This window comes from Haemaphysalis longicornis, unplaced genomic scaffold (assembly GCF_048455015.1).
Source record: "Haemaphysalis longicornis isolate Haplotype H1 unplaced genomic scaffold, Haemaphysalis longicornis Haplotype H1 scaffold_1, whole genome shotgun sequence".
In the NCBI taxonomy this organism is placed as follows: domain Eukaryota; kingdom Metazoa; phylum Arthropoda; class Arachnida; order Ixodida; family Ixodidae; genus Haemaphysalis; species Haemaphysalis longicornis.
The window spans coordinates 299,535,070-299,607,158 of record NW_027526203.1 but is presented as its reverse complement, the minus strand read 5'-3'; the positions used below and the strand labels follow the sequence as shown (position 1 = coordinate 299,607,158).

Genomic DNA, 72,089 nt, shown 5'->3' with positions numbered 1-72,089 from the left:
TTCGGACGTGCAGACTTGAGGACCACTTGAACCCCAAGCCATATCCGGGCTACGTGTTGGAGACGTACGTTAACAAAGTGAAAGCTCAGAAGACCGACGGGTTCTCTCTCGCAGATGAAGCTGTGATGCGAGAAAGCTGCATAAGGTTTATTACCACGCTAGTAGATCAAATCAGACAGCGACTTCCCTACAAGATCACAGTTCTCCAGGAAACATCACTCTTATCGATCGAAAACGCTTTGTGCGTCGTGAAGGAGCCATTGATTCCTATGCTGGAAGCAATGGCAGTGCCCCCTGAGACAAAAGAAAAAATTTAAAACCAGTGGAGCAAAATCACCCTCCTGAACTGCAGGCAAATATCATCCACGCAGTCGTTCTGGTGTGAAGTTCACTCCTGTAAGGACGCCTGCGGCGAAAACCTGTTCGCCGAGCTGGCCAGATTTGCCATGTCGATGCTCGTGCTGCCGTATTCAAATGCCGAAGTAGAGAGGACGTTTAGTCAGCTTAAAATAGTAAAATCCAAGCTGCGGAACAAGATGAAGCCTGAAACTAGAAACTCCATCTTCGTCGTAAGAGCGGGGCTGAAGCGACACCAGAAACGTTGTTCTGATTACGAACTTAGCGCGGCAGTTCTTAGTGCCATCGGGACATCTGCAACGTATGTGCAACCAAGTCTCCTTTCTGGTCCCTGAACAAGTACCTGAACAAGTTCCTGTAGAGATGATATCAGACGACGAAAGCGGCGACGAAGACCTCGATGTGTTTTTTGTTGACCTGTGAGTTCTTTTTTTCATCCGTGTGAACATTTATAACTTTTAGCCTCATCTGTGATGAGGTTGACAAATGACGACCACCGCCGCACTGAAGCCTCAAGTGTTCTAGTTAGACTCCTTGGAAGACTCCTTTATATGTTATTTCAGCTCTCGCAGTTTTGGGGAGATTCTAAGAATGATAAAGGTATTTATCATACGAAATTGCGCTGTTTTTCTAATAAAATAGGCCCTAGCGGGAAATTTAGCGGATATGTTTTAGAATCTAGCGGAATCTGGCGGATTTCTTATGGCTTTTTAGTGGATATCTGACGCCCAGCGGTGGCAACACTGTTCACGTGAAACCAAACTACCATATTAATCGCTCATCCGACCAAAACTCGAACGTCACTGCATCATCCTGAACATGTAGTTAGTATCTATCTGACATTAACACTATCGAATCAGTTCAAAGGAAGCAATCCATTCAGGGAATTGCTTTCCCCTTCGTGTGGAGCTTTTCATCGTCATCTCCCCTTGCCGCACCAGGACTACGACCTCTGTCCGAACGACGTGATCACGAATGCCTTAAAAACTCCTTGTCTCCTGCTAAATTCACATCAGCTAGGAACAGCCACATACTTAACTTACCACCATTTAAACCGCGTAGTAACGTCTCTTTGCTCAAACATTTTAAAAATTGAATTTACAATCCGGTGAAATTAGCTTGTTGCCTTTAGAAGCTTTTTTGCATACTTTAAATTATTTGCGTTTAGTATAGCCTCCTCCTTGTTATTACTGAGAAACATTCGTGAGTGCTGAACCGCTTAGGAAAGTTTATGCTAATTTGTGCTGGAAGGGGTTTTTATCTTAATATACAAAACCCCTCGTGCGTTAGCTCAATTTGGGCTGTAGTTGCATAAATAAAATGAAAGATAAAATTAATGCTTGCGTTGAGACAGCCACATCAAAATGTATCACGTGCAAATTTTTTTCAAGCTTTCTAATGCCTTTTCAGTGTAAGATATTCATTCATAAGTACACATCACACGCACGTACGAGCGCATGTGCGTATTATAATAAGCTATGACATGAACACATCACTAAATACGTACGCTTAATGTACGGAAATAACCGTGTTTCTTTTTTAAAAAGCCAAAGAAAAAAATGTCAATTCATAGAAAGAAATGGCGGTGAGGAAATGAGAAATCAAGAAAAAAAAACGCCGGAAAGTGTAATTACTCATCATTTGCCGATGCAATTGACCGCTTAAAAGCGTTCATCAAGCAGTTTCCCTTACCCCTAATTTATAGAATGCGTCAGAAAATGGTTATCGAAGCTACTAACAATAGCAATTAGGCATAGATAAAACGCCAATTAACAGAGACTAAGCTTCAAAGTGTGTCAAGGGTAATTCCACACCTGAACAACAAAGAATGCGCGCTATGATACAATATGAACATATATCTCCACAAGGGAAAGGTTGACAATTTATCTTGCTCTGAACTGGCTGTTATCGGCACATCCATTCTGGAAACATTAAAAATGGGTTGATGCTTTCAGCTGGTTGCTTTTACGTTCCCGGTAGATGTGTTTCAGGCCGTTGTGATTATCTGCAAGTTCGAGTAGAAGGGGACCAACGAAAGTTATGTCAGTGCGGAACGTACAGACCTCCAATGGCGGGGCGGGTAATTTATAAGGATTCTATACACAGGAAAAAGAAAGAAACGACTCTGAGCATTTTGGGCACGCAGTAGCCACGGACAATGCATCGTGTGTTTCGGCTGCCACACGCCATGCTCTGATTGCCATCAGATTCATGAGTACACAGTACTTGTTCACAAATGACGTCGTACATGACATCCGAATCGCAAAAGAAAAGTTTGAGGCAGCAACAAATCCAGTTAGGCACAACGTAATTCGAAAGCCTTCTAGATTTGGGATTAAAACAGTATAATGAATCATGGGTAATGTAGACGTCCGATGGGCACCAGAGTCTGTTGTAGACGCTACACGAGGCCCCGAACGGGTGGCTCGAGATGTGCTTCTCAACAGGGTGGTTCGCAGTGCGTAGGAGTACATGACAGCTCAGGCAGTTTGCTGCAGCTGTTGCCGAATGTTGTTGCAGAATGGCGTTCCCCCGCACGGGCACCTTGAGTACTCATTGTGACGGTACTGGCCACACCGCGGAGCCCGAGCCCCCAAACATAAGCTGTAACCAACCGTGGCGATGTGTTTATAGGTGGAGGGTAGGAAACCACGAACGGTGGCGGTCGGAGCTATGGTCAAGCTGCGGTCGATGGCTCCCTGTCTGTTTACCAGACAGGGAGCTCCGGGACCTTTCTCTCGGCATCAGGGTAAACCAAGCGACGAAACAACCACCGTCCCCTGTTTTTTTTTTTTTTTTCAATATCGCGTTGTTTTTTTGTCTTTACTCCCCCCCCCCCCCCCCTCAAATGATCAGCCCCCAAAAGGGCAATACTCAAAGGGGGGCTAGTTGGCAAGGGATGTCTTACGAAAAAACAGCGCGCAAACGGACGGGACGAAAGAAAGGAAGGTGCAAAACACAGCGCTTGTGTTGCGTGCACTTAGCATCACTAACGAAGGATCAGATGACATGGGAGATACATTATCTGCACCTCCAACAACACAACAGCGGCACAGCGTAGAACTGCACTGGCTTCCTGCCCGCTGCGGCGTTGCCGGAAATGTTGCAGCTGATGCTGCAGCCTCATCGGCCCACAGCCCCTCTGTTCCACCGCTGCCCATCCCTTTTAGAAGAAAAAATGCGGCAACCCCCCCATCCTCGATTTCCTGGAGGACACAGCGGTGCGTTTGGACCGACAAAAAACTTCAGTACACGCCTCTGCATCTAATTGACCCTAAATGCAGCTTCAAGATGCCTCCTGAGCTCAGCAAGTGTGAGGAAGCGGTGTTGCACCACCTACGTCTAAACGTGGCACACACGGAATTTCCTCGGCAAAAGTCAGCAGGACTCTTCACCACTCTGTCCAGCATGTCATGTAACAAAAGTTATCAAACATATCATATGCATCTGTCCGAACTTCACAGTGCCAAGGCGGACTCTCCTCACATCTTTATGTATGCCACACCACGCAGACTTAGAACTGAAGGCACTTTTGGGCCCTTGGCCGGACCCACGCCAGGCCTTGCGAGCTACCAAAGCTCTCTTGGCGTTCTTGCGTAGCACTGGCTTGGACCAAGTGTTGCGATTAACTTCACTGCCAAACTCTGTGTATGTGCTTGAAAATTCGTACGCCCCACCTCATTTTTTCAGAATTTATTTATTTATTTATTTATTTATTTATTTATTTATTTATTTATTTATTTATTTATTTAACTTCACAAACCACCATGCTTTTGTTTCTTCATATGGCGTAGCAAGCTAAGCGAAATAACTCGGCTAACCTTGCTTCTAACATTAAACGCATTCTCTCTCTCTCTCTCTCTCTCTCTCTCTCTCTCTCTCTCTCTCTCTCTCTCTCTCTCAAATCTGTCGTCCTTTTGCGACTCATTTTCATAAACCTTGAATGCCTTCGAAGCCTACAACATGAGTTTTATGGCAGAGTGTAAAACATATGTGGTTCCAGCTCAAACCTGTCTGTACGTGAGTACGTCTCACAATCCGCCAGCAGAACCATAGAATAAGGTGAAGAAAAAAAAAAAGAAGAGAAGGAGCTGCCCCGAGGAAGCTGTTATGCCCAAGTAGCTAGATAGAGCGAGGGAGGAATGTTATATTTTATGTAGTCGATTGTATTGTATGAACATTGTATGTTAGTTTTTTTAGGGTGTAGAGGGGTTTGAGGATGGCAGTCTGGAAGACCCCTTCGTCCAACTAGGAGTGGGAATATTTTCATCGGTGGGAGCACACGCACACCCCTACACACTACAGCTCGGCTATGAGACGCTAAGCGATGGCCGCGGATTAATTGACACCTCCCGGAATACTCCACGTTCGCCAGAATCACCCGCACACGGGCGCATTAGTTTTGCATGTCCACCTAAAAAACTACTGCTCTGAAGAACGGGTGGTAGCCGCGTGCTTGGGTGGCCAATTTAGACGGGCCCACGTCAGTAATAACAACAACACGCATAATCGTTTGTTGCGACTGCAGCGCAACGAGAAACGTTTATTTATTACGAGTGATGAATAAACACCCAGAGCGAACTCGCGCCGGCGCAGGAGTCGCCTCTTGCCCCCAAGAAACCTTGAACGCACCGCCTGGTGCGTCATTATTTACATTTCTCCTAGTCGTCGCCTCCGCCTTGAGGCCTGGGAACGTTTGTACGGAAAGCACCGTGCAGGTTCCCTGGTGGGTCGTAGTTGGACACGACAAAGATTTTGTTGTCACGACCCCTGGCTATTCCTGAGCCCAGGTATCTGCTTTTTTTCCATACCACCTGTGTGAAGTGCCCAGTGCCCGGTTGGTAGCGATTTGACCACTTGTACATTTTAATTTCGTCGTACCAGGAGTCTACAACGGTTTTCCCTGCACAAGAAATAAGAAAGGAAAGGTAAGAAAAGCGAAGATGTGCTATGCCTTGAAACGCGACGGCGTTACTAGCCTCACTCAGCGATTTTCCGCTGGTACTAGCCATCCCCTATCAGCCGCGCTCATCAAGCGTGCTCACCGGCGTTGACACTGGAGCCAAGATGATGCAAGTAAACTAAAGAAAAATAAAGTAGCAAAAAATAACGTTGGGGGCTCAAAAAAATACGCTTTAATTAAAAATTAGCACAGTAAACAGTGTCTCATTATGTGCATTTTTGTATTACTTTTCGATTTTCAGGCGGCCCGGTTGTCCCCGCAAGCCCTTTTTGCAATGGATGATGCCAAATTCCGTAATTTAACTAAAAAAACAAAATAGCAAAAAATTGACGCTAGGCTCTCAAAAAACAGTGTAAGGCCTACATTACTAGCAAAAACGAAATAAAATGTGTCCTAATCAAAAATTCAACGCTCTAGATGGCATCAAATTAAACGAATTTGCAAATTAATTTTCGAATTTCCCACGGCCTAATGTCCCGGCAAGTTTCCTTTGGCAAACGATGAATGCCGACACGCGTCCAAGCGTCAGCGATAAATCAAAGCGTTCAGGAGCGCCACTGCGCTACAGACTAAACACTTCGAAACACTGACACTGCCGCCTTCTCGCTTAAACTGACCAGCACCCTCAGCCGCACGCCCTCCTCACGCCCACATCTTAAGCTACAAAAGGTACAGATGGTTTCTGTCCTTCCTGTGCCTCGGCATTTAAAACCGTTGCGGCTAGTCTCGCTCCCTCATTTCACCTTCAGTGGGTGGAGAGCCTAAATGCTAAACGGAGCAGCTGCGTTAGTTAACACTCTCTCGACGACGAAGTAACGATATTGCGTAGAATATCTCAAGACGGAAACCAAGATGTCGTCTGCCAGTTTTTTTTATCCACCATGCCCTGCTATGTAGGAGGGCACATTTTCCGAAAATTTTTTGCTTGCACTCGGCGCCCGATCGGCTGACTAGAAGCGACACTGGACCACACCGTAGCGGCCGGTCCGGGCCTCCAGCCAGCCCGAAACGGGCATATATGTGGGGACCCCAGCACGTCCTTTTGATCTTCACCGGTGGACTCGCCCACCTTCTCCCGTGGACACATAGTCCTCGCTGTAACCATGCATCGAGCCACCTGCAGGAAACCGCCGTACCCTTCCATCCTTACTTTCGTTATTTCTTCCTATAGCTTCCTCTCTTATTGTTTTTATGGCTTGCGGCAAGTTGGCGCCATAATAAAGTGCACAGCGTAAATATCAAAGACTGGTAATACGATAAGAACAATAATTTCAACGAAAGGTTGCAAGTACAGCCGCGATGAAGCATAATGCTGTTATCGTGTCAAAAATGGTCGCAAAAAGAGGGCTTAAAGAATACGATAATTGGCGTGGGCAGTCTTAAATTACCATGCACGCGGTGGTCGCCGCTGCTCCAGGCAACGAAGAGGTTCTCTCCGTATTTTTTGTTGCGACTCCTGTGCCTCATTGTGCCTATTTGTGCTAACCTGTAGGCATATGCTTGAGCGTAGCGACACATCTGCAAAAAGTAGAAAGAAGGCAAGAATTATTACTTCTATGCAGCAAGTTCTGTGAAACAGTAGTTGTTGTGCGGCTTTGCGTGTCTTAATGGGCCTAAATTCCTTGTCAATATTGCCGAACCTCCCTCAGGACCGTATTTCCGTAGCGCTAGCCTCGTACCGCGCCACCCTAGAAGGTCGTGTTAAACGCAGAACGAAGCCAGCTTTGCAAACTCCATTCGCTCCATAACCTGCCAAGTCTGGTTTTCTTTACTGCAGAACAGTAACTAACTGTTTATTTTGACGTAGAAATCTTACCACATACCATCTTATTGCTAGTGCGCATGTTAACGACGTCGGTACGCTTTCCATGCAACACAGCGAACTGACTGTATCGATCTTGCCGAAACCGACGTAAATGAAGTGTAAAAGGTTATTCGACCCTCCAGAAATCAGCCTGTCCGTCCATCCATCCAGGTTGTAACGAATGGCATGATGTGCCCCATGAGAATTAATAAAAGCCATAGGGGCTATTATTTAATACCCCATATGGCCAATGTATACTGACGGGACGCATCATCTCCTGCGTTACAAACTGGACGGATGGACGAAGACACTAGGGTCGAACAACCTTTTTCACTTCATTTACGCCGATTTACGCCGGTCCACTTCATTTACACCGGTAGGATATATTTCGGTGGGAAAATTAAAGTAATTGCCTGTAGCATTTATTATTGTAAAAAAATGTAGAAGGCTCCGGGTGGGAATTCTTGCTACGGGCTCATTTCCGCACCTGCACCTCTACCTGTGTTTGCCGTGCCGGCCATAGGACTAAAACTTAAAACTTGAGGTGTTTTTGAGGAGGCCTAGTGCTAAATGAAGGCTATTAATGAAGAAAGCCATAGTGGCTATTATTTAATACTCCATATGGCCCGTATAAATAGCCTTCATTTAGCACTAAGCCTTCTCAAAAACACCACAAGTTCTTAGCCTATAGGGCCTGCACGGCAAACATAGGTATAGGTGCAGGTGCGGAAACGAGCCCATGGTAAGAATTTCCACCCGGGGTCTTCTACAATTTTTTGCAATAATAAATGTTACAGGCAATTACTTTAATTTTCCCACCGAAATATTTCCTAGCCGCATGCAACACATCGCAAATGCAGTTCAGGTCACGAAAGATGCGCGAAGTTCCCATAAATCCGTGTGTGTTTGTGTGTGTGTGTGTGTATGTGTGTGTGTGTGTGTGTGTGCGCGTGCGTGTGTGTGTGCGCGCGCGTGTGTGTGTGTGTGCGTGTGTGTGTGCGTGCGTGTGTGCGCGTGTGCGTGCGTGTGTGCGTGCGCGTGTGCGCCTGTGCGCATGTATGCGCGTGTGCGCGCGCGTGTGCGTGTGTGTGTGTGTGTGCGTGTGTGTGTGTGTGTGTGTGTGTGCGTGCGCGTGTGAGTGTGCGTAGGTGTGGAAAACTTGTAGCAAATTTGAAATGCACGTGTTCAAAAGGAAGTGTAAAAATATTTTAGCCTTTCCACTGCTGCGAAGATGGAAGACCAGCAAAACGGTATTCGCGAAGACAGGATTTCCATATTTGCAAATTCACTGTGAACTACATAGTCACGAAAAGCTGATGAAACTCGGCATAATGTTAGAATAGCCTTAGCGGCTAACTCTCATAAAATCTTCTCCGGGATAGTTGCAATGAAAAGAATTACAGCCCTGTTCTGTAGCCATGCTACAGCAGACAGAGATTCTGTAACGTTGATAACTGCACTGTGAATTAACTGTGACAAGTAAATGACACTCAGCCTAATGATAGAGTAGTCGTAGGGGCCAATTTTAGCATAATTTTGTCTAAGATACCTACATTGGATCGAGAGCTACAGAGCATTTTACGCTAGCTCTGGAGACGGAAATTCTCATCCTACGCGGCTCTGTCGACGACGGACACAGGTGTGATCGGAACCTCAGCCATAAACAGCTTCGCGGCAAAAAGCTAATTACAACGGTGCAATGTGTCATATCATGGATCCGAAAACACCCGAAGGTAGGGACTAAACCTCAGCGATGAAGCATAACAGCGTTATTGTGTGGCTTCTTTTTTTTTTCTTTCGTCCTTACCTTTGCGTGCGATAGATCCACGATGAATGACCACCAACTGATCCAGCTCTGTCCAACTTTGCGACATGACCCTATAGTTTAGGAATAGCGCAAGTGCCAGAAATGCCCAATTCACTTTGTTTCATCGTTATTTCCTTCTCGCCCTAGCCTTTCGGTTAAATCGAGTCAGTGAAACAGAGCGCCACTCACCGAGGCTCTTGAATGGAACTCACCACTTGCCTCCACCGGTTAGTGTAAGTGGAGTTTGAATGGCGAGTTCGAGTGAGTGCGAATGAGTGGCGAATGAGAGTGGTAAGCTTGAATGCCCAAGGATAATGTGAGTGCGAGGGGTGAATACGAATGTGAAGGCTGTAAGTGTGAGTGAATGTGGATAGCGAATGCGATATGTGAGTGTGAACGCGATTGAGTGTGAATGAGCGCGTGGAGATGGTGCGACTGGTGAGTGTCAGTAGGAGTGGTGAGGCCAAATGGCGGATGCTAGTGTGAGTGAGCGATTCACGAAAAATCATTTTAATGTGTAAGCCTTTTTTGGCGAGTTTCCCACCGCAAAAAGCGTGTCGCTTTTGACGTGACGCCTTATATCTGCGCAATGAATGCCCAACTGGCCAAATTAGTGATACAACGGGGAATAAAAACACCGACCAAAAAATGTATTTCCTAAAATAAAAGACGTTTCATTTCAGTCCATTTCAGACGTCCATTTCAGTCACGGCCGCGAATTTAACTATGGAATCCCTCGAGAGCCGGGCGCTGGCAACGTTCACTCCGCCCCCGAAAATATTCGTGCGCTACGTTGACGACTGCTTTTGTGTAATACGAAGAAGTACCTTGACTCGTTTTACCTCGCACTTAAGTAGCATGCAAGCGGCAATACAGCTCACGGTGGAAGAGGAGGTCAGTTGCCAACTGTCGTTCCTAGATGTCCTTGTGAAGCGAATGGGGCCAAAACTCTCTTTCAGCGTCTACAGGAAGCCGACGCACACGGACCGCTACCTGCACTTCACTTCTGTGCATCTAGCCTCTCAGAAGAGGTTCGTGGTAACCAACCTGTTGCAACGGACCAAGAGAACTTGCACTGAGCAGAACGACCTCGCCATTGACTCTGCCAGTGTTCGCCGGGACATCGGTGCCTGCGGCTACCCCCCTTCATTTATTTCGTTGGTGGAACGCCAGCTGTCTCGCCCGGTACTTCCTTCGGCCCCTTCAATACCGAAACGTGCACCTGTTCCGTACGTTCCCGAAATCAGCGAGACCCCTTACCGTGTCATGCGCACGTACGGCGTCCAGATAGCGCACGTGTGTACTCGCAAGCTGAAGGATGCCCTGGTCAATGTGAAAGACAAATTATCAAAGGCAAAATTCGCAGGAGTGGTATACTCCGTCCCTAGTGGTGATTGCGAGTACAGCTACATAGGAGAAACCGGCAACTTCGAAAAACGGATAAAACAACATGACTACGACGTCAGAAAACTCCACGTGGCTTCAAACGCTCTGGATGAGCATGCTGACACTTCGGGCCACGAGATAAACTAGGGCGCGGCACGCATTCTTGCAAAAGAGAAGCACCTGACGTCACGACTTCATCTGGAATCATTGATCATACAGACAACGGAGCGAACATTGAATGAACGCAGGGCAATCTGCCTCCAGTTTACTCCCACTGCCTGCGTCACATTCTTAGACGCACATAAAACGTGGTCTGATGTACTGACGAATTTATTGTTAACAAGGCTCCCGCGTGGGAGCCGAAACGTATTTTATTTTACAAAATATATTTTTTTCTCGGTGTTTTTATTCCCCGTTGTATCATGACCTACCCCGACCAGACAGGCTTCCGTCCAACCATAGATTTAGGTCAAATTAATACATGGTTTCGTTATAATAGTGCAAATGTAGATGACTGGTGCCTTCATGATTGATAAGGAAAACAGAAAACAACGGCAGAATGGGCAATCTATGCATAGCAATGAAGCTGACTTTCAACAGACCCCATAAGGATACATTGAGTCTAATGAGGTATTTTAAAAAAAAACGCCCTGGAGCCTTCATATCCTGATGCAAAACTAGCCATTTTGCCCTGAAAAAATATTTTCCCAACAATGCGTTCGTGCATAGTGTAGTAAAGCCGACTGTTAAAAATCGAAAATGAATTCACAAAGGGCATCCTCGATTTACCAGTCCTGCATGGTCCGGAGGCAGTCCGAGGGGTGTCCTCGGATCAGAAGCCCTATAGAACTACATGGGAAAACCGAGCGCCGGGTCGCGTCTCGGGCAGACCGCGGACGATCCAAGACTGATAATCGAGGAGGCCCAAAATCTCAAAGGTCCAACATATTCGGCGCTCTCACGCGATGAAGTCAAAATCAAAACTAAAGCTACTAAAGCTAAAGAAAACGCGTCAGTTAGACATTATTTACATCCGAAAGTAACTTGAAAAACATTGACAACTGGCGCCCTCTTCTAGCTAGTCGCTGCCAGATGACAAGACACCGGGCAGCTTCCAAGCTTGTTGGTTCCCTCAGAGCATCTTTCCCGCTCAAAATTTTCTCACCTGCTCATTGTGTTGCAGAGGTGGCACACCATGTTTTCGCCTCCAGTAGTTGTGACGTCTCAAAACTTGTCTTTGAAGCTTGCGCATGGCATTGGTGAATCTGCCCTGGAAGTCATTTGGCTCGGCACCGCTGATAACCTGCGTGTCACGAAAAAGGGTGCGTTAATTAGTGAAGCCAGGCGCACAAAGAAGAGCACGCCATGCACATAAAGAAGCCGCACTTACTAAGCGCACCGCTTCATAAGGAACATGACGTGTTGCGCGGCAGTGTACGTATGTGTTGGTGAGGGGGGTCAATACGAGCTTTCGAAGAGGACGCTTGCACAAAGGTGTATGGATTCATCAGATGCGATGACCATCGCGAAATTGTCAAGTATTGTCAAGTAAGCTCCCCTTGTCAAGTATTTCTCAGCTAGCGTGTTTTCTATCTGCTTAGTGGTGCCCAGAGACTTTTTTACTCTCTGGACACCTGGAAGAATCGTGGCGATGAATGTCACCTCCCTTCGGGTCTGCCATCCTAGTCGCTACAAAAGAGTCCAGCACATGACGTGTAAGCTCCCGCCGATAGGCTCCGGGTTAATGCGCAAACGCCAGTCCCGCAGAGCTCTCCTCACGTGAAGGTGATGTTCGCTCCCATTTCGCACCATGCCATGATCAAGCTTTTCTGTTCAGTTTTGCTCCTGGTTTCTTGTGAAGAACGAACATGTATTGCGCAAAAAGAAATTCAAATTCTAACTTTAACCCCTACTGCCTCGCTCACAGCCCCACACGTTCCAGTAGGCGGGAACGGGGGAATTTCTCGCCGCAGGACGCATTGAGAGGGACAAAATGAGCCATATATAACTACGCCATATATAACTGCAAAGTTTAATTGCCGTCCGCATGATTACGCATACTAGACAGCGAAGACCGGCGCGAAGCTCCTCCCTTTTGTGACATGCCTGCTGTGTACGGTGTCTAGTTTAACAATTGGGTGGAGGCATCGGCAAAAGTGATAACTGGCGCCCTTTCAGTCTTGGCTGGCGTTATCGCAATATGCAGTACTCGGAACCGCTATAGAAACAAAGAACGAAAGGGAGGAGCTTTGCACCGGTCTTCGCTCTCTTGCATGCGTGATCATGCGAACGGCAATTAAACCTCGCAGCTCGATATCTCGGTTTACGGATGCGCTAGAACAATTCTACCAAATGAAACTGCGAAGAAACACTATTGTGTCCAACTTTTCAATTCAAACATGCCTGCTTACTGCAGCCACTAAAAAGTTAATTATTCAATTTTAGTTAATTAAGCCATTTAGAAGAACTGCGAGTTGGGCTTGTTGGTATAGGTTCATAATGGGAAATAGCGCAAAAACAAAACTTGAACAAGAAAGACAACGGGACGAAGCGCTACTAGCAACTGAAACGTTTAATCGTCAGAACACGCAAATATATACACACGATCTAAGCCACCGCCAACACAAAAGTACAGTACAATCTACAATCTTGTACAGTCACGGGAAACAACCACCAAAAACACTGCATACAACCAAACCGCACGTGCTCATACTCCGAAAGAAGCACGGTACATTTTATCAGCCCTTATCCAAGAAAGCAAACTCGGCATCTGATAGCAAAACAGAAGGTTGGCTGACACATGTTTTTTCCTCTTTTTTTGATGGACTATGATAAGTTTTTTTGTGAATAGTGGGTCACGTGTAGCAGTTTCCGATAAAGAGGGTTTTTTTGTTGTGATGCCAGAGGAAGTGTTCCTTGAGAAGGCCGGAAACGCTGTAACAAAGAACTTTCGTGAGCATAACAGAGAACGTTCGCCTTCGTGAGCATAACAGCTCATTGAAAGGGGTGCCGTGTTCTCATTTGGCCATGCATTGCAAGAAGTGCACGGGCCGTCCGGAGTTGCCACTCACGCTCACTGATGGAAACCAAGACCACGAGGAATGCGCGTGCCATCCGGAGCTACCGCACACCATCGTTCTTGAAAAACACCGTAAGCGGGCAACAAGAGAGATAATGGAAGCTTTTTACATCAAAAAAAGAGGAAAAAACATGTGTCAGCCAACCTTCTGTTTTGCTATCAGATGCCGAGTTTGCTTTCTTGGATAAGGGCTGATAAAATGTACCGTGCTTCTTTCGGAGTATGAACACGTGCGGTTTGGTTGTATGCAGTGTTTTTGGTGGTTGTTCCCCGTGACTGTACAAGATTGTAGATTGTACTGTACTTTTGTGTTGGCGGTGGCTTAGATTGTGTGTATATATTTGTGTGTTTTGACGATTAAACGTTGCAGTTGCTAGTAGCGCTTCGTCCCGTTGTCTTTCTTGTCCAAGTTTTGTTTTTGCGCTGTTTCCCATTATTAATGAAGCCGCCGACATCAATAATTACCACCTAATTATGTGTCTCCCTGGGCGCATAACCTCACTGTAGAGGTGGTCTTCACGTTAAACCTAAGCACCTAATTTTAAAAAACCTGTCAACTTAATTTTGATCACCCTGCATACCTCCGCTGCATATCTCATTGAAGTGCAACAGCCTAAAACTATCCAAGTCCCGTTAACGTCAGTTCTAGCAAAGTCCTTAAGGGGGACTCACCCGTAACATTCCTATGAAACTTACTACTTAATGACCCACGGGCTTAAAAACCATCGTGCACCAGTAGGGAATTTTTTTGCAGATTCTTGAAAATGCTCCAAACGGCCCAGTTTACTTATTTTGGAAATATGTTACTTTTGTACTGAAAAAAAAATTATAACTCTCGCTTGCTAGAGAGCTAGCGCCATCTAGAATAAGTTAAACTAAAATGTGTTTCTTGTTTAATTTTTATTTCAATAAAGAAATGATATATTTTTAAAAGAAGAAAACTAGGCCGTTAGGAACACTTGTATGTATCTGTAAAACTTTTTGTATCTTTACGCAACCCTTTTTTCAGCTCGTGGGTCGTGAATCGCGTAAGTCGCATAGGAATGTGATCTGACTCTGCGCTTGAACTTGGCAGGTCGATGCGCCAACGGAAAAAAATGCAAAGGGCGCTGGGATAATAGCTGCGGAGTACCTTAGGACCGCACAACGTCCGTCCGCGTCCGTGGACATAGCATTTACAATCGCAAAAAAATCACACAGGTACCGGCAGGATTCGAGCCTGCGGCAGGTAGACCAGATAGAGTTAGTGTCAGCCGTCTTACCCATTGGGCTACGACCGTGAGTTAGAAACCAGGAGTCAAACGGCTTACTCCCTCGCCTGTAACGGTGCGGAGTACCTTATAGGACCTCCCAATGTCCACCCGCGTCCATCCGTGCGCACACCACCATCAAGCGAGAATCAAGCGAAATTCGATTTGAGCCGTGAATTGCAGTTTCACTTGGGGAATAATCAAGGTGCAACTCACGGTTCAAATCGAATGACGGTCGGGGCGCAAATCGGATGTCATTTCGCGTCCCCGTACTCCGCACCCTCGCCATCATCCACGGAGTGGAGATGCTGCCATTTTTTTACATCGCTTTTTAACTTCGAGAACTGTGAAGACAGGAATTCGGGCCTCACCCCATCACGAAGATCGTAACCACCCTGGCCACCGCCGCCACCGCCAGCTTCTCCACTGCCATGGCCACCGCCTCCGCCTCCTTTACCGGCGGCCTCTTCGAGGCCGCCATCTCCACCGGGTGCCCCTTCAGGGCCACCTTCTCCGCCCCCACCCCCCGGCCTCGGGCGCTCTCGTTTCGTTACGGTCCAATCGTTGTTAGGAGCTGCGGTGAATACCATTTTATCAGAAATAATCAAACAAAACGGGGCGCACTTTTCCCCGAGTGCGTAACAGTGACGATGCACAGATACGACGAAAGTGTATAATTGCGGGGAAGATGAGATTGTGCAAAAGAGTGCACGGATCGGAAATCGGGGAGCTCTAAAAGGGCACGTAAGCGAAATCTGGAAAAAACCGTTAACAAACAACGCGTTTAGAAAAGGGCTTGATATAGAGAGTATTTTTTCACTGAACCCGACACCCACCATTGGTCCAAATGAAGTCTGCATAACATTCGTATACTGTTGGAAGACTGTCAATAAAAAAATAAGAATTGGTCACCCTTCTGCCCCCCTATAATGCAATCTAACCCAACGTCCACCTTATACAAATCCCCATCTAGCATGAATGACACACTTTTCACTTTTTCCCGTCGCCAGAAAAAGATTGCGAGGCATTTCTCGTTAGATAAAAAAATAATTTGAAGGCCCAGAGCATTCCTTCGGACACATTTTTTTGTACAGCTCTACCAAGGCTACCAAGGCACCTTTTGGTGCTTGAATCGGCGATTCAAGCTTAGCCATTAGATTGGTTGATATAATGTGTTCTAATCGTCTGTATTCATTGGTAGGTAGTGAAATTTGGCAATAACTACGTAGATGGCTTTGGGCAGCCACCATATGTAAAAATTTGAATCTCTTGAGTTTTTTTTTTTTCGGCCGTGCATAACGTTACTAGTTTAAAGGGTTCTTCGAATTGAAAAAGTAATATAAGACTTTATAGAGAACTGGTATTCTTGAGTAGTTTGTTGCTTATTCAGCCAAATCGAGCAGACGATGATGGTAGTTTTAGGCACCTAATTAGGTAAGAGATACCGCCAGGGGTACCAAAAATATCAGGTATTCTCATGGGTAAGAACAGAGGTAAGTGAGCAATAGCTGTATAGTAGTTAGCAAACCAAAACACCGGCGAAACCAGGCAAGAAGTGCTGTTGCACATCTTCTCGCTGTCCTCACAGTTACTCGTTGTCATCTTATAGCTGGAGCTGCGTGTTCATTCACTGAGGGAAGAGAATTTGGAAGATTTTTCTAGGATGTAAAAGTATCGTGTGGGAAAAATTACGCTTAGAGACCGCTGCTTATTTAATATATTCGTCGACGCCTGAGCGATACCGATTTCATACCTTCCGGTTGTTAATAAGTTTTGGTGTCTTCTGATGGCGTTTTTTGTTGGGAAGCAAATGTTTTACACGTTTGCTAAACCACTGTTGTTTGTGCCAGTCTTTGAAAGAATTGTTGGAATGTGTGCGTTTTTTTGTCTGCTTGACATTGTGACTTTAATATAATTTATAACTGGCACTGACAGATTGATCAATGGCAAAATAAGCCTAAAAACGCAAAGCCCTGCCAGAACTGTGGCTATGGCCGCCACACAGCGGCACTGTGCGATTTGCTCGTCCCAGACGATACGCCTTCCAGCCTCTGCTTGCTTTTGTCGCGATCTTCTTTAAGTGGCTATGTATTGCGTTCATTGCTAAAACTGAAAGGAGCTGGCCAAAAGCCGGGGCACCGCTCGAATGGCGTAATAAGAGCTCGAAAACAAAGCCAAAGCCAGGAAAGAGAGAAACATCTTTTGAGCAAGTTTTTACGTTATCTGATAGGAGTAGAGCAGTAAATTCCCGTTGAAGTACTTTGTCACCCTCTATTCTAAGTAGTGGATACGGTTCTTGAGTACGTTCTGAAAGCATTTCAGATGTAGAAAAAAGTTGAAAGTATTGCAGGTGCCCTTTAAGCCAGGACAGCCCGCTTTGATGTCTTGACAGATAAACTGTCCTAATTCCCATTGGCGCCAGATGACTTTACGATTAGCGGCCCATGTCTTAATTGCCAGCGCTGCTTCCTTACAAAAAATATGCGCCCTTCCAAGCCCCTTGACTGGGTGCGTCCAGTCTTGGAACACAAAAATTGACCGCGTATCTGCTCCTTTCGTCGCAAATGTCAACAAAAGACGATAGTCTTTGTCGACATTTGCCAAGTAAATTCCTCCCTTCGCTTTCCCGCTCACCTTTCATGTTGTCCCTCTTGCGTCGCGCTTATCCCAAGGTAAACACATAAAGGTTTGCTTGATTCAATTTAAACTTGCCGCGTTCCACTGCTCCAGGCCGGGTGCCTCGATGCCAGCGCTGCCGTACGGCGGAGACGCGCGTGAATCGAGGAGACCTACTCCAAGGTTTATAGAACCGCGTTGCCCTTCTCCTCGTGCGTTCCAAGCAGAACGTGGAACGTATCTTGTGGAACGTTTCGTAACTATTGCCGCTTGAATTCTTAAAATGCCGCCAGAAGCTATAGCGGCGCGGGCGACAGCAGGCGATAGTGTGTATTCTTTTTTTCTGCAGTAGATGTAGTATTTCATTTCGCAAAAATCAAGCACCTATGAACTTTTATAAAGGAACACTGTAAATATCCCTTGTGTATTAATTTTCTATCTTATATTTGCGTAATTTATTGTTCTTTTTCAGCAATGTTGACAAGTATGAACACATAAACCGGACTTATACGTTTAGATTTCGCTGTGAGTATATAGATATTGCGCAGACTTCGTTTCACTTCGGCGGAGTGGCTGAATCGAGTCACAGACAGACAGACAGACATACATACAGACCGAAATTTCTGGGTTTAAGTAGCCCAAGAAAGACTATCGCCTTTAAAAGGTAACTTGGTCGCATTGTTTGGTCTTAGCGTCGTCATGGACGCCAGTGTTGAGAGGCCGCTGCTGAAGGGATTGTTTTTCAAGGTGCCGAAGGCGGCATATTTTTCGCTAAGTTTTTTAGCTTACTGCACAGCTGTGTACTACCACATTCATGAAACAGCTTAAATGCGCTTTTTATTTGGGGATTAGTTTATGAAGAGTTCCAACAGGCTGAACACGTTAAAATAGAAAAACTAGAGGCTGCTTCGTGGTCTGCTGAGCTGCATGGGTCAAATGCGTATGGACGTTTTTCTCGGAATTCAACGAATTTTCTGTAAGTGTATTGACATGGATTCTATTAAAAGCGCAAGGCTCAAACCGGTTTTCATTGTTATGTTGTTATCTGTTATTGCACTGAAGAATTTATCCGACAGCGTTATTCCCGCGAACAATAGAGTTTCTTGGACTCGCATGTAACCGCCGCCCGTATGACATCATTTTTGTTTACCTTGAAGTGCGTACGTCAGCTCACTCTTTTTATAGCCAAATGTTGAATGCGAGAGTCTTGTTTACTGGAAACGCGGCTTTTTGTTTCCGTAGAATACTACTGTTCCAGGATTGTTTAAAGCCGTCTAAAATATACGCCAAATCGGATGGGAGTGTGAATAAGTGAAATGCTGTAGCAAAATGCTGTAGCGAGCATCAAATGCTACGTTTCATTTATTCAGCCTGCACTTTTGCCGAGAGAGAAGGAGAATTGATTATTTCTCCTACGGAACAAAAACACTGGCAGCTAACAATTCCTGAACACCGCGGGTGGAATATACTTCGTTGATGAGATAACGGTGAATCTGCGGCGGGCCCCGATTGATTACAGAACTGTGATTATTACTCTGCTTTCATTCTGTTGATCGCTGTTAGTTTACAATACATACGCATTCGCGCACGATGCAGTAGCGAATATTTAGGCAACGGCCATATCCTTGTGCGCACTGCAGGTAACCGTGCTCTTTTGAACAACCACATGATGATTGTGGTTCCAGAATGCTTCGCATTCGTCTTTAGCGTGCATGCGTACTCACTGCCGTACCTTCACTTCTCCCGGGCGAAAATGGACACTGAATAGACATTCTTTTCATGAGCGTTCTCGTGTACCTGTTACGCTACGGGACTCATAGACTACTAAGTGATCAAGACCACTTCAAGTGAATTGTGACCTCACGAGCCTTTCCCTGGACCAAATAACCCTGAACTATGAAGTTTCCTTCATAATTCCATCCCTTCCTCGTATCCTTATTTTTTCTCCACCAGGGCATTTACACACCCTCGGAAAATAAATTACATCCTATGTCTCTCTCTGTCTCTCTCCCCTTCGGGTCCCCCCCTCAGTGCACTCAGTGCGCTGGACTGCCCTCTAACATTCCGTGATAGTTCACCACTATTACCTCGGTCGCTTTATACACCGCAAAATCTGTCAGCGTCGCGAGATTCTGTGGCTTCAGGTTCACACCTTTCCCACTCCTCCAATCATCCACCTCCCAGCTGCGTATCCCCTTTCGGATTGTAATGTTCGCCGGCCAGAATTGACCTAGAACACATAATGTGGTGTTGTGTTCATCCCCTCAACCCGAATCCCTCAAGTATTAGTAGGCAGCTTCATTTCGCAACCCAGCGCCTGATCTCCTGGACAAGATTTTGAATTGGGCCGAGAGGGTAGCGCAGGCCTACGGGCATAGGACCTGCTTCCTTCACTCGCTCCCATCTCCCCTTTTGGGATAAATAAAACAAAAGATGAAACACAGCTCATTGACCAAGAAAAAAAATGACGTTTGGAGAGCGCTACGGCTCCCCTGTTCACAATGAAAGCTGTGTGATAAGTTTGTTACAGGCTCGGCCAACGTGGGCTCGACAGCACGTCTCAAGAGGTGTTGCTCAGCTGTCTTGAGGAGGTTGAATAACCTATGCCATCCAGCTGCCTTCTTATGGCGTGGAATTCATTCAACGTTTACAGCCTATGATGCCGCAATGGCACACAAAACCGTTCATGCCCTTCTTGCGACAGCGAATGAAACGGGCCAACAGTTTGCAGTCCCACGGCCGGGGCTAGAGCGGAGGCGCGCTAACGTGAGCGCGCCGCCGCTCTAGCCCGGCCGTCCCCTATCTACAGGGTGGGAGCGCAGAAAACGGCTTGTACTGTAACTAGATAACGTATATTTCTGTTTTTTTTTTCGTTACTGATGTGACACCGCTTGTCCGCTGGATTTTACGGCGACCATCCGTTTTTTTTTTCGTTTTTTTTTTTCCAGACGCACGATTTTGCCCCACGGTCGAGTTACAAGACCGAAGTTTGTAGTGCCAGTCTTTTCGTCAACATCTGTGACACCTTTAGAATATATAAATCATTCGGGGCACTTAAATCTGCTTGGGCGCTTTAAATGCAGAAGTATTATAGTTCCCCCTGGCGATAATTATACCACATACATATTTCGATGTCCGCATCTCTTTCTTCGCTTTTCTTTTTCCGTCTTCATTAGTTGCCAGAAGCTAGACCATACAGAACCCCGTTCGGAGTAGATACGCATCGGTATTATTGTAGCTTCATAGAATCCGCTCGCGACGTAGCAGTAAGGTATCACCAAGGAAGGTCATAATGCTTCCGCATTCAAAGCACGTGGCCAGCCTCAAGTGCCCCGAGAATTTTTTACTCCTGTTGACACCCTTTTGTACCCTCAATTATTCGCACCCTCAACTGTTCTGAAAGTCGCGTTCCCCGTGTCGACGGAGGGCGTTTACGTCACAGAAGTGTTTACGTCACTTCCCAGTCACGGCGTGTCCCTGGGCTGAATTCCTGCCCCTGGCACTGCTGTTTTGTTGTTGTTGTTGTTTTAACAGAGGAGCTGTTGTGCAAGCCGTACGTTAGGTGTTGTAGGAAAAAATACCAAAAAATGCTGAGCGCGTGCAGAGCGCGACGACCGCCGAGCGTCCCCGGCACGCGCAGTGGCTTTATCAAAAGAAAAAAAAAAAACTCCAGCGCTGTCGTCAAGCGCTACCCAGCATGTAATGCTTGGTATGAGGAACACGACGATGTCGATGCATACGACGATGACTACTACTTACACAGGGCAAAGCAACGACGGTACATGTAAATAAACAATTTTAAACTTCTGCAAATGCGTGGTGATGTGTCCTTCGGTGCTCACGTATTCCCTATGGTTCAAGCTTTGCGCGACTTAGTGCAAGCTTCGCCAGTTGAGCTGGCGGGAGTGTACAACGCTGAGGATGACTTTGCATCCACCACTCGCAGCGAAGACGACGACCTCTTCGATGCATATGACGATGATTACTAGCACCGCAACTATGCAAATAAACAATGACACTGAAACCTGACTATGTGTCCGGCAATGCTCACCCACAACAGCTTCGCCATTCAAGTCTTGCGTGTCAGTGCAAGCTTACCTGAATTTGTTTTGTTGTTAGTTAGGATGACGCACGGGCTTTTATTGCCATCCGCTGCTCACAACGCCGCGTTTTTCGCCCAGTGAGACCATGATGTTTTCTTATTAATATAAAAATGCACGGAATATTATAAACCTCTTTACACGTCATTTATCGACAACGAAAAACCAGGCCATCTGCACAAACGTGAAAACCGGGGAGGGAGCATGCAGTGTATGAGTGTATTCTTGGCACCTTGGCGTTTTTTCCCAAGGAGTGGAAACTGTTGAGAGGGGGGGGGGTATAGGTTTATAGCTTTGCTATAAAAGTCTCGTGTCTTTGAAGCACGAAACGTTCTAGCGCGAGGCGTTGGAAAACGAGTGTCCTGGTGTGTTCTTTTAGTATACGCGTTACGTTCTAGCGCGAGGCGCTGGAAAACGAGTGCCCCGGTGTTTTAGCACCGTGACTACATGAAACGATGACGATGACGACGACGACGACGACGACGACGACAGGAGACGACGACAGCCCGAGCCCACAAGGGTTCAACCAACCAACCAACTTTAAGGGATTTCGCCCCCAATAAGCGCACCCAGTCCGTAGATTAATTTGCCACGAAATATGTGAGCGAAATATCACTGCTCTACGTGCATCAGATAGCTTTAAAAAACTCGCTTGAACAATTTTTTTTCCTTTTCCGCGTTCCTCAACTTCGGTGGATTCTTTCTGGACTCAAGTGACACGTCACACAAACGATACTGCCACTATTAGCCGGAGAATTCCTTCCAATTGCAGCGATAAGATCATTCGATACCGGCTTTGTATAAAATCGCCACGAACGCAAAGTAATGACTAAAAATACATCTGCTTCCGCGAGTAAAATCACGGAGTTACGTTCTGAATGGGCTGGCGTAGCTATAGCTTTCGCGGCACGTGCTAACGCCATGTTCCTTTGGACGCACTGGACACTCAAGAATAAAATGAGAACATCGCGCGATACACCATGCGCTCTGTCCCTCAAACGAGCTTATTGCATAAAGTCTCTTCATTTCCCTTTTGGAGACGCTTTGCGGCAAAGAGATCAGGACGGTGACTTTCTCGTTCCTGTTTTTGCACCGGCCGTGACTGAACATTACCCATATTTTTGTCCTAAATTTTCTTTCAAACGTTTTTTCTGTTACAAATTCTGTTATGGCGGCCGTCTTTTGCCTCTCACTTACATGCACAAAACAACGCATTAGGTATTTAATCATTATTATATTATATTTTATTATGTTATAATATTATATACTAGAGATATACAGTCGAACACGGATATATCGAACACGGGTATATCGAATTATTGTCTATATCGAACACATAAATTATCCCCTTGAAAATTCAATGAAAGCGTATAGGAATTCGTACGTTTATATCGAACAGTATTTTCCCCGACATTGGGTATATCGAACGCCGCGTGAGCTGGTAGGTGCTCTTCGGCGGTCACTGCACCCCCGATTTCTGCGGTCGCTTAGCGGGCGACATCGCGCTTTCGCCGAAACCCGACAGGGACAGTAGCCCGAAAGGCTCGGAAAATGTGACAGTGTGAGGTAGGTATGCCCCGACTTCGCTCCGACTGCGCAGGTGCTCCGCATTGCGGAACAGCTCTTTTTTTTCTGCTGGGTACGTTCAACGGCTTGCCAAAATATTTTTTTTTACTTTCTCTGGGTCTGTCTTTCCCCGATGTCACCTCGGGGAAAGGAAGAGCAGGAACGGAGCCGCTGGCGGCCTCATCCTCCTTTTGTATTTTGCTGTTGTTGCTACTGTTTCGCAAGTTGTCCCGCACCTTTCGTAGATCTCTGTTTCTCTCGGAGGTGACCATCGCGAGCGCTTTGTCGGAGTCGGTTCAGAGAGCCTTCAAATCGTCACCATGAAAGTTCTTGTGTTGCGTGCGCGTTGTTCTTCTTTTGCGTGCGTGTTGTGCACAGTGTGCGAAGGCCCAGTGGACTGCTGGAATTTTCTAGTTGTGCAGGCGTCGTGTACGCGTCTCACGACACGTGTGACTGGGTGATGGTGAAGCGACGCGGAAGCAATGACCGCTGCAACCGCAGCCATCGTCAAGAAACGCAAGAACCTTGACTGTGCGACAAAGCTGAAAGCCATTCAGCGGGTCGAGGCGGGAGGGAAAAAGTCCGACGGTGGCAGACGACTTCGGCATTCCGCGGAGGACTTTGAGTACCTTGTTAAAAAACAAGGCAAACATCAAGGCAAAAGCGGCGGAGCAACGAACGTCCGGAGTTTGCGTTGTGCGCGCTCCTGCCCACGAGAAAGTTGAAAAGGCTCTCTATGCGTGGTTTTTAGAGATTTGAGCCGGGAAAATTCCAGTGGATGGCCCCATGCTAATGGCTAAGGCCAGATGGTTTGCCGCGGAACTCGTAGAAGAAAACTTCGACGACAGCACTGGGTGGCTGCAAAGGTTTAAAAACCGCCATAACATTGTTGGCAAAACCATTTCTGGCGAAAGCGAAGCTGTCAGCAGCCAAGATATCCAGCAGTTGATTTCGAAGGAATGGCCAAAAATCTCCGCAAAGTTTTCCCCTGCGGAAATTTTCAACGCTGACGAGACGGGCTGTTTTGGCAAATGCTGCCTAAGCAAGACACTCGACGTCCGGGGCAGCACATGTCACGGAGGCAAGATGAGCAAAGTGCGCGGGAGCGTTCTGCTCGCCGCTCACATGGATGGCTCTCAAAAGCTCCAGCCCTTCGTGATCGGCAAAGCAAGGTCACCCCGCTGCTTCAAAAACTGTAAGCAGCTCCCCGTCCGCCAGGCCTCCAATAAGGCGGCGTGGATGACGCGCCAGTAAGCGTGGGACGCCGAACTGGGCAAGTCGGGGCGTCGCGCTTGCCTTTTTGTGGATACCTGCTCGGCCCACCACACCACCTGCGTGCTCGAAAACATCGAGCTCAAGTTTCTGCCTCCGAACACAACAGCCAGGCTGCAGCCGCTCGAAGAGGGCATTATTAAGTCGTTCAAGGTCGGGTTCAGGAGGCGACTCGTCGATAGGCTTTTGATGAACCTCCACCTGGGCACTGAGCTTAAGGTTGACCTGCTGGGGACCATACACATGATGACGGACGTCTGGAATGACGTGAAGAAGGAGACCGTGGCCAACTGCTTCCGGAAGGCAGGCTTCGTGACAGCCGAACTTTCGGAAGCTTGCGAAGACGGCGATGACGACGACGAGTGCATGAACGACACGTTTCGCGAGTTGTCGTCCCTTTTCCCGGATGCTGTTCCAGCCGGAGTGCCTCCCGACGGCTTCGTGAACGGTGACAGCAATGTTCAGGCTATTGCGAGCCTCGGTGACGAGGATATCGTAGCTGCGGTCGAGGAACCCAGGCTGATAGCTCGAGTGGCGAAGATCGTCCGTACGAGGAGGTGGCTACACGATCGTACGCCGCCGCTGAAGTGGCTGTTGCGTTCAGCTTGATTCGTCGTTTTTGTGGCGATATGGAAGGAACTGGGCTGTCGCACCTAGAAAGCCTCGAGAAGGTCGAGACCAGCGTCTTTAATTTCATCTCCACGACGAAGAAGCAGGCCAAGATCAGCGATTTTTTTTTTTCACGCAAATAAAGCGTCCTGTTGCGTCGTGATTGCGGAATTCGTTGTCATTCTTGAATGCGCCGATCGGTAAGTGATCGCCGCCACAGGTGAGGTCTCAGAGCCCATATTTTGTATATCGAACTTTTCGTATATCGAACTTTTTCGCGATCCCCTTGGAGTTCGATATATCCGTGTTCGACTGTATTTCATTTTCACGGCGAATTAGGAATATATTCACACCTGAAAGGTGCAATGACACGAGTGTTTGTTGGGCTAGGACTAACCGTGTAATAAGTGAACTTTATACCTACACTTTCCGGTGCCACCGTATCTTCGTTTCTTCAAATCGTTTCCTGTCCACACGCAACTCCATATGCATTTTTCCTCGTATGTTTGCAGCACAACAATGACGCCGCTAGATTTTCCCCCGGCTGAAAGTTCACTTTGCCGGAAGAAGCAACCATTTTTGTCGCTTTTCTCTTCATATGTACTCGCATATAGTCACTTCCCTCCGTATGTTTTGTCCCGAAAACTCCATTTATTGTGATAGTTTTATTACCAGCAGCAATTCAATTATAACTCTTTTGCTATTTTGTTCGCTACAGAAAAATCAAACCTGTTTTGCACCAAATGGTGATCATTTCTTTTATTTCCTAAACAGACCACCAGTTTTAATTCCTGCCCTTCTGGCTTCTTTCGGCAGTTTTGTCGCACCTTTTTTGTTCTTTCTTTAGACCTCGACACCCTGGCACCTGGCGACATGCCACAAAGAGGACCGTGACACTTAAAGATGAAATAAGATTTTAAATTGGAGAGAAATTAAGTGTGCCCCACGACGAGCTATCTGTTAGCTTAGGACCCGTGTCTCAACCGTTCAAAGAAAGCAGTATAAAATTCCATTAAGCTGATATCAAAACCTGTCATCAAAAATCAAGCATGCTGGAGTTGACAAAAACGTGTTTAGCCCGTTTGAGGCGTCGCAGTTCCACAAGACAGCACTTCTGCGAGCTGTGCAAATATAAATACTTTAGAAGTGAGCATTTTTCGCAAATGTTCTATGAATGCATGTTTGCCGCTCAAAGTTGCAAAGAACAGCATTTTGGATCCTTAATGATTTACTAAAGGACAGTCAACGGAGCTTGCCCTCGCAGTGAAAATATCCGGAAATATGAAGGTAAGCTTTACCTCCAGGTTCTGTACAGGAGCAGCACTCTCTGCCGCCGAACTGTCGCTGTTGTTTCCCGTTGTCGTACATGCGAAGAGAAACGCCAAGCAAGGTTAGAGGCACGCCTTTTTAAAGTTTTTCAGCGTCGCGTGGGGGTCTGTTACGGTCATTCGGGAGCCCGACTCTTGCTCGACTCTCGTGCACGCTCACCGGTCGCGAAAAAAAAGAAAAAAAAACGTGCACTACCACTTCATCACGCCTCCTTGGGATCCCAAGGCGCACGACATAGGGGTCGCCACGAGTTCGCGAACACAAGCCGCTTTGTATGCGCGCGGACAACTAACTAAGCACGCATGCAAAAATAGAGTGAAGGCACGCTGAACGACCGATACATAGTCATGCCGATATAGCTAAGCTTTACGAGACTTCGTCACGTTTTCTGAGGCCTGCTTCTCAATGCATTTAATTGGTTTATATTTATTTTGCTTTATACACGCGTTTGAGAGGAAGCCGTAAAAGTGACTACGATCGTTCCTTGATACGCCTATGCGGCTAAACTGATGTTATTTATATCCATGCCGGAATGTCATTACAAATGCTCAAATAACCGAAACCTAGAATTAAAAATCTGGCTTTCATTGTTCAATTTCTCTGAGAATAAAGCATTGTTTGCTGTCGGACAAGCCCTGAGGTTACTATGAAACAAGAAATATTTTGAATAAAACGCTATGCCCCCAAAGGATACACGGGGTATATTTTACCGCGACAACACCTGTGGGATCAATATTTCATATTAAGCGAGCAAATAAGGCCAATGAGATAGCCGAAAAACTTTGACTCAAAAAATAAGATCACCAATGTGACATTACGCAATGTGCTGTGACAATGTAAGTATGACATTTTGTATTGCGTGATGGTAGTGATGACCTCATTTTTCAAGTCAAGCGGTGTATCTGACATTGGTATACCCGCCGTGGTGGCTCATTGGCTAAGGCATTGCACTGGTGAGCATGAGGTCGCGGGTTCGATTCCCGGCCACGGCGGCCGCTTCTCTGGTGGAGGCGAAAAGCAAAATGCCCGTGTGTACGAGATTTCGGCGCACGTTAAAGATCCGCAGGTGGTAAAAATTAATCCGGAGCCCTCCACTACGGCGCGCCTCATCGCCTGCGTTGCGTTGGCGCGTTAAACCCTACAATCAATCAATCTGACATTGGTATTCGCCGGTTTTGTTCCGTCGGAAGCAACAAATACAAATAGTCACCCAGGCGCATCGTAGGGAAACCGACAATTGGCCACTGCTAATTGCAGGGACCCTGCAACACTGCCGATAAACTGTCTCACTCTTTCCTTCGTGCCTGGAGGCACTGCTAAAGCTACTGTTATCGCCAGCAGAGAGCGGCACTGCGTGATTTGCTCGTCGCAGCAGATACGCCTTCCAGAATTCTTCTTTACTTTTCTTGCGGTTTTATATCGAATGCGTTCATTCGAATGCTGTCGAATGCATTCACTGCTGCGGCTGAAAGCAAGCCGGTCAATAATGACGTCATTCAACCGTCAAACAATTCCCAGACCGACAAAGAAAGAAAAATCTTTTGACCAAGTTTTTAAGTCATCTGATGGGTGTATAAAAGTAATGTTTGGCTGGAATACGTTCTGATCCCTCAATCGAAGTACTGGATGCGAATTGTTGACTTGGTCTGAAAGTTGGCCTTGCCCGAAAGTTGGCTTCGTCGCAAAGAGTTTTTGTGTACGGATTCCGAACTCGATTGAACCATTGTGGGTCCCAATCAGCCCAAAATGAGCCGGACCAGTCCCGGAATAAAATAAAAATTTAGCACCCTTCCACTCTGTGAAGAAGGATGACCAGCGAAGCTATTGTGCGTAATGTTAGAGTCGTCTTAGCGGCTAATTGTCGTATATTTGTTTACGGATAGTTCAGGCAAAACAACAGTTACAGTCGTTTTCTGTAACCATACTACCTCCGTATATGGCCATGTATTGGCTGAGCAGACAGTAATTCTGCGACGTTTACAACTTCATGTAAACTAATTATGACCTGTTATGAAACTCGGTGTAATGGTAAAGCCGTCTTGGCGGCTAATTGTCATATAATTCCTTTCGGGATAGTTCCTTTCGAGATAAATACGAGTTACAGCCGCTTTCTGTAATGGTAGATGGTCATGCTTCGCTGTGCAACACACAATGTGGAAACCCAGCTTACAAAGATCACGCTTACACCGACCCCGTTTAGGTCAGCCTCACCTCTAAACACAAATGCATTGCCGGGGAGAAAATTTTTCAGGGGGAAATTTAAGCATTTTTATATAAATATATGAAGGCTGTAGGACCTTGTTTTATTTTTATTTTCATTTTATTTTGTAAACTCGAAACCGGCTTTTGTGCGGCAGAGAAACCTGCTCCACAGACAGCGTGACACGATACCAGAAGAGACTGCCGTCAAGACCAGCCCTAGATCTGCTCCGCTGTTAATATAAGTGTGCCTCATGATCCAGCAAGCTAGAACGTTGCGGTTCTGGCTGCCTGCAGTCATGAGGTGCGGGTATTCCAAATATGATGCGCACTTCTGTAGCCCACTCATTTGGCCGTATTAGAGGAGCTACTTAAGAACGAAGTAGGTATTTCTCGAGGTAGAAATCTTAAAGGGGGCGGGTGGATGGTTCCTAAATTTCGAGTTAGCAGGCAAACTGCTGTGACTATGGCTTCCAGGTTCGGAAACTTTCACTCACTTTTTTTTTCGTAACTGACAGGCTCGTCTTGAACAGCAAAATTCACTATTACGCACTCCACACAACCCGAAAACCAAGTTGATAAGGATTAACCGGTCGCCCTCATTTGTGAAGGCGTATTAGAATATATATATATATAAATATATATATATATATATATATATATATATATATATATATATATATATATATATATATATATATATATATATATATATATATATATATATATATATATATATATATATATATATATATATATATATATATATACCCTTATTTTGTCTTAATTCACCGAGCCCCTCATTTCCCATTTCTGATTCGCTACATGCATAGCGAGGGCCTCTGTTTTGGCAGTCTTGGTGCCAAAGGTAGCTTAAGAGGATTAAACGCTGGTCGACCACTCTCGACATGTCGTAGACACTCGAGTCACGGCCCGGGGGTTAAAAAGAAGGTCCCCTTCACCCCGAGTAGTCCGAGTGGCGCTGGCTACCACCCCCAAGTACAGGAAACAAAAAATACCTTAACATAAATACCCGAGAAAGTGGTGGGGAAACCGCCCCACCGGTAGCGTAGTGGTTATCGCACCAGACCGGTATTCTGGAGGTCGTGGGTTCGGATCCCACCCGGCGGGCATTTTTTCACCACTTTCTTTCTGACTCAAAAAATTCTTCATCTGTTTCTATGACCTACCGCATTATCCCCTTTGCTGTCCGAGGTTTTCTTGACTGCCAACCCTTATTCTATGTATATATATATATATATATATATATATATATATATATATATATATATATATATATATATATATATGCAGTCATTAAACGCTACCGCATTCCATGTCTTCAAAATGAGGCTGTTATTTCCCTGTGTTTACTGAGTCCCAGCCCTTCTAGTCAGCGCTCTAACACCGGGGACTGTCGTGCGCCGCGAAGTGTTGGGCCCTCAGGCAGTGTCGCCAACTTACCCATCTCTTAGAATACACGACTGTTGCGAAAGCCACTATGAAGAGAGGGGCGAAAAATTTCATGTTGCCTCCTTGTTACTCCTTGTAAAACGCTCGAATGACGAACCGTGGGTCTCGAACGCTTTATAAATGCTCTGTGATTGCGAGCGTAACGTACAGGCAATGGGGTATGTTATTTGGAGCGGTGGCAGCACCGTCAGTGCAGTCCAACCCCCTCATCCTTTCCTCGACACACACGTGATTTATTCTCGCCCAACAACAGTTTGGTACATGCGAGGAATGCGTATGACACAGGCCTGTAAGGGGTCGGTGGAGGTCGGAGGGAAAATGCAAGAAAACAACTCAGGTGATTACATTCTGTCAACAAAGGACACCTCAAGAACATCTCACCGGATGAAGCGCCCTTGGCTGCTGCATTGTTCTGGGGCGTAGCTTTGGCGTCAGCAAGTTGGTGCACTCCACATTGGGGTGCTTGTTTACGACGAAATGGCTATTACGGGTGCATTGTATCTTGCTATACAACAACTTGCAGTCCCGTTGAAAGGGCTGTCTATCTTCCTGCCAGGTCTTCTCAAAAAATTTTCGTGGGCTTCTACGCTACCTGCCCAGATAGGTGCTTTCTTCGGAGAAACATCACGTAGACAAAATATTTCTGCGTAAACCAGGCAGCCTTAACATTGTAACTTTTTCATAAATGTATTAGGGTAGGTACAAGGACGCTCTTGAATGAACGAAAAGTAGTAAAAAGCGGTTGAGTATTGTTTCAAAACGAAGTAAAACAAAACATGTAGTAACATAAAGTGTGTGGAATCTTGCTTCCGGCAACGTTTCACCAAACGACTCTATACATGCGTCGTTTCAAAGAACACTAATTCTTAAAAGACTCCACAACTAAGTGTTCTTTTTTGTTAATTCAGTGCACTATTTGCATGAGACAACCAATATTTACCTGACATTTCATAGCTGTAACTTTTGCGCACACAAAAAACGACGACTAAACGACGACTAAACTAAAGAAAACGGACAAACACTCCAGGTGTTTTATGCGGCGAAGACACATAAACCCGAGGTTCCGTTCAGAGCTATCGTTTCGGAACACGACTCCTGGCAGTTTATGCTCTCGTCCTTCCTTCAAAAGATGCTCGCGACGTTGAACGTGAATGACCCATTTTTGGTGTCAAACTCGGAAGAAGTTGTACAATATGTGTCGGGTCTTAAGGAAGGGAAGTACACGGGCTTTAGTGTCGACATACAAGACCTGTACTATTCTTTGCCGCAGGATGGAATACTGCAGAGTGTGAGAGCATGTATTGAAGAAGACAGTGATGAAGTCTCATTTCATAACAAGTGTGGGATGTCTGTGGACGCTTTTCTAGAAGTGCTTAGCCTGTATCTTGACAGCACGTACGTGTTGTTCAAAAACAAGGTGTACATCCAAAAACAACGAGTGTGCATAGGATCGAAAGTAGCCCCGGTGTTGAGTGCAGTGTTTTTGAGCAAGGTGGACAGACTTGTGAAAGCAGAGTTAGAGGGAAGGGTGCTCAGAATCTTCAGATATGTTGACGATTATTTGGTACTAGGCAATTCCACAGAAATAGAAACGTTCAGTGCCCAGGTAGTTGACATATTCACCTTAAGAGGGGGGGGGGCTAAACTTCACATATGAGGTGCCAAAAGAAAAATCGTTACAATTATTGGATGTGCAGTTCACCTTTGAAGAACACCACTTGTGTTGGCAGTATTCACCACGCACGGAGAAACCACTCTTAGAGTACACGTCTGGCCACTCAAGGATAGTTAAGAATGGGATAGTAATGGGGTGTTTGAAATCCGTTCTCGACAAAACCTGCAAACACAGCATGGAAGAAGCGTTTGGTGCGCAGAAGCAACGTCTTGAAAAGGCAGGGTACCCAGCGGCGATGTTGCTAACAGTTAGCGAAAGGCTACTAAAACGAGTAAAAATGGAAGGTAAGGAGAAGGAAAAAAAGAGCCAAAAACAAGGACAAGAGTATGTCAGTAATTCCTTATGTGCACGGTTTGTCTCACAGGTTCAAAAAAGCCGCTGCCAGGTACAACGTGAATGTGGTTTTTTCTGCCAAAAACAAAGTGGGAAGCGTGTGCCCGGCAGTTAACAGACTGTACGAAGAAAGGGCTAGCAGCAAGACTACTAAATGTACTATGCATCACACGTACAAATTTTTGGAATGCAGAAAAAACGTTGTGTACAAGATTCCGTTCACATGTGGGAACCAGTACGTTGGGCAAACGAGCAGATGCGTAAATGTAAGGCTCAGGGAACACATGTCCAGCCTTAAAGGTCGGCCATACACGCATCTGGCTGCGCACAGTGCGCAGTGCACAACAAAGAAGTGCGAGCCGTTGTTTGACCTAGTGTCGACGGAGTTCCACCACCAAGACAGGACTACGAGTGAGATAGTGGAAGCCTGGCAGATGTCGAAATTAAAGGGAAAGTGCATAAGTAAACCGTCAGTAGCCCTGTCGGATAAGGAAATTAAGTTGTTAGATGACATGAGATAATGCAAATGTTACAGTGTGTTTTTTCTTGTGTTTGTGTGTATGACGAGATGCGTACACATTTGAGCATGCGCGGGTGATGTCAAAGAGGGTATACCATATATGTGTTGAGTGATGAATAAACTTTCAGTTGTTAGTCTGCGCTGGTCTTCGTGTCTCCGGTTAATCGTCGTTTTTTGTGTGCGCAAAAGTTACAGCTATGAATTGTCACCAACTAGCCCGCCTTTCAGTGTTATTGGTATTTACCCGACGTCCAAACTGAGACGCTGCAGGATTTCTCTCGCTGCCGCGAGTGCAGGGTCGTTCAAATGTGACTGCGACGTCCGTATGTAGCATGCCCGGTCATTGGCCACAGTGTGCATGGGACGTGCTCGCGTGTTGATCGAACTACCAGGTGCATAGGTGAAGTGAAATGTTGATTTCTAAATTATTGAACTTATCATCAGTATAGTGCAAGATTGCCAGCAGCCTTTCTGTTTTCGGCTGCAGTCAATCGATCGATCAATCAATCAATCAACCGATTGATAACTTGACAAATTCATCAGTCGATAAGTCTATGTTTACAAAAAAAGGCCGAGTAAATTCTCTGTACACGACTCGTATTCACAGAAAGGCCTTATAGAATAGAAGACTTAAAAAGTTCTAGGAATTTTAAGCATTCCTTATGATGTAGGGAATTGTAGAACGGATATGCCGGTATTATGTGTGCCGCCATGTTTCACAGCTCCTGTTGATGTAGACGGCTCAGAGTCCGTCGCCGTATACACGCATGTACCGATGAAATTTGTATGACATGTGTAGTTTGGAAGGCAGCCTGTTCATTCTATGCACGGTAACGGCGTTGTTCTTACAGTGGCACGTGTCCAGTGGTGTGTATGTGTCATCTCATTATCATCATCACCGTCTTTTGCCTTCTGCGACGTTTTCTTTTTTTATCGGTTACTACGACTGAGAGCCTGGCCCGTTGTAAGTACTACGCTGTTAGCGGGAATGGGTGCTGCTGCTCGTCTAATGGCTACATGTGCAATTACCATGCTCTGGTTTCTCCTGTAGTACTGAATACATTTATCTAACACAAGCTTCGAAGTCGAAGGTCGCAACCCATTCACTGTGTTCACCTTTAGTCAGCTAGAAGCATCGAGCGGTGGGGATCCAGGGGATTCAACTTCCGGTCACCCTAGCGGACGGTCGCGGTTTGCCGGTCTCCCGCCGAAGATCGGTTCTGGAGGCCCTGCGGCCCGCGATAACAGGATTTTTGTCCAGGATGCCGGGGATTACCAAGTACTTTTGCCCTAGTTTCCTTCAGGTCTGTCCGTGTTAAACATGGTGTCTCTGCATGCAGACATGGTACCCGCCCATACCGTGTCGGAGACTTTTGTGGCACTTTGGCTCTTCCGGTGCTGCTCCCCGATGTTGTGACAAAAATATTTCAGCCCTTGGAGAGTGCCTGTTCGTCATGTAAAAAATCCGAGACTGTTAAACATGAATTCTTGAACTGTCGGGATGGGGTGTTTTTGAGGGACGTTTTTCAGAGGCCGTTGAAAAAGGATCTTCTTTTTTATCCTCATGGCATGCGGTTTTTAGCTGTGGAAAATGATAATGAAGTGCCTTACGGTGTTTCCATGCTATTGGTCCTCCGTGAAATGCGGAGTTCTTGAATGGCAGCACGTCAATCAGATGTTGATGGTAAGCCTGCAACCAGTACTTTTTTGTGTATGTGTGAAAGTGTCCACCTCATTGCAGAGATGTAGAATAATCAACCATGAGGGGCTGCATGAATTCGATAAAGTGTTCTCTATGCTTCGTTTTTACACATGATACGCTAGCTTAGGCGAAGCCAGCAATTCTTATATCTAACACGGGTGTGGTGATGTTTAAAACCGGGAACAATTGTTAAAAAAAGTGGTCAGGTGGTTTCATGCTTGTCTCGCATGCCGGAGGGCCCTGGTTCGAATCCCTCAGCGCAAAATTTAACCAATCTTCTCTTTAACTCAATTAGTGACATTGTTTATAGGAGCTGTCCTCAGAAACGCAGCGTCATTTCGAGCATTCATTGACTTGCTTTTTATCCTTTGAGCAGTCGGCGATTTTTAGTGCCGTCCGTCGGCCATCTTCTGTGTCACGGACGTCCGATTTTCGAACATATAGTTAGCCAACGTTTTCCCATTTAAAAAGCGCCCACAGCTCAACCTTATCTCAACCGACCTCAACAACCACTCACTGTACTAAAAAGTGCAGAAAGGCCAATTACAAGGTCTCGCATATGATTCTATGTACGAAAGTCTACGACAGACCGCATTTTGGCGTCAAGTAGCCCGTCATACCTCGTTATTGGTCGTTTGCTCCCTTGGCTCAGTGCCTTGCGGCGAGTCAGGCGCGCTAAAGTTCCTGTGCGCGCCTGACCCCGATAATTAATAATAGGTGCGAAAGGAGGAGAAAGAAATAAGTTTTTTACATCATTGTTTCCGCACAGTCTAGTACGCCAGCAGGAGAGGCAGTCATTTCAGCGCTCCTGTATCCCTCGCTGTGCACACTTCGAGCCTGCCTTCTCTGATAGTCCAAGTTAGAGCTGGTCTGCACTGATTCCTGCTCTTCTGTAGTTGGTTTGGGTGCTGGAATGGCTATTCTCACCCCAGGCTGTTTAATGAAATCTATTTTCTTTCTCCTCTCACTTTAAGCACAAGTCCGTGGTGTACAACGTGGAGCATATATACTAGATCCGTTTTAGCTGGCTGAGGTGCGGAAAAGTATTGGATTTTATTATCCGCCAGTCAACCTATTCGGCGCTAGGCAGATTTTTATTCAGTCGTGCGAAATTGCATCTACTCGCAATGTACAATCTAAGAGAAAATATAGACAATAAAAAAAAACGTAAGAATGGAAATAGCTCGGACTAAAAGATCAGTGCCCTTCCACTCTGTGAAGAAGGATGACCAGCAAAGCTGGGCGCAGCGCAACGAGTGTACGAAACAAAACACGTTTGTTTTGTAATTTGCGATTGAGCGTACTTCCTAGCTAATTAGCTGAATGAAACATGGAAGCACTAGAGTTTTACTCCAGGGGCGAACATGGGGGAGTCCGTTTTCGTTGCAGAAGGCATCTTAGTGTGTAACATACCAAACAAACTGCCCGATCACGGAGAACAGCAGTCAGGTCGCATCGGGCCGTGAGACGCCCACGTTGAAATCTCTCCGCAGCATAACGGGTATGTCAACGGTGAGCGTGGGAAGTCAGCCTGCGCGCGCACGCTCTCCGCCACAAATGCACACATAAAATTGCAGGAAGGAGACAGACGGCTGCGTTGGAGAGGAGTATGAAGTGACGCCGTAATCGTACTTTCTACGTAGGTGGCCCTGCTTCACTGCGCAACACATAATGTGGAAAAGCCAGCTTACAAAAACCAAGCTTGCCTTTATCGTCTTAAGTTCGGCTTCACCTTTAAACCCGAATGCATTGCTGAGGAGACATATTTTCGTGGATCGTATAATGCACATCAAAAGATGGAGGCCGTATGACGCTTTGTTTTATTTTTTTATGAATTTTCCACACGCTGGACACAAGTTCCCGAGTGCGAGAAGTGGGAGAACTGGTGCAAAAACTGGGGGAATTAGACATATACATCTTCTCTGTAGAAATCAGACACTGCAGTAATTTCGCTGTCATTACAGATAAACGAAACCCAACAAGTGAGGGCATATGTTAAGAGAATTCCGTCGATCATCTTTTCGACAGAGTACCTGAATGACCACTAGGAGCAAATGCCCAAAGACTATAATATGAAGAATAATTACGCACTAATAAGATTTATTGCCTCAGTACGGTGACCTGACCTGTGGCATCACGCGATTGTAAGGCAAAGCTTTTATCCTTGCACCCTGTAATATCGCGACGTGACGGAAATTACGGAAACCAAATAGCCCGGTTTACCACTCAGTGGCTGAAATTGCCAGTACAATCGCAATGATAGTCATTCAGGCGATTTGTGGAGAAGCCTAACTACGGGTATCTTCTTTGAATGTTACTAATACTCGTAGCCAAATCATTGCTCCTCATGGTACTATCTAAGAAAGGTGTAATTGCAAAAGGCAATTGGGCCCCCATCATCCGGAACTCCTGTTAGATGTCAATGTTGTAAATATTAAGAAATCGATCAACCGGGAGAAGCTATTTTGGGCGAATATAGAAACGGCGGTTTTAGAGAAGCCGTTACGAGTAACGTGAATCGAAACGACGGGTGAAGTTCCAACGCAGAATCATGTGTATAAGCAGCGGTGCTGAAAGTGTTCTCTTTCTGTGCCCTTCAGGAACCTACGACGCACCGTTACGCGAGCCCTTTCAGCGCGATTAAGGTATTAAATGGGTGCTTCAACAGTACGACGCCTCCATGTGTCTTCTGCCTAACGATGCAGACATGGTTGTGAGAAAGATTCCCGCATGAGTACTCACCCCAACATTATAGCAACTCTCGAGCACTGCCCACAAGCCACTGACCCAATGCTCACACTCTTTCAGTTTTTATAAGCGCTGCGCTACCGCACGTTAACGGCAAAGCACGTCAGCACACACCGCAAATAAGTTAAAGCAGCCAGGTAAAAACATTTCTTGTAACGGGACCTGATGTCGCGGTAATTTACGAGGCGGAAGCAGACGCGAGCATGCGCAAACCCTTCGTATAGGCAGCTACCTCCGAAAAAATCGCCACGCAGAAGTAAGTATATGGCCGGCTCTCTCTCAGAACACTCGGAACTCGTCAGTTGCTTCGCGTGTAGACTGACGAAGCATTGGTTGGTGAAGCGATAAGGACGCAAATGGCAACTTATAGTGCAATGTTCACCCCCATCATCAGCTCCTTTCTCTCATGTGGAACAACCCCATTACTTGAATAAAATCCCGTTTCTTGGTCAGTCCCCCAGGGGGCTATGTGTCACGAATCAGAAAAGAAAAAAATAGCAGTGGCTTAGCTCGGCTATGCCAGGATGTACGTAGCGTGAGCTAAGGTTCAGCTGGTTATTCTTAGCTTTCCTGGTTGTCTAGGATTAGCTTGATTATCACGGTTAACCCGCCGCGGTGGCTCAGTGGCTAAGGCGTTGCGCTGCTGAGCACGAGGTCGCGGGTTCGATTCCCGGCCGCGGCGGCCGCTTTTCTGATTGAGGCGAAAAGCAAAAACGCCCGTGTGTACGAGATTTCGGCACACGTTAAAGATCCCCAGGTGGTCGAAATTAATCCGGAGCCCTCCACTACGGCGCGCCTCATAGCCTGCGTTGCGTTGGCGCGTTAAACCCTAAAATCAATCAATCATTATCATGCTTACTGCTGCTTCAATGACACACACACGGTATACGCATTATGTGACACGTATATTTATCAAGCGGCTCCGGTGCAACGTCTCCAATCGCCACAGTACGTAGCTGTTTCCACAGGCACACGCCGGTGTTGCTGCGACGCACGAGCCATCGGTTGCACACCCGGCCACCCCTCGCAGGATCATCAAGTGGACCGGGCCGCCACGTGCGGTATGGAGGTCAGCGAAGACGCTGGGCGGGTGGGGTGTGTGAGAGACGCCGGGCAGCGAGCAACGTTCTGTGCGCCGTGTGACGTTACTTGTTCTCGCGCATGCGCAGCACGGCTCTCCAGGAGCCACGCGAAACTGCTCAACCTCGGCCAGTGTACGCTACAAAAAAAAAAAAAACAGCAACAGCAGCTCGCAGAAATAACGGTGATGTCTCGTCAGCTTTCCGTCTCCCCCACGCATCTCTCTCTCTCTCTCTCTCTCTCTCTCTCTCTCTCTCTCTCTCTCTCTCTCTCCCTTTTAATTTGCGATAGTATGCCTGTTGGCACAAAAATAACCTATTTACAGGTAGAGATTGGCACCCGTCGCTAGAAGGAAGGCAAGAAGGGAGTGGTGATGGGTTTTCTAGAGCCATTGGTGGAGGTCGGGGGGTCTCCCATGCTGGAGGCCTGTGCCACTCATTTATTTCGGAGACGGCTCATGTACCATGATAAACTTATTATGGTCAGGTTTCTTTTTTCTCTCTTTTTTGTTCCAACTTCTTTTTTGTTGTTGTTGTTATCATTTATCGCTTACCTTAGCTTGCCTTCTCCTGTTCTTGGTGCTATGCAAATGAATTTCCTCAATAAATAATCCGAGTTCTCCTTAGACAATCCCCTCCGTGGGTATGCGCCATTTTCGTATGGGCCGACAACAACAATGCCTGCGCATCGAAACACGCAAGGCGCTGTTCGAAAGCTGGCCGGCACGCCAATGAGTAGTTTCCTGCTTCCTGCAGTTTCGCTTTTCGGTACTCGCTGCTGAACGGAAGTACAAAGCCGTCGGATGCTCAGGTTCGGAAGGTATTCATGTTAAGGCTAATTTTACCAGAGCTTCTTACAAGCACTAGATCGATCAAAATGCAAAATTTTAAACTTCTAAGAGTTACGTAGCTGACGATCATAAACTTTCTTTTACAGGGAATTGCAACTATTACGCCATATGCATAGGAACGATAAAGGAAGGTAATGAGGTATTTGTTAAGTTGCGAAATTAACTTGGTAATTGTTGATGATGCCGCAGAGCTACAGTGGTCGTAATAACGAACTAAAAATCATAGGAGACAAAGCCAGGAGCCCTGAGGGATAGTTACACTAAACTTTGGTTCCAGTTGACATTATCGATCAGTGTTTGTTACGATTTCGAAGGCGAATAAGTTGAGACCTATAATGACGTAGAGGTGTGAAGCCGGACTAGTTAGTTCATAATTGCCGAAAACCAGCGCAAAGAAACGGAGCTGAAGTACGAAGAAGCTAGCATACACGGGCGCTGCTTGTTATGACTGTAATGATGGTTTCTTCATACCTCACTATGAAATAATAATAAAAATGAATAATAAATCAGTCATAAGGAGTAATATGTTTTCAGTACTCTAGAATCTCCTCAAGTCCAAGTGCAGATGCAATGGTGTTAACAAGGTACAGTAAAAGTGTTAGCTTGGGCGACTGGATACGACGCGATCAAATAACAGCACACACTTCAGACAGAACAAACATATAATATGTTTAGCAAAAACAAAAATAAACCACCCCGCTTGTCTAATAGAAAGTTTGTGTGATTATGTACGTGGACTACCCGTACACAGCTCCTTAGCTTTCGTTTCATAACTTAAAACCATTCTGCGCATGGCCTTTAGTCCGAAGAGTCTACCTGCAGTACGTGGCACGCCTGATAACAAAAAAAATTGAAACGCCCCTTCGTCGAACGACAAAGATCGTTGAAACGCGAAGCTTTCTTCCGCCGCAAACCGAGTAGAATCAAAGTCCAGTCTCGCGAGGGATTCGTTTCTTGAAGTCTGAGTTTGGACTTCGACCGTTGAGGCTTGGAATTTGATCGTCGGCGGTTTGGACTTTGATCGTTGCGGTTCAACCACTTTTCACTTCACTCACTATCATCAGATCATTCTCGTCCGGGCCATGGGCGTCCGAAAGGGGGGGCAAGGGGAGGCAAATGCCCCCCCCCCCCCTTGGAAAATGGGATATTTTTATGCACTACAAAAAAGCTGCACAGCTTGGTTGGCCCATAATTAAAATAACTTTGCCCTGAAGGACGGAAGAGAGAGAGAACGACACCGACGTTCTCTCCTTTGTCCCGTCCTTTAGCGCAAAGTTTTTTTTAATTATGTACGTGAACCAACTAGCCCAACAATCCACGCTACTCAAATGATTAGCACACTCGGGTCCTACGTATCCGTATGGAAGGTCCTTCAGCACTGCGCTCAACATTGCACTTTAGACATTGACTGCCGTCATGTGACAGCAGTGAAACAGACTGCCTGTGCTGGCTATTGAAGATAGCGAACAATTCTGAAAGGTTTGAAGTTTTTTTTTTTTTCTAAACTCTAGATTTATTCAGTCTTACCGCAAGAACTTCAGTTTTCGGACAAATTTGCAGCTATATCTGCAAAAAATCTTCACCGCCACACCTAGTAGGGAGAGTGTAACATCCTCCCGTGCCGTCCCATCACCTTGTACACCCTTTCCTTCGGAATTGCGAAATGTCGGCACCACCCAAGCCCCGAAACAAAACCTCTAAACTAGCCCCTCAAAACGCTTGTACGCCTGTACTGCAAGGAAAGCCAGGGATGCCAGTAGTATCTTTATTGCGTGAGCCATTTCAACAGACTTCATCACACATGTCATCTCGCAATTCGCCCAGAAAAACCCGAGGCTTCTGCAGCTGCTATTCAAGGAAAATTGACGGAGTGCAGTTGTATTTATGTGAACGTATTGTGCTGTGTGCTGGTGATCAGTTGGCGTGAGTCGAGAACCCTCACCAAGCGAGACTGGCCACTCTTCTTTAGAAATTGACAGTAACTTTTCGCATTTTCTTTATTAACTTTATTTCTTTGTTCGGTAATAAAATCCAATGCACATTCTCCAAGTCTGGTTCTAATTCGCTGTTTGTAATTTCTGTAACCACAAATAGCGCATTTTTGGTGCTGTCACAATCATACCTCCCCCCCCCCCCTCCCCCGCTAATGGATGCCCCCTCTTGGATGGATGCCCCCAACGATTTTTCAGTTCCCCCACTATCATCATATCAACGCCTCTTCGATAACGACAAAGATGGTTCAACCATCTTTCACTTCACATACAATCATCATCATCATTGTCGTCAGAGAAAGTTGGCTTTCCTGCAGTGCGTTTGGAGTGGGCGGTCACCATCAGTGAGGCAAAGAAAGCTTGGCTGTAAATGAGTTTCAGGGAGCACACAAAACAACCCGATTTAAAACGGTGCTCACCATTGAGTCACCAATGCTCCAATCATCGGGCGTATGGTTTTGTTACTACACCACAAAGTTTTAGGTTCCTAATCGGTCAATTTCTTTAGCGCTAATTTGAGAAGGCACATTGAGTAGGTGTATATAATAACAACAAACACTTCAAGCTGCTTTAAATTATATTATCATCGACGTAAAATAGAACTCGGATATTTTTTCAACACACACACTGATGGGAACGTCGTTGACGACGGCAGACAAGAGAAGGAGCTTAACACGAACCTCTTAGGTCCACCTCTGGTTTCCCGCTGAGGAGCCAGTGCCCGACTGTAAGCACTTGTGTTACAAATCCTCAGCTGCACAAAAGGGCCACTAGAGCGGTGCGCCTCCGCCAAACTGGACTTCACGAGAAGCGGGCGCCACTGGCCACGTGAAAATTGACTGCTGTGTAAAAGAAGCGTTTCAAAAAACTTTACAAGTAGATGAATAGATAAATATACACGGGAACTTGAGCTGAGCAATTTAAGCGACACGAACTTCCGCTCTAAATCTAAGCTCGTCTAAATAAAGTTTATTCACTCACTCCCTCACTCCAAGGAAGTTCTCTCCCTACAACTTGTAAGATTTGTTTCGATTTGGATTTCAGCACGAGGTTTTGCATTGTCGCTTGAGTGCCATCAGAAGATTTACGCCCGAGAATGCCAGGGCTAGTGAAACTTAGTTACTGTCGGTGCCTACTTATATGCGACAACCGGCGGCAAAATTAAGGGGATCAACGGCACAATCGGCTCCATGACCTCTCAAGCCGAAAGTCGCCATTCTGAGGAATCGCACTAGTATTTCCTACTCGAACGAGGTGGGAGTCACAAAAACAAGGAAGATGGGAAATGCGACATTTTTATGTACATGTTTGATGCCGTAATTTAAACGTTGCAATAAAAATGACGAGAAAGCATTCCTTCATTTTGTCGTATATAGTAAATAGTAAGTGTACCTGTTATTACATTTCTGATTTTTTCAATGCAAGAAACTTTCTTGCACTCGCAAATTCTTAATAAGAAATGCTTACTCAGTCTTGTATGGGTTATGGAAAACGAAAACACAAGTTGTGTTCTCGCTTTCAGTAACCCATACAAGACTGAGTAAGAGCAACAAGCCGTGGTCGCGGGCGATCTGTCCCTTGAGGGCATGCTATGTAGCGAAGGAGCGATGTTGGCCCCGACCAAGTATAATTAACTGCGCTACACGTGGCCAAGGCTGAGCACCGAACAACACTGTGAGCGGTTGTGGAGCACAGCTACCCCCCCCCCCCCCCCCTACCCCCTTCACGCTTACCGTACCCTACAGGGCGTGCTCCAAGGTGCGCTCCCCTCACGAGAGGTCATCCGCCTCTGCGTAAGCCCTGTTCGGACAAGGCGGAAAAAAGCAAAAGTTGTTTATTGATTTGTTTCAAACGACAGGCGACATTTCGCTCGAGGGTGAATTTCGCATGGGCAGAGCCGTGAGGGACAGGCGCGAGCCCTTCAAGCCGTTCGAAGCAGCGGCGGCACGCAGGTTGCGAACTTTCCGACCACGTTTCCGGGCGGCCAGTAGTTGGCCACGACCAGGATTTTGTTCGTGGGACCCCTGGCTTGCGCGCAGCCCATGTGCGTCGTCTCCTTCCACACGAGCTGAGTGAAGTGTCCCACGGCGTCCAGGTCCGGTTCCGAGCCGTCCCAGCGGTAGTCCGAGATCTCACTGTACCACGATTCCACGGCCTCGCGTCCTGCGCGGTCACCCCGTGAACGCAATAGCGCTAACGTGACGGAATTAAGAACATCGTCGCGATCTTACAAAAGCAGAAAAGTACAAGTGCAGTGAAGGCCACCGTACTTGGCTCCTGGTTAATTTAAACCGCCTAGGGTTCTTTAGCGTGATCCGAAATTCGATATACTGAATGGGCATGCACTCTTATTTCCTGCCTGTCTGCATGAGGCTGCGAAACCGCGTATAATGTATCTTCACGCACACGCCTCCCTGCGGATGCCCTTATTCAACGTGATAACATATATGGGCCGGGCTTGAGCCCCACCGTGGGTAGCACGATAGGCCATCCTTTTCTGCCGGTACTAGAGAGTACGGACAAGAAAAGAAGCCACAGCCTCGTCCTCTTATACCCCACCGAGAGATCTGCTACAAAGAGGGCCTTTTTGTTTGGGAGCAGCCTTTGATTCTGTTTTCCTTGCCAGGGCAATGCTGCTGACCACCCTCGCGCAGCCATATGCCCTCCAATATGCCCATGCACTATGCCCACGCTAGACACGCGCAAGCTCGGCTCGGGCATACTTTAGGACGCGATGCAAGACTCTCGCACAATAAGCACAGTGTATCTGAAGTCGAGCATCGTTTAAATGTGCGGGGAATATACTACGGCGTTATTACATCTATCCCGAAAAAAGCGAAGGTATAACGCCGTGATACCTATCCCAACACTAGTATGATTCCTAATGAGCTACAACCTGGCCTAAGTTATTGACTAGCCGTGAATAACACTGGTAACTAACACGAGCATGCAAATGCACTCATTCGCTGGGAAGTTTCATAAGCATAGCGAAATTCAAAAGCGAGTGAAACCAATAAAAATGAGGCAAATATCCCTGTAGCCCAAACCGTCCCCTTTCCATTCGGGGTTAGGGAGGTTCTTTTGGGAATGTGAACTTTGCAAAGCCAATCCTGACCGGCGTGAAGCATGAAGCTATTGCCGGTGCAGTAAGCAGAAACTCGCAAAAGTTCAAGATAATGAATTATTATAAATTCTTCAGTCTCTTGTGGAACTCATGATTTTTGACAGTACTCTAAGGGTTCGTTACATGGCTCTTCCGATGAAGGAAAAAAAAATGGTACATTTGTGTTCGTAATATTTCAGCCGTTCTTAGTCGACCGTCTGTACGAACGAGCCAATTTTCTTTATGTGCCGGACTAGGTATATATAGTGCGCTTATATTATTTCAGAAGTCTGTGGTGTAGCGCCTTCATTGGCCACTACATATCACCTCCGTTTTATCACCATTTTTGATACATTAAGCCATAAGCACCAACAGTATCTGGCCTATATACGTCGATTCCATGGAAAAGTTCGCAAATTGTACGGCAAGTGCTTAGTAACAAATGGCAACATGCGTTGAAGCAATGCGCGAGCTCAAGCTAGACTTAGAGCTCAAGCTAGACTTAGTTTCTTTAGGGTTTTAACAATATTAGGAACAAACGAAACGAAGCCTAGGGAATTAAATGCCTATATGATGTTGGGGAACAGCCCTCCCCAAGAATCGCCCACATTGACTCAAAGGGGGGGAGGGGGGGGGGGGCAACTTGAGCAGACATTGTTGAGCCGTCCGGCACCCAGTTTACTGAGAAAGCATTAAATAGCCCATTTGCCGAAACAGCCCGCGTTGGCGTCAGCGTCAGTAATAGCAGAACAATTAAATACTAAAACCGCGTGTCTTTGGAGCGTTCCACAGCGCGAGGTGTAGCGAAATGTAGCCATCCATGCCAGTACACCGCAGATGAAGTGCGGGAGTGGAAGAACGCAGACAAGCGGTGAACAGACAGGCAGCGAAATCCATGATCGTCGTCAACTATCGCAATGCATGACGGCAAGCGAGCAGTGGCACAACGCGTAGGAGACAGATCGAAGCCTTTCGAAAGCGTTAATGCGGAAGAGGATTGCGAAGCAAATTGTCTCAACCGGAAAGATTGCTAAGCCCTTTCGAGAACGCGGGGCTGAAGCAAAGCATCTCATGCGCTCAATCGGACATAAATGCTGACGCATTCAAAATCCTTAATAAGACTTACATGTCCTCCGACATTTTATATAAGATTGCAGTATGAGATTGCAATGTAACTATAATTATTGCAATAATCTGGTTGCTGTTTTAATGCATAAACAGCTTTAGAGAAAAGCACTATTAGTCGCTTGAATGGGAGACAAGGGACAGCCATGTTAGTGGCAGCGGGGCTAGTGTTCGTACTAGTGTTCCCTTTTGAATCTATTTATAATTTGGTTTTACTGCCACCACTGTCACTGGGGCACAGTGGCAAGGGTTGAAGGACGCACGTGAAGCGAAAAATGGGCCTCTGTAGATGATGACGTAAATTGTAGAATGATACAATAGAGAGCAATTTGTCAAAGCCCTCACCCGGGATGTATACAACAGTGTCAACACTCTCCATTCGTTATCTGTTTGAATGGAACCATAAGTTCTTTGACAAACGTGCAGTCAAGTACAGCTAAGCGTAAGTCCTGTGTATTTTTGTATCCTTTCGACTTGTCAGCCTTTTCACAAGGTTAAATCTTTGTTCGCAGAACAGAAAGTTGGGTCGGCTAGCACCGATTCATGTCGTAACTTTAAACAACACTGACGGGAGCCACCAGTGGGTGTTTCTCGTCGCCATTAGCTGACCTGGACGTAGGTTGGTGACTGAGCAATAAATGTTTTCTCCCTCTCTCTCGCCGCCGTGTCCTCGTTTAAGTCGCGCTACCTGGAAAATGAAACGGGCCTCGCGAGGGGATTGCAGTTTCTGTGTACTTTCACTAACCCCATTAGCTGCTCTCTCCTCCAATAGTCCTCGACGTTACCTGGTATGCGAACAAAGACTTGTTCAGCCAATCCGTCAGCAGCATTGTTTCAAAATAAATGCTACAGAAAGAAGGGGAATGGGAGGAGGGGAGATAGACCCAGACCTGATTTTGTTTCTATGGCTCATGCAAGACAACTGAATTTGTAAATTGCTGCCAAATCTTCAGTGAGCGATAATACAGTACAAAGCTATTTTACTACATAACACGACAGAACCTTATGAGACCCAATGTTGACAGCGCCGCATTTTACGCGCATCGTTTTGTTCCTGTTTATGTCCAGGGCATTTCGCTTCACCTGTAATTTGGTGCTTAGGGTTGCTGGACCACTTGACGTAGACGTTTTCGCCATGCTCCGTGTCAGGACTGTGCTCGAAACGATCCTCCTTCGCAAGCTTTGTCGCCCATTTTTTTGCCATTTCGCAGAGCTGCGCGAACGACAAGGCAACATCAGATGCCCGTTCCCTATGCGCAATTCCATCACTTTGCATGGGTTTAAACAAACAATAGATTAACGGAACTTTCGAAAATAGTCCAGTATAACGATACAATGATATAAAACAACAATGAAACTCCGATTTCGCAATTTAGGCGACCAAAACGTCAGTCATGTGTGAATATCACGGTTCACGCACTTGCAAAAAAAAAAAAAAACAGTACAGCATTTTGTTCGCTCGGTACCTAACCAAAACAGTGACCGTGGGACATTCCATGTGAGATAGGGATTTTGTGAAGGCTTTTCTCAGGCAACGGGTTTGCTTAGCCTACTTAGTTTGCTAGTTTCGGTTGCGTGAATGTTCGGATGCCTCAGGGGATTAGGGTGTCTGTTTATCCAGGAGCCATGAGCTACGGCTTATTGTTATGCATACTCCAAAGAACGATGAAATTAATCACTTCCCCATCAGCCAGCAAATTGTTAATATTAGTTTCGAAGCAAACGTTTCAATGACATAAAATAAGTGTGTACATACGTTGCAAGCTTGAATGAGGGCGAGAATTTTTAGCTGCTGAAAAATACTAGCACAACTTCCTAGCTGACGTTGCAAGCGTCATTTGTACAACTTTATTTCTGGTGGCAAAAAACTAGTTACCTAAACCGATTACCCAACTAAACTAATTACCAATTACCAAAAAAAGCTGCACGAAGCTGTTACTCTTTAACAATTTTTTCATGAGCAGTTCACTTTTCTCAGACTTTTAACTGGCATGTTTTAAGTTTTAGGCTGATTTTATTTTTCTCCAAGATTCATCAATAACAAACCCAAAACCTCGGTCTACTGCAGCTAATGAAAGCATATCGTGTTGCATAACTTGTTTAAAAGGCGAAAAAATTGCTTGCGGGGTACCTCAATATATGTAACGCGTGCTTTGCTGTGCCGCAGTGGCATGTTTCTTGTGTTGGTCACGAAATGTCATTGCCCTGTTTCCTCAGTTACTAAGTACTTGCCTGTGTGTAAGAGTGCATTATTGCGGGCGTGTATGTGTGCATGTTGTGCGAATGGGTGTGAGTGTGTGCGTGCGTGTACATCCGAAAATTGTCCGTAATTGCCCCACAGTCCTGAGCAACGCCCAAAGGTGGGACGTCTGGACCCTGGTTGAGTCTGGGAGTTTTGAGGCACGTACATGAAAAATGTATAAAATGGTAGCCTAATACAGCTCTGCTGCAAAAATGCAAGCGTTGGGCACGAGCTTCGGCTCTACACCGTCATTTCTTTTTTGTTTGTTTTTAGGCGTTCATGCCCGACATACAGTTGCGCATGCGTGAAAATCACTAGCCACCTTTGGACTGGAGTGTGAGCAGCAAAATGTTTTCATTGCCGTCAACTAGGCAATTCGTGGTAGCCGCTCTGGTGGTGGCTTGAATACCGATACACCTCACTAAACGCCGACATTGTCTTCCGAAAGTATTCGTGCGCCGGTCGTGCATCTACGACAGAGTAACGGGACGCTAAGCACGCCCTCTATGTAGATGGTATTCACTGAGAAGTTTACCTGTCAATTTCTTCGCTTGGCAACTTTGGAAACAGCCATATCTGTGCCGCTTCGGCACAGACATGGCACAGCTTGTGCCACTGCGCCCGCATCACGCAGGAAAAAAAAAGCAGCGGCGTTAGTCGCCCACCCCGTTTCAACCCGATTTTCGGCGGTGGTGTCAACATATGTTATTGATCGCACTCACATTGAAGTCTAGGCATTAAGTTGCGTCCGGCGGGGGACAGTTTGGAACATCAAACACACGTCCTCTGCTTAGCACGGAGAAGTACGGCCATCTCGCGGAGCCCGGCGTAACCAGTGACGGCGTACACCCATGGTCTTCCACATGCATGCCACGCCAGTGAATACAACCTATACTGTGCAGGGCTAGGAGCACTGGCGTCATACGGGAGGCCACCTTCGCTTTCTTTGGGCAAAAAAAACCGGCTGTCATGAGCATTCCGAGGGAAAACTTTCTTGAGAGTAGGCTGAAGTATGTTCCATGAGAGCACGCCCTCCCAGTAGTCTAGGAAGGCTTGATCGACTGTTTCAGGCTTCTTACCCAGATAGCAGCGCTCCTCCCAAGGAAGGAATAGGTCGTTTTCCTGCATCCACGTTTTCGCCATCAATGTGCCTGAGTTCAAACTTGTCTACAGTTGCGAGCGTTAAGGCTTCCCTTGGTACTTCAAAACGTCCTTCACCAAGTACACCTCGCGAGCGGGATGAACTGTAACTACGATTGTTGTGTGGGCGATACGCTAGACACGCACAATGTAGATGTTATATGGTCCTTCATCGATCCAGGATTCTCTAGAATGATATATCGAGAAGTTTTTGCCAGCCTCTTTGCGTACGGGGCAGGATGTTGAAAAAAAACCGAAGTGTAAAGTGTAAAAGACAAAGGTGAACGGTATCTAGGACAATCACCGAAACACGATCATCACCATCATGAGGATGGCGCACTCAAAGACAATGATGAGAACGATTCACCGTATTAATGATGAAAAAACAGCTCCACGTTGTTGTTTTTTCTGGCTAAGGCGTTGCGCTGCTGAGCACGAGGTCGCGGGTTCGATTCCCGACCGCGGCGGTCGCTTTTCTGATGGAGGCGAAAAGCAAAAACGCCCGTGTGTACGAGATTTCGGCGCACGTTAAAGATCCCCAGGTGGTCAAAATTAATCCGGAGCCCTCCACTACGGCGCGCCTCATCGCCTGCGTTGCGTCGGCGCGTTAAACCCTACACCCAATCAATCAACTCAAACGTTCTTTTTTCGACACACACGCACGCACGCACACACACACACACACACACACACACATAATATTATATATATATATATATATATATATATATATATATATATATATATATATATATATATATATATATATATATATATATATATATATATATATATATATATATATATATATATATCAGTGTGTCGAACTGAAAAAAATACCGCTTCGGTGTTACGGTTCTGGTTCAGGCGAAATCATTTCGTTCCGGTTCAGTTCCGGTTCGACAAAATCACGTACCGAACCGGTTCGATGAGTTGAATTATCACTGAAATTAGAAAAAGCATTTCGTAGTTTAAAATGGCAGTCAAATCAAAATACAAACAAAAATTCAAAATGCTGCTGTTCCCCAAGGGCAGTGGCGCGATTGCCAAGCAAACTTTTAACAATTACGAGATATTAAAAAAACAGATGAAGTGGCGACGATTTACCACCTACTTTTTCGCCCAGACTTTATGTTGTCCTAGCGACTATTCATAAAGCCACCGCCAAGAGATATGACGGTGGGATATATTTTCTGCCCTTTCTTTTTTTGTTGAAATCGCAATCGTCGCTATGGAATCGCCCACCACGCTAACCTTGCAGCCTTAAATTTAGGCCTGTGTACTGGCGCGTTCAATATATACCAGCGCTTAGTGCCGATGGCGCACTTTTTTTTATATTTGTAACAAAACAGAAAAATTATACAACAGGCACATAAATACTACCAATTAATTAGATTTTTTGGTCACCCTGAATAATTTGTAGCTCTCATCTTATCGAATGTGTTAGCCACACTTTTGTTAAAAGTAAGCTTTAGTTAACGCTCAGTTCACTGCATTATTGCTCTGACCACTGCAATTCCTTTTGCGATAGCTATACCGGATGCGTGCATTACAATCAGTATGTCATCGTACCGCCTGACCCCCGGCCAGCGTTCCGTGTGCTACATTGAGGAATCTTATAAGAGATTATGCTGTTACAAAATGAAAGGGAAATTTGACGCGCGGAGCATGAGATGGGACTTTTTTGGGTAGACGCTCTTTAATTCGTCCACAGCAGTACTCCCCTCCGGAACGGGTAGCAGTAGAACAAATGTAGCGAGTTGGGCAGTGAGCTGTGCACCTTTGAAAAAAGTAGATCTGAAAGAGACAAAACTGCAGAACAAGCAGAAAAGATGATCGCTGGGCAAATGGGGTAGTGTGAGGTACCGGCCTGCCTTTCTGCACGTGTTATCTGCTTTGTTACTGTTTCTGTTTCCAAGACAAGGTCGAGGGCTGCAGTTTCTTGCCAAGGGATTAAGTGCGCACCTTAACAGTTTTCCCTGATATATCGCTTGTTATTTGTATCTGTAAAAAAACTGTACTTGTCCACTGTACTATCCTCAAAAACTGACCACGTAACTCAATTCCTTCGCATTGGTGACACGTTTGGTTGTGGAAGGCAGGGCAAAGAAAAGTATAGGGCAATATCCACGTTTTGGTGCTTTTTTTTTACTTATTCGGTTTTACTTACTTTTTATGTAATATTTTAAAGCAACGTGATTCTCCTTTTCTTTTTTGTTGTTTTCCGTGTAAACACATTTTTTATAAAAACTGGCGCAGTTGATGCCCCGTGCTATATCTCTGCTCCGAGGCGCAGCTGCAGGCCGCAGACTGGCAGACCGGCAGACTTATTTTAACCAGCTGGTGATATTAAACGTGGATCAAAATCTCGATACACGGATGTTCTCAATTCCCCGTTGCGCGATGGTTGTATGTAGCAGCGCATAAACGAACAGTTCGCAAGCTGGCCGATCAACCTTCTCGTCTTCTTTCTCGAACCGAGCACCGTCCAATGTCTCTCGTCGTCTTCATCGTTTGCCTGTATTTGGAGCGTCACGTAAAATGACCCCCCGGCGGCGAAAGCACCATCCCGGTGTTGGCTAGGAGTGGCTATCGGCAGGCGTCCGATAGGCCTTGAGGCGAGATACGTGAACAACGTCCGATGAAGGAGACGCTTGGGATGTGGAGGGCAGTAAAGGAGAAACTTCGTACGTGACATCCGTCACCTGTCGCAGCCCTGTTAAGGTCCGGTGTAACGGGGCATCAACTTTGCGAAAAGGCCAACACGGCGAAAAGGCGTCCACAGGAGCACCAGAGAGCCAGGCGAAAAAGACAGTGCGGTGCTTATCGTCATAACAGGACTTTTGAGCCACCTGGGAATCACACAACCGCGCGCGAGCGACGTTACGTGCCAGCACCACCACCAAATGTTACGTGGTGGCAAGACAAAGGACGTGAACCATCAGTTGGGCGAACGATCTATTTTCACTATTTACAAGATGTCGGCCATTAGACAGAACCGGCGCTGGCTGCGCGCCTGCCCAGCTTCTTCTTCCTCGGACGTTGCACCACGTTCCGTTGTTCGCATCCTTGTAGTCGTCTTGTAACTATATATATATATATATATATATATATATATATATATATATATATATATATATATATATATATATATATATATATACAGAAAGAAATGCCGGCAGTCTACAACGCCAAAGAAGGCATAGGGGAATGGTTAGACGATTTTTTACCGTTAGTGACGTTAAATTATTTTTATTTTATTATTAATTACGTGAGAAAGAAAGAAAGAAAAACACGCGCCCTGAGTGGGGACCGAACCCACGCCTTTCGATTAGATCTCGAATGCCTTACCAATTCGGCTATCTGGGCGACTGTGTTCTCCTTCGCTTTCTGGGGTATTTATATTTACCACAACTGTATCTGACGCTTGAGGGTGGTAGCCAGCGCCACTCAGACTACACGGGGAGAAGGGGACCTTCTTTTTAACCCCCGGGGCGTGACGCGAACGTCTACAGCCTGTCATAAGCGTGTAACTGGCGGGAAACCCTCTTATGCTACCTTGGCATCAAGGCTGCCAGAACCGAGGCCCTCGCTAAGCTTTCGCAAGATAATAGGGTTTGGAAATGAGGGGCTCGTTAGGAAATACAGAAAGAAATGCCGGCAGTCTACAACGCCAAAGAAGGCATAGGGGAATGGTTAGACGATTTTTTACCGTTAGTGACGTTAAATTATTTTTATTTTATTATTAATTACGTGAGAAAGAAAGAAAGAAAAACACGCGCCCAGAGTGGGGACCGAACCCACGCCTTTCGATTAGATCTCGAATGCCTTACCAATTCGGCTATCTGGGCGACTGTGTTCTCCTTCGCTTTCTGGGGTATTTATATTTACCACAACTGTATCTGATTAATACTGATTAATAATAAAATTAATAATAAAATCTGATTAATAATAAAATAAAAATAATTTAACGTCACTAACGGTAAAAATCGTCTAACCATTCCCCTATGCCTTCTTTGGCGTTGTAGACTGCCGGCATTTCTTTCTGTATTTCCTAACGAGCCCCTCATTTCCAAACCCTATTATCTTGCGAAAGCTTAGCGAGGGCCTCGGTTCTGGCAGCCTTGATGCCAAGGTAGCATAAGAGGGTTTCCCGCCAGTTACACGCTTATGACAGGCTGTAGACGTTCGCGTCACGCCCCGGGGGTTAAAAAGAAGGTCCCCTTCTCCCCGTGTAGTCTGAGTGGCGCTGGCTACCACCCTCAAGCGTCAGATACAGTTGTGGTAAATATAAATACCCCAGAAAGCGAAGGAGAACACAGTCGCCCAGATAGCCGAATTGGTAAGGCATTCGAGATCTAATCGAAAGGCGTGGGTTCGGTCCCCACTCTGGGCGCGTGTTTTTCTTTCTTTCTTTCTCACGTAATTAATAATAAAATAAAAATAATTTAACGTCACTAACGGTAAAAAATCGTCTAACCATTCCCCTATGCCTTCTTTGGCGTTGTAGACTGCCGGCATTTCTTTCTGTATTTCCTAACGAGCCCCTCATTTCCAAACCCTATATATATATATATATACAGAAAGATAGGTCAGCAGACTACAACGCCAAAGGGGGCATAGGGGTGTGGTTACGCTCTTTTCTTTTTCACTACGGTTAATGAAGTAAACATTTTTTTAAATATACAGAAGAAAGAAAGAAAGAAAAACACGCGTCCAGAGTGGGGACCGAACCCACGCCTTTCGATTACATGTCGAATGCCTTACCAATTCGGTTATCTGGGCGACTGTGTTCTCCTTCACTTTCTGGGCTATTTATATTTACTAGAATTGTATCTGACGCTTGAGGCTGGTAGCCAGCGCCACTCTGACTACACGGGGAGAAGGGGACCTTCTTTTCAACCCCCGGGGCGTGACTCGAACGTCTACAGCCTGTCATGAGCGGGTAACTGGCGGGAAGCCCTCTTATGCTACCTAGGCATCAAGGCTGCCAGAACCGAGACCCTCGCTAGGCTTTCGCAGAATAACATAGTAAAGAAATGAGGGGCTCGTTGAGGAAATACAGAAAGATAGGTCAGCAGTCTACAACGCCAAAGGGGGCATAGGGGTGTGGTTACGCTCTTTTCTTTTTCACTACGGTTAATGAAGTAAACATTTTTTTAAATATACAGAAGAAAGAAAGAAAGGAAAACACGCGCCCAGAGTGGGGACCGAACCCACGCCTTTCGATTACATGTCGAATGCCTTACCAATTCGGCTGGGAAAGGCGTGGGTTCGGTCCCCACTCTGGGCGCGTGTTTTTCTTTCTTTCTTTCTTCTGTATATTTAAAAAATTGTTTACTTCATTAACCGTAGTGAAAAAGAAAAGAGCGTAACCACACCTCTATGCCCCCTTTGGCGTTGTAGACTGCTGACCTGTCTTTCTGTATTTCCTCAACGAGCCCCTCATTTCCCCCTCATTTCCTTACTATATATATATATATATATATATATATATATATATATATATATATATATATATATATATATATATATATATATATATATATATATATATATATATATATATATATATATATATATATATATATAGCTAATCAGAAATTGAAATGAGGGTCTCGGTGAATTAAGACAGAATAAGTGTTGGCAGTCAAGAAAACCTCGGAAAGCAAAGGGGAGAATGTGGTAGGTCCTAGGAATAGATGAAGAATTTTTTGAGTCAGAAAGAAAGTGGTAAAATATATATATATATATATATATATATATATATATATATATATATATATATATATATATATATATATATATATATATATATATTCACATGGTCTTTATGGATGAAATGGGTCTATTTACAGCGATGTGGTCCGGGAAGAGCCAAGCGAACAGATCGGGAAGCGCCCGGCACAGTCACCACCTCAACCTCCTCTTCTACCACACCACAGTGGGCTTGATCAATCCCTTTCCATTAGAAACCCGGGAGACAATATCCTTCGTAGAAACTGTGCTGTAACACTTCCCAGGGGCGAGACGAAGCCCGCCGAGCGAGTTGAAGTGGTCGGGGTTGGCAATTAAGGCTTCAGGCGGGTGACGTGAACAACTTGAGTCTTGCGGGATCGGCGATCTTGTGACATCGCTTGAGCGATTTCATAATTCAGGTCGCTTAATTTTCGCACAACTACAAACGGCCCGGTATAGGTTGATAAAAACTTCTGGCACAAACCATGTTTGCGTAGCGGCGTCCAGAGCCAGACAAGGTCACCGGTAAAGTACGAAGCTGGTGCGTGTCGTCGGTCATATCGCGCCTTAGTCTTCGCCTGGGACGTCAGTCCGTAGTCGGGCAACGCGGCGCGCCTCTTCAGCACGACAGAGAGTCTGCGCTATAGAAACATCTTCATGGTGAGAAAAGGGTAGGATAGTGTCGAGGAAGCTACTTGGCAGTGACGTTGGTGGACGCACCGGATGCAAATGCCCTGAAGGAGGAACTGTGGGATGCTTGTAGCGCTGGCACACCTGGCATCCGGCGACGTACTGCTTCGTCGTCTTCCGAAGGCGAGGCCAGCAGAAACGTTGACGGAGTCGGTAAAGCGTGCGGGCAAAGCCAAGATGTCCTGAGGTGACGTCGTCGTGCATAGCATGCAGGACGACAGGCCGGAGGCTCTCAGGCACGACAAGCAGAAAACGAGCACCATCGCACGAATAATTCCGTCTCCAGAGCAAGCCATCTCGGACGACGAACGGTGAAGTCGACGCTTGAGACGTCTGTGCGGAGACAAAAAATGGCTCCAAGCTGCTATCTTTTTGTTGCTCTTCCTGAAACTCGAGTGCATTGGGGAGCGTGGTCAAGGTGGAAGCTAAGGAATCGGCATGGTGTTCTTCCTCAAATAGCTGCGCTTGTTGAGGCAGGCGTGACAAACAGTCAGCGTCGGTGTGGCGGCGCCCGCTCTTGTAGACAACAGCGAAATCGAATTCCTGAAGCCGTAAAGACCAGCGAGCGAGTCGACCAGAGGGGTCGCGTAGTCCGACAATCCAGCACAGGGAGTGATGGTCTGTTACAATAGTAAAATGACGTCCATAAATGTAGGGTCTGAACTTTTGAATGGCGAAAATCATCGCAAGGCATTCTAGTTCTGTCACAGAGTAATTTCGCTCTGCTTTAGAGAGGGTACGACTTGCGTAGGCGACAGCGCTATGCGCACCTCCATGCGGTTGGACCAGCACAGCCCCAACACCGATGGCGCTGGCGTCTGAGTGGATCTCAATGGGGGCCGAAGGGTCGAAGTGGCGCAACACAGGACCGGATGTCAACAAATGCTTACACTCCGTGAAAGACGAGTCACATTCGGGAGTCAACACAAAGGGCGTGTCTTTACGAAGAAGAGCTGTGAGGGGACTGGCGATCTTGGCGAAGTCTTTGATAAACCGACGAAAGTAGGAGCACACAGTCCAAGGAAGCTCCGCAGGTCCTTAAGTGATCGGGGTTTTTGAATATCACGAACCGCAGCAATCTTTCGGGAGTCAGGCCTGATTCCATTGTAGTCAACAAGGAAGACATGCACAAGCACCCGGCGCTCTCCGAAATGGCACTTCTTCGAGTTCAGGACCAGGCCAGCCTGTGCGATGCGCTGGAGAACATCATCAAGCCGCTGGTTATGCTCGTCGAACGTCCTGCCGAAAATTATGACGTCATCTAGATAACACATGCAGGCTTCCCACTTCAGGCCCCGCAGGACAGAGTCCATGAATCTTTCGAATGTTGCAGGCGCGTTACAGAGGCCGAACGGCATAGCATTAAATTCGAACAAGCCATCTGGTGTGACGAATGCTGTCTTCTCCTTGTCGTCCGGGTGCATAGGAATCTGCCAGTAGCCCGATCGAAGATCAACCGACGAAAAGTAGGAGGCAGAATGCAGACAATCGATGGCGTCGTCAATCCGTGGAAGTGGGTAGACGTCCTTCTTCGTCACATTATTAAGTCTACGGTAGTCAACGCAAAATCGCCACGTGTTGTCCTTCTTTCTGACCAGTATTACAGGGGCGGCCCATGGGCTGGTAGATTCCTGAATCACACCGTTCCGGAGCATTTCCTCAGTCTATTCATTTATAGCGCTGCGCTCAGCAGGAGACACGCGGTAAGGTTTCTGCCGGATGGGTGGTGCATCGCCGGTGTAAATTCGATGTTGCGTCCGAGACTCTGGCGGGGCAGAAGGGTATTTACCCTGCGCAAAATCAAACACCGAAGCGTGCCGAGCCAGCAATTTTTGCAATGCGTGTCGTTGCTCAGACGGCAACGATTTGTTAACCATATATATATATATATATATATATATATATATATATATATATATATATATATATATATATATATATATATATATATAGATGTCACGTAGCCAAGGACGAAGCAGTTGTTTGGAAAAGAAACAAGTTTATTGGAGCGAACTTGTGCTCCCCTAACAACTGAAAAGAATACAGAGGCGGCGAAGCAGTGGTCAACAAAGTGACGTTACGTGCGTCGGAGAGCGTCGCAGAATCGAATGCCCCGGCGTCCGCACTGCAGGCTTTTTATCTTTTGGCGCGCGTGGTTCTCGAAACGTCGATTCGCATCGAGAACATAGTAGATCCAAGAAGATTATTCTGGGCTGTTCACGTTAGATCGGAATGCTCTCCCTATCACAACAGATAACACATGCGGCACAGAAAGAAAGAATGGAACACGCGCTTCCCTTGGCGCAGAGATAACACAGACCGGCGCAGCCGGCGGTAAAAGCAAAACACAAATAAACAAACCCAATGTATGGTTCGCGGCATTATATATATATATATATATATATATATATATATATATATATAGTTTAGAAATGAGGGGCTCGTTAGGAAATACAGAAAGAAATGCCGGCAGTCTATATATATATATATATATATATATATATATAGGGAGCAGTAGAACATTGAAGATGGTAGAGAACACAAGAAAAGAAAACTTTGAACAAGGTAAAAGCACGAATGTTGCCAACGTTTCAGCAAAGAGACTTGCTTTAGTCAGGGCCCTGACGAAAGCAAGTCTCTTTGCTGAAACGTTGGCAACAATCGTGCTTTTACCTTGTTCAAAGTTTTCTTTTCTTATATATATATATATATATATATATATATATATATATATATATATATTGCAGTGAAGACGATTAGCTATCTATGCTACCCAAAAGCATCAGAGTCGTCATTACCCACAATGGGTCATGTTGGCCAGTGTGAGCAGGGTCATCATCAGCATAGACAGTCGGGAATCCACATCGTCATCGTCTACATCTACGGGGTTCGCTCAGACTGATTCGGTCTGCCTGACTGGTCTCCGGCCTGCGACCATGCGTCCCAGATTTTGTGCCGTCTACTGACCTCGCCACCCATACTTCGGCACTTCGACCCTACAGCGCCTACCGAACTTCGTACTGACGCCAGCGGAGTTGGCCTTGGGGCTGTCATTTGCTAACGTTAACCAGATTTTGACAAATATGTCGTCGCCTATGCAAGCCGCACCTTAACGAAACCAGGATCCAATGATACAGTTACCGAGAAGGAGTGCTTGGCCACCATCTGGGCGCTTGCTAAATTCCGACCATATCAGTACGGCCGCCAATTTTATGTGGTCACTGACCACCACGCCCTCTGTTGGCTGTCTTCTTTGAAGGATCCGGCAGGTTGTCTTGGGTGCTGGACGCTTCGCCTTCAAGAATATGACACACGGGTCAAATACAGGTCTTGTCAGAAGCATTCTGACGCCGACGCACTCTCCCGTTCACCTGTACCTGCTGACTTATCGGACTCCTCTGGTGACCTGTCTTCCCTTTCTGTGACTGACATGGCAGCTGAGCAACGGAAAGACCCATGGATTGTTTCCCTCATTCCCTCACTAACCAATCCTTCCCAAGCCGCAACAACACGCGCACTCCATAGGCAAGCATCTCCCTTTGCGGTGCGCGATCAGATGCTTTATCGACGCAACTACTTGGATGGCCGCAAATGGTTGCTCGTCATTCCTCGACATTAGCGGTCCGATATTTGTGCCTTGTTCCACTCTGATCCCACGTTTGGTCATGTCGGCCTAGTCAAAACCTATGAACGTTTGCGTCTTCCTTACTTTTGGTGCGGGATGTACAACTTCGTGCGAAAATACGTTCGATCCTGCCAAGATTGCCAACGCCGAAACCAGCCGGTACCCCGTCTGTGTTGTCCGCTACAGCCTTGCCCAGTGAATCCATTTGACCGTATTGGCATTGATCTGTACGGACCGTTACCATGCACAGCCGCCGGCAACAACTGGGCTATAGTTGCCATCGGCCACTTGACGCGGTAATCTGAGACCGCCGCTCAACCAGCTGCCACGGCACGGGACGTCGCCTCGTTTCTACTGCACAGTTTTATAATTCGTCACGGTGCGCCTAAGGAGCTGCTCAGTGACAGGGGACGCGTGCTTCTGTATGACATCGACTCGGAGCTTCTTAAGGAATGCAGCGTCATTCATCGAACGAGGACGGCCTATGCATCCGCAAATGAATGGCCTCACAGAGCGCTTTAACCGTACCCTCGGAAATATGTTGTCCAAGTACGTTGCGTCTGACCATGGGAACTGGGACCTTGTACTCCGTTACGTGGCGTACGCCTACAACATCGCCATCCAAGCCACGACGGGTTTTTCTCCATTTTTCCTCCTTAATGGGCGTGAGCCATCGTGCATGCTCGACACCATCCTTCCCTACCGCCCGGATGTATCTGAGTGTACGCCGGTTTCTGAGGCTGCCAAACACGCCGAAGAATGTCGCCAGTTTGCCCGTTCTTCCACCACTATAGAGCAGGAGCGACAAAAGTCTATCGCTGCTGGCGAGCACGCACCCAACTTTGTTCCCGGTTCTCTCGCGTGGCTCTGGGTACCCACCAGGACTCCTGGCCTGTGCTCCAAATTCCGGTCAAACTACCAGGGGCCGCACCACGTTGTTGAACGCGCTTCCCCTGTCAACTACGTCGCCGAGCCGCTAACGGCTTCCCAGGATCTCCGACGCCGTGGACGTGACACAGTGCATGTTGCTCGTCTGAAGCTTTACTATGACACGCTCGTCTTAACGTAACCTCGAGTCGCCAGGATGGCTACCCTCTTCTCTGGGGGTGATTGTAGTGAAGACAATTAGCTATACCCCCCAAAAGCATCAGAGTCGTCATTACCCAGAATGGGTCATGTTGGCCAGGGTGAGCAGCGTTATCATCAGCATAAAGACAGTCGGGAATCCTCATCGCCATCGTCTAGAGCTACGGGGTTCGCTCGGATTGTTTCGGTCTGCTCGTGGCTGCTTCCCTAATCTGCGCGATTCCAAACCTCTCGCCGGCAGGAAGGCCAATAAAATATCTTTCAATATATATATATATATATATATATATATATATATATATATATATATATATATAGAACGAGAGGGCTTTGAAGATGGTCACCAGATAGAAATAATACTTTGGAGAAGGTAGCGGCCTCAGACCTCTGCCTGAGGCCGCTACCTTCTCCAAAGTATTATTTCTTTATATATATATATATATATATATATATATATATATATAGCAAGGAAATGAGGGGCTCGTTGAGGAAATACAGAGAGATACGGCAGCAGTCTACAACGCCAAAGGAGGCATAGGGGTGTGGTTAGGCTCGTTTTTCTTTTGCACTAGGCATACCGAATTGGTAAGGCATTCGACATGTAATCGAAAGGCGTGGGTTCGGTCCCCACTCTGGGCGCGTGTTTTTCTTTCTTTCTTTCTTCTGTATATTAAAAAAAATGTTTACTTCATTAACCGTAGTGCAAAAGAAAAACGAGCCTAACCACACCCCTATGCCTCCTTTGGCGTTGTAGACTGCTGCCGTATCTCTCTGTATATATATATATATATATATATATATATATATATATATATATATATATATATATATATATATATATATATATATATATATATATATATATATATATATATATATATATAAACATACATTTAATGGTTTTTGCAGATCTAAGGCAGGGTAACAGTTTATTAGGCTAGTGCACATCCAGCAATCATTAAATGACGATGAGAAAATGCAGGAACCTAAATATCAGGATCTTAAAATATAAGGAACGTAGACGCAACCGTGCAGACACGGAATTTGCTTAAGATATTAATTTTTCCTTCCCACTATTTGGCGAAATAACCTGAAACTTCTGATTTGGTTGAATTGGTTAAATATTAAGATGGCGAATGAAAAGCCGTTTATGTGGACATATATTTGTGGTGGGGACTGCCATGTACGCTACGCGAACCGTGTTGTACTCCGAGTCGTTATGCACATATTGGCGCACGTAGATTCTCTACATTTCTGCACTGTTGCGTCTACGTTCCTGATATTTTGTTAGGTGCTTCCTTAAAGGCAAGAGTACGCCATGAGAGACTGCAGAGCCCATAAATACGCTTGCGTTTGAACAACAACTGGTGGGAAACTGCTCCTGCAGTGGAGGCAAGCCGATACAAAGGCACAGACACAGTGTTGGGCAACGCGTATGCGGCACCACGCACTCACTTTGGCGTCCACTACGAGCGGGGGCACGCCGTGCAGTGCGCGGTAGTAATTGTGCCAGTCGAGCGAGCTTTTCTGGAAGTCGGCTTCACTCATGGGCTGGTCGCGGGACAGCATCGTATGGCTGCCCGGGGTGATGAGCTCCTCCACGACGTCCTTGCTTCCGTCGGGCCGGTTGATAATCTTCTTGCGCAGCATAGAGCTCTGCACCGTCTTGGTCTCGACAATGCGCCGTCCATGCTGACCGCAGAAATAATAAAGAGATGTGGCGCTGGTGGCCCAACTCCTGATATCCGCTAACACAGGGCATGAACACAGCACAGCCCATATCGCCTGCAGACTACGTCGAAACTTTCCTAAATACAGCTGTCCGGTGACATTATCGCTTTCACTGCAGCTGATCCGTTACGGATAGTACGCAAACAGTCATAGAACAACTTGCATAAATCACACTGCAGTGACTTCCAAAATCAACGCCGCATGCTCCTCGCTCCGTCTACGTATTTTTTGGGTATTTTGGTGGTCAGTGTTGTTGGTGTCGTGCCTGTTAGCGGTAAAACTTCAAGTGTAGCCTCCTCATGGGCAGGAAATGTGTACCCAGTTAACGCCTATTTGAATGTGGAGCCTTCCTCCACACTACATCGAGCTGCTCTGAGTCATAGCTTGTCGAACTAAACGTTGAAGTTAAATTTGGGCCTGAAGCACCCGAAACTAAGACACTCACAAGGCGTGTGCATACTTACATCATCGTACTTCACGGTCTGTAACACTGTAGTGGTCGGGAACTGGTCGTCATCACACCCTGAAAACACGGCAAGCTTACATCAGCAGTGGTCGGGATTACCGTAGGCAGTTAGCACGGCCCTTCGCAGCTGAACTTTAAGAGCACGGACTTCGCTACTTCCACGATATATGTTTCGTTAGAACAAAGCTCGGTCACGACTGCAAATTTCGGAGGGTCTCGCCCGCAACTCGACGCGATCTTTTCCCCCTTTTTCCTAACCTCAGTCGGCAAACTGAGTTGAGGCGACCAACCCCTGAAACTGCTCACTAATAGTTGAACTACAGTAATAGCACGTTGCCAAAAGTATGGCCATAAACTGTACCAAAACAGTAATACTAATTTGCATTAGTTTCTCGAATCGTTGAGAATAAGTTTTGCTTCCTTATACGCATTGACAATAAAACAATATTAAATGAGGAGAATCAGAAATGTTGAGAATCCGTTTTGCTTCCTTATACGCATTAACAATAAAACAATATTAAATGAGGAGTTACACCTCGCACTGCATGAAATGAGGGCTACGCATTAATTTCGCACTTCCGGGCATGTGCCGAAATTTTGTAGCCATGGAAGGCGATTTATTTTACACTTCAATACGAGACGCGAGTCTTGGAATTGCCAATCTGGTGGGTTCGATTACAGGAGGCGGAGACTATTTTCGGCGACAGCAAATAGGAAGAATGACCGAGAGTGCGAGGTTTCAGCATGTATTGACATGTATAGCTTCGAATACCCTGATGAGATGGCTCTCAGGTGCGGTAAAAATATGTTAACTTTTAAAAGCCTGTTTTCGGAGAAACCGCACGTCGGCCGCATGGGGAAACAATCATCATCGTCGTCGTAACTGCCTTTATCGACTTGAAATTTTTTACTATACCTGAGTACTTCAATGTTTTGAAGGGCTGTTGATATACCCAGCGGCGTATGGCGTATGTACTGGTATATATATATATATATATATATCATCACCAGCCTATCTACGCCCACTGCAGGGCAAAGGCCTCTCCCATTATTCTCCAATTACCCCGGTCCTGTGCCAACTGTGACCAATTTATCCCCGCAAACTTCTTGATCTCATTTGCCCATCTAACATTCTACCGCCCCCTGCAACGCTTGCCTTCTCTAGAGATCCACTCTGTTACCCTTAATGACTAACGGTTATCTTGCCTTCACATTACATGCCCTACCCATGTCCATTTCTTCTTAATTACTAATATGTCCTTCACACGCGTTTGTTCCCTGTCAGTCGTTCTCAGAAGGACCGTGGTTCGAATCCCGGTGCCAGACTATTCCCATCGGATTTTTAAAAAATCCGCATATTGATGAAATTGTGGAATGGGGCTTGGGGTGCGGCCGGACCCGGGCGACCATTGCCGGTAACGCACTCCCCCCCCCCCCCCCCCCCCCCCCCCCGAGCAGGATTGGCCGTCCTGGTGTAGTAACGGCCACAACCCCCCATGAATACGCCAATATATATATATATATATATATATATATATATATATATATATATATATATATATATATATATATATATATATATATATATATATATATATATATATATATATGCGAGTATGCGCGCGTGTGCGTGAATGTGTTGAACATTCCCTCGCAGGCAGTGGCATACCAAGAGATTTCGTTCCAGCGGTGCTGACTTCCCTGTACATAGGAGGCGGATGGAGGAGGCTTATCTACAGTGCATTATACACTTTATATGCTTTCGGAATAGAACTCCGTACGCTCCATAGGGCTAGCACAACCTAAATTGTTTGCTGTTGCACACACTGACTTGCAAGAAACGACATAACGAGCAGAGAGAATTCTCCTGGCCCAGTTCACCCGAACACTCACATCACAAAATACCTGCGCACTTAAAGAAGCTGTAAACGCAACATTATGTGCAGCAAACATGACCAGTAGCGCGGCGAAGAGACCACAGAGCAATCCCCATGCGCACTAGGTAGCGCGTAACTTGAAACTATCAGTCAACGGTCGCGTGTGTGACAAAAATATACAATAAACAAGCGCACAGGCACGCATACAAACAAATCAACAAAACCGGGACTGAGTCGTAGAGGTATCGCGCTCAGCACGCTCGAAGCTGCAACGACGTTGATGATGCTGCCCACCATCCGCTTCGTTGACAGCCTTCGAAACCGAACATTACCCATAAATTAAATATTAGCGCGATCCCTACGCAGTCACTGTACAATACGGTGTGACGTTCGGATGGTGGCACCGGCCGCTGCCTGCGTGCCACTGATTCACGGAAGAGCCGACGTTGGTTGGTTGGTTGTGGTTTGCGGGAAAGGAAAAGGAAAGGGAATGCACTAAGGATACTTTTGAGTTCGGCAGGGAGCTCGCCTGCATACAACCCAGTGCGGCGAAGGGAAGTAGAGGGGGAGCGAAAGGATAAAGCAAAGAGAGAGAGAGAGAGAGAGAGAGAGAGAGAGAGAGAGAGAGAGAGAGAGAGAGAGGATAAAGAATAAGAGATAGGGCTGACAGTCCGGGCCCATCAGTCAGTCACTGCAGTCCAGGCTACAGTGGAGCGGGTGGGCGAAGACGCCATAGGAGACATTCGAAAGCGCTCCCGAATCCCGGCCGAGACCGAGACGACGATCATCCCTCGTACCGATCTACGCAGGCCAGCGAGCCAGCAGCAGAATTTTGAGTTCGCCCCCTCGGCCCTGCAGCGTGCGTGGACATACCGTGCCCCGGAACAAGAGCCCCACCTTCCCGGGCCTACAGAGCAAGCGTACCCCGTGCACCCCGGCCACAGAGCGAGAGGTCCCGTCTCCGAGGTCCAGCGCCAGCCGCCTTCCTGACCAGCTCCTACGAGTCGCATCGTCTCGCCGGGTGGGCGCGTCGGCACCAGCCCAACTTCAAACTTGTGTTGCCTCTTTTACCCTCAACTCCGAGTGGACACAATAATCCACAAAACTGCACAAAGCGATGTTCATGTAAAAAACATGAGCCTTTTCCAGGACTTGTAGGTCTTAGTAAACGCATGCTCCTGTAAGCGAAGAACCCAACGATCGAGGGGGATGGCAAATTTTTCATTGACGGCGACCAGCATAATGCGTGATTATTTCCGCTCACAAGAGCCAGGGTTGGGTCCCTCCGCCCTCCATCGGCGTAGGAAAATATCGAGGAGCATGGTGACGTTTCCCGAGAGACACTAGTGCGATCGAAAAGTGGAAGGACAAGCCACTGTCCCTTTTGCAGAGCGGCACTGGGGCTGATCTCCCCAAAAGTTGCGTGTTGTCAGAAGTGCGTTCGCTCGCGTGTTTACGATAGCCCCTTTCATCACAATCACATATGTCGTCTTTGAAAGATGAACTAACCCTGAAATTATATGAACTAACCCTGAAATTATATGTTCAGCATGTTGTAGCGTAGTGATCCTAGTGGGGGTGGATATGGTTGCGAGTTGGGCCGATCCGCGTGTAATGAAGCGCAGCAGCAGTTATGCTAGTTGTGGCGGGGCGACACTCGCTGCCCGTAGATGCAGCTTTCATAAAGGGGCCATGTGGAGAAAATACTATTTTGGTTTATTCAAAATATTTGGTGTTTTATAGTGCTCCCAGCGCTTGTCCGACAGCAAACGATGCTTTATTCACTGAGAAATTAAACATTTTAAGCCATATTTTTAATTCTACCGCTAAATCGTGTGTTTTGTAATGCCAGAGAAGACGTGTTCAGCGAAGGTACCTGAAGCGAACGTTAGTATGTTGACTAAGGCTGCTGCGAACGGCGGTGGTGAACGACTACATTGTAGTCCTTGTTTACTGTCCGCCTTCATATGTGGCGCCACAATACGACTCAGAGACCGCTGTCCGCGCTTGCTCTGTTTTTGACCTGATTTGTACCTGGCTTGCTTCTGTTACGGTTGATAGCAATCGTTCGTGGAAGACAGGAAATACTCCACGGAGGAAGAAAAAGTTAGGAGACGGCATGACGTCACGCAGCTAGCCTTCGCAAGCCCAGCTCCGTTAAAGCCGCTCCCTCCGCCGTTTCTCTTTCTCAAGCCGCCGAAGCCGGCCCAGCACGTGACCTCCATGGTTGGGTGAGCCGGCGGCGGCGGCGGTCTCCGACTCCGGCGCTTCTCTCGTGTTTGGTTGGCAGTAGCTTTTCCCCGTCCTTCCTGCATTTGTCTGCTGGGTGATCTCATGCCCGCGTGCGGGCAGGAGTGCCGCGTATGTGTGAGAGACAAAAGCCGTGGGGAAAAAGCCCGCACCCTCAGGACGCCTAACTCACCGCGACGGAAGCGACAATGTCGTTTCAAATCGCGCGCCATCAGCCGCAAAGGGTTCGCACAACATCCGACAGATGGCGACGAGTGTACTGGCCAGTAGGAAGACGCAGTGAAACATCCCCCTCGCGAGGGGCACGATCAAATGCAGAGCATTTCCGGGGGCGCACGACGTTAAGTAGTTTGAGTTACGTTAATGTTGTTGCACTTGTGGCAACTGCTGACGAGAGAGCGCTCGTCAGCAGTAATTTGAATGAGTCAACGATATAAGGCGCGTTAGTAGCGTCGCATTCTGTGTCGGCTTTGTGGCGCAGTGGGCAGAGCACTATGTACAATGCGTTCCGCCCGCAGGATCGAGGGATCGAAATCTGGCGCCCGATAGTATTTGACGTCAACGCGGGTGACATCGTGAGTTACTGAAATGCTCTGCATTTAAAAGCGAACAACCGCTAATCTTTTGCCGTTGTTGTTATCTCTTTCACACTACCTCTTCACGGCGTCAAACCAAGCGAGACTGCAAGCGGGCTCACCGGAGGGCGCTTCCCCCGGCCGTCGACATACGCAGCACCACGTCAGGGTGTTGGCGATCCGGCGCAGGAAGTCGCCCATCGGGTTGCAGGCTGCCCGCGCTCGCCGCCGCCGCTGCTTACCGGCTCCGAGGGCCGCCCTCTTCTTCTTCTACTTCTTGCGCATAGCCAGGACTTCATTAGTTTGTTATTGTTGCTGTTGCTTTCCTCCATTTGTGGCCACATACCCACGCGGGGATTTGCCCGGAAACGAAGGAGCCTTTAGGGGTAACGCCACCCCCCCCCCCCTCCCTCCCCTATGGAACTAAACGTAAATGCTGGAATAAAGACCACGCAATCTGACGAAAGGTTGGTAAAGAAGAATAGAACAACCCTAGTAGTAAGAAGAGAAAAGGAATATTCCAATTTTTGTGCCGGTAATAATAGACACAACCGGCACAAAAATTGGAATATTCTTTTTCTTTCTTTCTTGAACAATTCTTTCTTTCTTTCTTTCTTTCTTTCTTTCTTTCTTTCTTGAACCTGCCTTTCTTGAACAATAAATAACAAAAAATGGGAATATAACAATTTAGTCACGATAATTAAACGATTAGATAGAAAGAGAGAAAACATTTATTCACGGGTGTAAGTGCTGATGGCACTCGCCCGATGGAGGGAATCCCTTGTCCTTGATTTTTAGATTACGGCTTGCCGTCTAGGCACACTTCATTAAGTTCTGCGGCGTTCCAAGGTCCGGGTCCACTTCTCTTGAGAGGGATAGAGGATGGGGGTAGGTTAAGCATTTGTTGGCACTAAAAGTAAGGTTTCCGTATACATGTACTCTAAATATGTGCGTCGCATTGAGGAAAATCGGCGGCAAGCAAATTAAATGGGCCATGAAAGAAACTTTTATTCGAAAGAAACTAGCTTCTTTCCAGCCCCGAAAAATATGTGTCTTTTAACCAGAGAGAGAAAAGCTTAACTTCTTCTTGATGAGTCACGATGACCGGGCCTTCTAGTCCGGAGCTTCTGTGGCCGACGTGTTGCTCCCGCTGCCAGGTCCGCAAGCCATTTTTGGCGAGCTGAATGCGGGTTGAGCAGAGCAAGATGGCCTTCATTTTTTTCAATTTTGCCGTGCATCTGTCGTATGGCGTTATGTTCTCCAGATTAGGATTTTGTGTGCGGGACCACAACGTGTCAAGTAAATCACCCGTGTGATCACAGTGCAGGAATCGCGGCGTTGGGTAGATTTCCGGGTAATACTTGTGCAGGATTGCGGGAGCCGCCAGTGTGTTCGTGTGCAGTAACGCCGGAACTATATTTTCAGTGAGTGTGCGTGTATGTGTGTGTGTGTGTGTGGGGGGGGGGGGGGGCTGAAGCGATTTTTTTTTGTATGTACTTCAAAATTTTTACGCTATTAAAATCAGAGTTTCATTCGAAAACAAAAACTCGACTTTTTTTTTCTATTAACCCCGTGCAAAAAAATTTTTATTACCCACTGCTTATTCTTATCTTTAAATGGCGTATATTATACAATCATTGAATAAAAAATTAACGGGATGGGGAATGAGGGAAGAAAGAGAATGAGTTGTGAGTGGCCATCTTATTCAAGGTGGACCGCGCACTCTTAAGTAGAAAATAGAGCGAATTTTCAGTGATCACATGTTTATTCGCATTTGACATATTATTCAAGCAATACAATGTTTGGTACGTTTATACACTGGCGCAGAAAACAAGCGTACTACAAAGACAACAATTGCAATACCACAGTACAAACAGCCACGCTATAATACATACATGCAATTGCTAATATTGCACACAAGCACCACACTTATCAGTCAGTGGTGTTATTGCTATAGGGGCTTAGGTGGAACCAAAGGTTGCTGCTATCTCCAAAGTTCTTTGATGCCATCCTCTAAAGTTAGGTCAGTTTCTGTTTGTATATTGACGCTTATAAAACATGACATAAAAAATAACGGAAATACAACAGTACCAACAAGCACGCTATAATACATGTAGTCACACACAAATGAAACGCATTCATGATAATATGAACCAAAACACACAAATAGCGCGATTTTCATCCATGCAAGTCACATTGATGCTTGGCCTCATAACAATAACAAAGTCGGAAAATGTGGCTTTCCAAATATACCAACAGAGAGCGATTTTTGGACCTCCACGAACAGGATTTTTCAGTTTTGCGTGTTCTTGTTCATAATTTTGTATCTGCACTTCATGTGATTGTGACTGTACATGATTGTCAAAAATGCACACAAGCAGCCGACATTTCGGGCAGCTAGGCGGGACCAAAGGCTACTACTAGCTCCGCTGTTCTGCTCACAAATTCATTGATGATGCCCTTTAACCTGAGGGCCGCCGTTCTTACCTTATGCATGTGCAAAATCAGCAGATGCGATAACCTCCTCTGGGTCATTCGGTTGCGCAGATAAGTTTTTACTCGGCGCACAGCACTAAAAGAGCGCTCCTCAGAAGGGACCGACGAAGGTACGGACAACAAAAGCTGAACATACCGCACGACCTGATCCATCAGCTCGCGAATGTTTTCCGGTTTGCTTTGCAGCATCTTCAAATTTCCCAGGGATGTGGTGGAATCGGCATCGTGTAAAAGAGTTGGTAGAAGCAGAAACTGCGCCGAGAGTCTGCACAGGTCAAAACCTATTTGCATTCCCAACGCCGCCTTTAGCCCATTAGCTCTAAACTGAGTTCCCCCAGCAGCGCTGGCTAAGATGCCTTCCAGTTTTACGAGCTGTTCCACGCCCGGCTGCTCAAAACGCCGTTGCGTTTCATTTATAATCCGGTCGGCAGCAGCGAAGTACTCCTTGAGCAGTGCTGCTTTAACGTCGAGTGTAACTGGCTGAACAGGCCAGTCAGTCGCCTAGTACTGCCTAGGCGGTTTTGCCGGCTTGGACACTCGAGGTTCTTTCAGGCATAGGCGCGCTGCAGTTGTGCTCGTGTGCTGCCACAGCTCCTCAAACGCGGCATCAGAGCGCACGCGGAGAGTCTCTGCAGCCTCTTTTGCACCCGCCGTTCGACATGTTGAGCTCTGGAAAGCCCTTGCCACTTCTTCACAAGGCCCGAAAAAAGCTATGGAAATGTTGACACATAACAGCGTTTCAAATTTCTTTAAAAGGGTGTAGTAAACTCTGAAAATGGCCTCGCTGCCATCTGCCACTGAACCTGGTGTCTCCAAAAGCTCCTTGAGCGTCTCCTGTACTGTGGCGTAGTTGTCAAGAAGCATTTGCATGGGCTTAACTCTAACGGTCCATTGGATAGCGCAAAGCAGCAGTACATTTTTTGGCCTGGAACCGGTCTCCACATCTACTTCGCGCCCTGTAGAAACTACTATGTTGGCGTAAGCACTTTCCCTCTTTTTGGAGTCGAGAATTGTTAAAGTTCTCCCACTTTGAGAGAGAAAGGAAAAGGGCGTACAACAGCGAAATCATAAATAATTCAAGCAGAGCTATTCCAATCAGAGAAAAACCCAAATTTGCATGCTACAAACACCTATACAACACTTAATTGGGAGATCTACAACTCGCAAACAATGGAAACGAAAAAAAGAATAAGAAAGCTGGTACAGTTAAAAACAAACGCTACATTATTAACGACAATGGCTCACAAACACTACGCTATACATATAAATGAAGCCCATCTTTGAATGTAAATCGATTTCCACTGCTCATCAAGGCATCCAATGTTTCGGGACAATGTTTTGCATCAAGTGGTCGCCATAATTTGTTCCAGTGGGACGGGGTGTCCAATAATCGGGTCGTCTCGTGTTGTAGGAATGCTTTTTAACGGTTAGGTTGGACATAGTACAAATAGTAAATGTTTGCCTTATTCTTTTAGCAAACCACGCCTTCCATAAACGGTAATTATAGTAACTGTTCGTGCTGACTAAACCAAACGATTTGAACAAAGATCTAGTTGGCTGGTCTGCTGCAACGTTGGGTATAAATCACGCAGCTTTATTTGCAACCTAGATATTTCAGGAATATTTGTAACCGTTGTTGGGCCCCAAGCAAGAAAACAATAGTTTACGAATGACAGGAACAGCCAATAATAAATTAGAAGCTTTATATTCGTCCGAAATAGGTCACTACTTGTATAAAGCTTAATATAAATATTAAATAAGAACGGTCCTAGAATACTTCCCTGGGGAACACCCGAACATATTTTCTGAATATTCGACTTGCAGTTGTACTATTGTCACAAATTGGGAACGACTACTAAAATAATATGTAATAAGGCTCAAAGCCATACCTCGAATACCATAGAATTCCAGTTCATGTGCAAGAAGACTACGATCAAGAGTTACGATCAAAAGAAAACAAAACTCCTTTTGTACATCAAGCGTAAAAATTAAATCGTCAAAACAAATGAAAACAAACATCAAGTAAAATTCGTAACCTGGCTAAATAACCTCCGACTTTCTTACCGGGTACCAGCAATGCTCTTTAATGAGAACTTTATATCATAACTTTTCTCTATTCGTTCTCCGTCTACGTACATCGAGGTATTAGCGCGGATGCATCTTGCTTCTAAAAGCCTACAGTATCTCATCAATATTTATACAGTAAACTCGGTCTAAAAGTACATGCCAAAGCCGTTACATGCTGATTGGAGGAAGTAAAGCATAAGATGAGAACAGGCTGCCGCGACTCACTAATTATGGGCAACGTCTTGGTAAATTGGTAAGAGCGTCCTTTCCAACTCCTAAATGGAAAATGGCGACTACTTTTAGCTCACAAACTGCGTCAACGGACTCAGTGCATTTGTAGTTTAGCGTGTATAGGTGACTAATTGTCTATGTCCAAAAGAGGATGACTAAACAGGCCTACCGAACTGATAATAATTGTGGAGAATGGTACATACCGTAGCGAGCGCTGTCTGCCGGTCCGGTAGCAGGGCCGGTCGCCATCGTGCCTCCTGTGCGAAGTAGTGCAGCTTCGTACAAGCTGAACTTGCTTATTTATAACGTACGTGTACGTCACACTCTGCTACCCGCCGCAGAGGCGCTGCCCGTCGTTTCGTGATTTCCACAAACAATGCTGTCCCATCGGAAAAGTGAAAGTTCCCCTCTCTGCAGCACCACCCTCAAAAGGGGGACACGCCTCGGGCACATGCAAGACTGCATACCCACAACAGACACAATGCCCTTGGTGGTCCGACAAAACGCAGGAAATAGGTGAGGAAGAGGGACACACTGCAACAGCTTTACCTTACAGGATGTTCAACGCCGCCGCGGCATGGTTTGCTCTATTCTTTAAAGCTCAAGGGCCTGGCCCACGTGCGAGCCCTTCCACCGCTACAATATACATGCCGCTGGATGCGTTGATCTAAAGTGCTGCCATACGCGTTTTACAGAGAAACAACCCGTTCCTCGCCCCCTTCGGAGAGCTAACACAACGTGCACGAACGTCAGGACTGCCCACCTACAATGTACACACAACGCTCTTGCGGGTTAGACAAAGACGTGGAATAGACAGGAGAAAGGGATGGCACAGTACAACTTCTACAATTTGTTGGCGCTACTGCACGGTGGCGCGGCATCGTTCGGCGGCTTATCTTACCGCCAAACCACCACACGTGCCGGTGGGTGCGTTTAC

The 72,089-nt window shown here is 46.4% G+C and overlaps 2 protein-coding genes across 2 annotated transcripts; both read right to left on the bottom strand.

The window, feature by feature from the left end:
• Window positions 1-4,887: 4,887 nt before the first annotated feature.
• On the bottom strand, window positions 4,888-29,948 carry LOC144149100 (Golgi-associated plant pathogenesis-related protein 1-like). Its single transcript, XM_077680638.1, has 6 exons — window positions 29,802-29,948; window positions 26,108-26,153; window positions 15,018-15,220; window positions 11,483-11,620; window positions 6,709-6,838; window positions 4,888-5,260 (listed from the first exon to the last, which is right to left on the bottom strand). The coding sequence occupies exons 1-6, from the start codon at window positions 29,862-29,864 to the stop codon at window positions 5,019-5,021; spliced, it is 822 nt and encodes a 273-aa protein (XP_077536764.1). The 5' UTR covers window positions 29,865-29,948; the 3' UTR covers window positions 4,888-5,018.
• A 12,676-nt stretch (window positions 29,949-42,624) lies between these two features.
• LOC144170030 (Golgi-associated plant pathogenesis-related protein 1-like) lies at window positions 42,625-66,559 on the bottom strand. Its single transcript, XM_077699523.1, has 5 exons — window positions 66,481-66,559; window positions 61,655-61,713; window positions 60,915-61,151; window positions 46,021-46,150; window positions 42,625-42,872 (listed from the first exon to the last, which is right to left on the bottom strand). The coding sequence occupies exons 1-5, from the start codon at window positions 66,557-66,559 to the stop codon at window positions 42,631-42,633; spliced, it is 747 nt and encodes a 248-aa protein (XP_077555649.1). The 3' UTR covers window positions 42,625-42,630.
• Between the last annotated feature and the right edge of the window lie 5,530 nt (window positions 66,560-72,089).

Bases quoted from the DNA above. Each gene is read 5' to 3' on its own strand.
- LOC144170030 (XM_077699523.1), bottom strand. From the start codon at position 66,559: ATGGGCGACTTCCTGCGCCGGATCGCCAACACCCTGACGTGGTGCTGC. The intron at 46,151-60,914 runs GTGAGTGCGTGG...TCGTTCGCGCAG, and splicing joins CGCTCGTAGTGGACGCCAAA to CTCTGCGAAATGGCAAAAAA. The intron at 42,873-46,020 runs GTGAAGCGAAAT...GTGACCGCGCAG, and splicing joins CCCTAAGCACCAAATTACAG to GACGCGAGGCCGTGGAATCG.
- LOC144149100 (XM_077680638.1), bottom strand. From the start codon at position 29,864: ATGAAATTTTTCGCCCCTCTCTTCATAGTGGCTTTCGCAACAGTCGTG. The intron at 11,621-15,017 runs GTGAGGCCCGAA...CGTGACACGCAG, and splicing joins GTTACGATCTTCGTGATGGG to GTTATCAGCGGTGCCGAGCC. The intron at 6,839-11,482 runs GTGAGAAAATTT...TACTTTTTGCAG, and splicing joins CTCTGCAACACAATGAGCAG to ATGTGTCGCTACGCTCAAGC.